Source organism: Sarcophilus harrisii, chromosome 2, assembly GCF_902635505.1.
Source record: "Sarcophilus harrisii chromosome 2, mSarHar1.11, whole genome shotgun sequence".
In the NCBI taxonomy this organism is placed as follows: domain Eukaryota; kingdom Metazoa; phylum Chordata; class Mammalia; order Dasyuromorphia; family Dasyuridae; genus Sarcophilus; species Sarcophilus harrisii.
The window spans coordinates 39,081,989-39,141,041 of record NC_045427.1 but is presented as its reverse complement, the minus strand read 5'-3'; the positions used below and the strand labels follow the sequence as shown (position 1 = coordinate 39,141,041).

At 50.9% G+C, this 59,053-nt stretch overlaps 2 protein-coding genes across 2 annotated transcripts; one reads left to right on the top strand and one right to left on the bottom strand.

Moving 5' to 3' along the window:
• Window positions 1-9,765: 9,765 nt before the first annotated feature.
• Window positions 9,766-16,196, bottom strand: LOC116421280 (fibulin-7-like). The gene is made up of 9 exons (XM_031949988.1): window positions 16,123-16,196; window positions 15,346-15,450; window positions 14,261-14,417; window positions 13,519-13,689; window positions 13,210-13,335; window positions 12,574-12,696; window positions 11,735-11,872; window positions 11,119-11,257; window positions 9,766-10,348 (listed from the first exon to the last, which is right to left on the bottom strand). Exons 2-9 carry the CDS (start codon window positions 15,409-15,411, stop codon window positions 9,988-9,990), a joined length of 1,281 nt encoding a protein of 426 aa, XP_031805848.1. The 5' UTR covers window positions 15,412-15,450; window positions 16,123-16,196; the 3' UTR covers window positions 9,766-9,987.
• Window positions 16,197-19,639: 3,443 nt separating this feature from the next.
• LOC100934052 (C-type lectin domain family 18 member C) lies at window positions 19,640-42,186 on the top strand. The gene is made up of 12 exons (XM_003758577.3): window positions 19,640-20,095; window positions 21,326-21,417; window positions 29,204-29,437; window positions 31,304-31,401; window positions 31,951-32,072; window positions 32,346-32,453; window positions 35,811-35,903; window positions 36,499-36,605; window positions 38,290-38,419; window positions 38,939-39,035; window positions 40,885-40,976; window positions 41,425-42,186. Exons 1-12 carry the CDS (start codon window positions 19,990-19,992, stop codon window positions 41,460-41,462), a joined length of 1,317 nt encoding a protein of 438 aa, XP_003758625.3. The 5' UTR covers window positions 19,640-19,989; the 3' UTR covers window positions 41,463-42,186.
• Window positions 42,187-59,053: the final 16,867 nt, after the last annotated feature.

Genomic DNA, 59,053 nt, shown 5'->3' with positions numbered 1-59,053 from the left:
TTGATAAATAGTCTTTCCCCACTAGAATGTAAACTTCTCATTTAAAAAAAAAAATTATTATTATTTTTTTTTAGAATGTAAACTTCTTGAGGGCAAGGAGCTGTCTTTTATTTATCCCCAAGCAATTGTCTTAGTGCCTAGAACATAGTTAATGTGTACCAAGTGCTTGTTTTCTCCTTTCCTTCCTTCCTTCCTTCCTCCTTCTTCCTTGTGCATTCTTTCATATCACTTCTTTATTATGCTTTCTTCATTCCATCAATCTATCCTGCTGGTCGCTCTCCACATATGACATTCCACCTCTCACTTTTGTATGGACCATCTTCTATGTCTGGATTGTATTTCTTCCTCTCTTCCATTTCAGAATCCCTTATTTTCTTCCGAGCCCAACTCTGATGGTACCACTTCACCAACTCTTTCCCATTGGAAACTATTTTTTTTTTAAACATGTTTGTATTTGCTTATGTACATGTGTCCTTCCAGTAAAATGGAAGCTCTTTGAGGGTGAGAATATTTTCATTTTTGTCTCTGTTGCCGGTGGGCGGCACTTAGCAGGCATTTCATAAATAATTACTGATTATTGACAACGATGATCCCTATATGAACTAAGGAGTTCCCTTTGGCCAACTTTGATCTCCAGGGTCATTAAGGAATAGCTCCCATCTAAAAGTTAGTGTTTTAGGGAACACTTGTTCTTTGCTCTTTTCCTCCCTTTCCCACTCCTTAAAAACAAAAATGGCTGATGGCAGCTATCCTGAGAGAGTCTTTTTAGAATAATCTCTTCCTAGCACAAGCTGCTTTAGGATGAGTCCGGCCTGGGAGATTCCTGTTCCAATCCTAAACTGACCACTAAGTAGCAGCTTGGGCAAATCACTTCACCTCTTAATTTTCTCCTCTGTACAAGTAAGACGGCTGGCCACGGTGGTCTCTAAATTAGGTTCCCGGGCTGCCAGGGGCTGATTCCCCTTCCTCCCAGGGGCCCCAGGGGCCTTGTGGGCTTGGCAGGAGAGGCCGCTGACCACACAGCCCCAGCAGCCCTTGGGCCCAGGGCTGGTTGGCCGTTCCATAAGGCAGCCTTTGTAGCTCATGCCCCCTCCCCTTGCTTTGCCCCCGCTGCCCCCCTCTTCCCTTCCAGGTGGACAAGGGCAGCTCTGTGTGAAGGGCAGAGCCAAGCAGGGTTGAAGCAGAGGTGAAGGCGGTTGTACTTCTGGGGTTCACAGTGAGGAGTCCCTGGGTTGGGGGTGACAGGCCCCCTGGGCAGCAGCGATTCACAGAAGGGACTTCGAGGTCTCTCGGCTTTGTTTTACAGATCAGAAGGCTGAGCCCCAGGGGCGTCCCAACTGCTGCAGAGAGGGCAGCCCCACTGGGCTGGCCACTGGTACCCTCGGCTGCAAGACTGTTTTACAGAGAACTTGGCAGGGTGGTCAGAAAAGCAATACAAGGACTCTCCCGAGGCCCTCTGAAGAATGCCGGAGCTGATTGCATGGCACAGGAGGCAATGGCACAGGACCGCCCAGCATGGCGTGCTCTCGTCGGGGAAGGGGCTGAGCTCCGGCAGCAGAACTGAAGTAGCTCAAAAAAACCTCAAAATGCACAAATTTCAAGAATCCACCCCAAATATTCATAGGGACAATTTGTGCCCAACTTGTGGGAGGGCATTCTGAGCTCGTGCTGGTATTATGATGCACCACCACTGGACATGCTGACTCGGCTCTAACAGTGAGATACCATTTTGGTCCCTCCGAGAACACAGCACAACAACCAACCAACCCGTTTGCCTAAAGTCACAGAGGTTTATTTCTTCTCCCAGATAGGATTTGTCCACAGCTCTTCTTACCTCTGGTTATTTAGCACCTACCGCTAAAATTCCTCCTTCCTAAATTCCTCCCCTCTTCCAGCCCCCTAAAAGTCCTCCCTCTGGATGGAATGAGGATCTTAAAAAGTGCTGATATTTATTACTGATGTGCATTACTGGCTATCCATGTCCCCCATGCCCACAAATCTTTTTATTTCTCTCCTTTTTTCCTACTCCCCCACTTAATGGTCTAGTCTTGGGTGAATTGAACCCCTTCTCACCTAAAACCAGGGCTGATGTTTAGGAAGAGAATGCCATCTTCTTTCCCCAGTCTTCAGACTGGTCAGGGTTTAAATGTTGGATTTTCTCCATAGACTTTTTTTAAAAGTTTTTTATTTTCAAAACATGCACGGATAATTTGACATTGACCTTTGCATAGCCTTGTGGTTCAGATTTTCTCCTTCTTCTCCTCCCCCCCGCCCCTAGATGGCAAGCAATCCAAGATATGTTAAACATGTTAAAGTATATGTTAAATCCAATATGTATAAACATATTTATCCAATTCTCTTGCTGCACAAGAAAAATCAGAGCAAATATGAAAGAAAATGAGAAAAAAACAAAATGCAAGCGAACAACAACAAAAAGAGTGAGAATGTTATGTTGTGGTCCATACTCAGTTGCCACAGTTCTCTCTCTGGGTATAGATGGCTCTCTTCATGACAAGATCACTGGGACTGGAATCAATCATCTCATTGTTGGAAAAAGCCACATTCATCACAGTTGATCATCACATAATTTTTATCACTGTGTGCAGTGTTCTCCTGGTTCTTACTCATTTCACTCAGCATCAGTTCCTTTCAGTCTCTCAAGCCCTCTCTATTCATCCTGCTAGTCATTTCTTACAGAACAATAATATTCCATAACATTCATATACCACAATTTACCCAGCCATTCTCCAATTGATGGGCATCCATTCATTTTCCAGCTTCTGGCCACTACAAACAGGGCTGCCACAAACATTCTTGCAATACAGGTCCCTTTCCCTTCTTTAAGATCTCTTTGGGGTATAAGCCCAGTAGTAACACTGCTGGGTCAAAGGGTATGCACAGTTTGATAACTTTTTGAGCATAGTTCCCAATCGCTCTCCAGAATGGCTGGATGTGTTCACAATTCCACCAACAATGTATCAGTGTCCCTGTTTTCCCACATTCCCCCCAACATTATTATCTTTCCCTGTAATTCTAGCCAATCTGACACGTGTGTAGTGGTATCTCAGAGTTGTCTTAATTTGCATTTCTCTTTTCAATAGTGATTTTTGAGCACCTTTTCATAGACTAGAAATAGTTTTAATTTGTTCATCTGAAAATTGTTCATATCCTTTGACCATTTGTCAATTTCTCCATGGACTTTTGATGATTGTCATGAATGGAGTCAGTCCATTCCCTGCCTCCTGTGTCCTACAGAGAAGTCTCTCTATAGATTCCTTTAGACCATGGCCAGGGCCTTTACCTGCTGGGATCCAGCTCCTCTTCTCTTACTCTTAGTAACTAGAAAAGGATGTATGAAGGATGGAAGTCACCCTGGAGTAGGAGAGTACATATAGAACGCCAACAAGTAAAGATTTCCCTCCAATCAACTCCTATTTTTCTATGTCAGCCAGATGGTGTTTAAGTGTGAGGATGATTTGCTTGTTCTGAAAAGAAGTGGGAGGGCTATACAGAGAAGATAAAGAAAAATAATGTGAAATAGAGTATCTATGAAAAGAAAATACAAGAGAGATATATATATATATACATATATATATATATATATATATTCTTGAAATTTTCTGGAGACAAAATCAACCTCCTCTGTGGCAGATGTCCTGGGGCTTCAGTAGAAGGCTCCCCTTTTCCAGGCAGTCACATTTATAACATGAATAAAAGCACAAGATCATGAACTTGGCAGGAATCTTGTCCAGTAACTGAGGTCCCCAAAAGTTATGACTTTCCCAAGACCCGCCATCTCCTGCTAGATGGTTGTTTGTCTTTTATTCTCAAAGGGGACCTTGACATCAGGGATAAGACACCATGACATGCAGTGAACTGGACTGAAGTGAGGGAGGGCTGGGCAAGGCCACCTGCCTCACTTTCTCCTCCTGAGACATCTGGGTCCTGTGGCCAGATAGAGATCAGGAGATGGCCCTGAATTATGAGGTTGAACCTTGAGGAAAAACATGCAAAAAATAACTTCATGACTTCCTCATTGGACCACACCAACACTGGACACTGTCCAACTCTGCCTGGACTTAGTGATCACCAATGGTTGGTCACTCCCATCTCCATATACTTGCCCTCTCCCAATGATTCCTTAGTTGTTGATTAATGAGCTCTATTTCCAATTCCCCTTTCCCTCATACTTAACCATGTAGATAGGGTTCTACTCTCTATCTGGCCAAACCTGCCACTGTGCTCTTTGGAATGCTTGCTCTATAAGGAATAATCTTCCTTTCATCTTAGACTCTTTAAATCTTTCTCACTCTTTCCATTTTCTGGCTCTCAGTCAGTAAAATGAACATTTATTTAGCACCTACAATGGCCTAGTACTGTGCTAAGCACTGGAGGTATAAAAAGAGGCAAAGGACTGTTCCTGCCCTCAAGAAACTCATAATCTACTAGATAAAGAGGGAGTGGTGGCAATTGGAGATAAGCGCTCAGGAGCAAAACTTAGGCTAGATGTGAGTCACAAAAATCAAACACATGAAACAGAACCAGATTGCACCAAATGTGGTGCTGAATACACTCCTCTATCACCATCCTCTCCTTTACATAGGACAGGAAAAAAGAGAAAGAAACATATAAATGAAGAGGGCAGAGGGAAATATACAATGGATGATTATAATTGTGAATGTGAATGGACTGAACACACTCATAAAAGAGAAAATATCAAAATAGATTAGAAAAAAGAATTCATCTGTGGAGACTGTTAGAAGAAAAATACTTGAAATGGAAAGATGTCAGAGTAAAAATAAGGTTTTGGAGCAAAATCTATTTATTTATTTTTTCTATTTTGATCTGGTGAAATTTGAGAAGACTTGGATAGATTTGTAGATAGCAATATAGAAGGAGGGACTGAACATGAGAGAGAAGGGGGACACTCAGCTGGAAAAGGTGGGAAGTGAGGGGATTAAGGATTCATGTAGAAGGGTTAGCCTTGGCAAAGAGAGGGGTTACTCATGAGGTTTTAGGTGTCTGATTGCTGATATCTGGAACCTTATGGAGACTGCTGCTGTCTTGGTCACAGGAACTTCTAGGGATTTGGGGCATCGGAGGACATGTCTTTGAAATCAGAGTGACTGGAAGGCTTAGGTTGGCAGTGACAGAAGAGGAAGATGAATTGATTGGAGACATGGGATTATCCAAGTACAAACTCAGAGGACACAGAAGAGAGTTGATGGAGGAAGAAAAGTACTCATGCTTTCCTTTCCTGTCCTGAGGCTGCTGCTTCAAATAAAGCAGGAAGGAAGGGGGAAGGGAACATGCATTATTAAGTACCTACATGTGCCAGACACTGTTGAACACGTTACAAACGTTATGAATTTGACACCTTGCAGCCATCACACCTGGGGAAGAGCTCATGAGGCTGCCCTTTTCCAAGCTGTCACACGCTTAACATGAATAGAAGCACAAGATCATCAACTTGTCCAGTAACCAAGGCCCCAAAAGGTTGTGACTTTCCCAAGATCTCAAGTAGTAAGGAGTAGAACTAGACTTGAAACATAGGAGATCCATTTCAGTGTTCAAAGATTTAACAACAGATCGGATGTTTGGGGTGAGCTCAAGTGAAGAGTCAAGGAGGACACCTGTGTTGTGAGTCTGGGGGCTTGAGAGGAGCATCAACAACAACAGAGATGTTAGGAAGTAGTGAGTATTTGGGGGAACACTCTCTCTCTCTTTGTATCTCTCTCACACACACACATACTTCCAGTTTTCTTACATCTTACATTCTCTTCTGTTCCCTGGTCTCCTTGTTCTTCGAAGCAGACTGTCTCTCAGCTCCGGGCATTTTCTCTGGCTCTTTCTCATGTCTGGAACACTCTCCCCTTTCATCTCCTGGTTTCTTTCTCACCTTCAGGCCCCAACTAGAAGCCTGCCTTCCCCAGGACACCTTTCCCAGTCCCTCTCAGTTCTGGTGCTTTCCTCCCTTCTCTTGACCGTTTCCTACTTGTCCCACACAAAGCTCCTTCCTACCTTTGCAGGCTGTTAGAAAGTGTGAGCTCCCTGAGGTCAGACATTGTCTTTTGTTTTCCCTTGTATCCCCAGCACTTAACACAGGACCTAGATCATGGTAAAGAGAGCCCTGGAGTCAGGAAGATCTGAGATCAGATGGAGCCCCGGACACTTACTAGCTGTAATTGTCACTTAGCCTCTATTTGCCTCGGTTTCCTCAGCTGCAATATGGAGCTAATAATAGTCTCCTCATAAGGTTTATGGAAGATCAGATGAGTTAATATTTGTAAAAATATTACATTTTTATAAATATTTGCTTTGTTCAGCCATTTTTCAGTCACATCTCTTTGTGACCCCATTTGGGGTTTTCTTGGCAAAGATACTGGAGTAATTTGCCATTTCAAACTCCAGTGTTATAAATATTACATTTTAGTTTTAAAATGTTTAGTTGCCTGGCATTATTTAAATTTTTCTTCTTCTTTTGCCTTTAATAAATGCACATTGACTCACTGACTGTAAGCAAGCTGGGGTTGTGTATTGGCCTGGTCATATTATTTTTGTTTTCCCCAGTTACATGGAAAAAAACCAATTTTTTTGGTTACACATATAGATTTTTCTTACATATTTTCTTATGAATCTTGTTGGGAGAGAAAAATCAGAACAAAAGAAAAACCACAAGAGAAAAAAGAAAAACAGAAGAAAAAGAAAAAAAGTGAACCTAGCATGTGTTGATTCCCATTCAGTCTGCACAGTTCTCTCTGGATGCAGATGGCATTTTCCCTCCAAAGTCTATTGGGATTGCTTTGGATCACTGAACCATTGAGGAGAACCAAGCCTTTCATGTGGATCATGGCACAATCTTGCTGTCATTGTGTCTCATGTATTCCTTGTCTGCTTTTTTTGCTCAGCATCAGTTCATGTAAATTTTTCCAGGCCTTTCTCAGCTCAGCTTGTTCATCATTTTTAATAGAACAATAATATTTCATTATCTTCTTGTACCACGACTTGTTCAGCCATTCCCCAAGTAATGGGCTCCCATTCCTTTCCCATTTATTTGTTACTACAAAAAGTACTGCTATATTTTTTGCACATGTGGGTCCTTTTCCCTCCTTTATGATTTCTTTGGAATGTAGACCAAGTAAAGGCACTGCTGGGTCAAAGCATGTGCACAGTTTGATGGCCCTTTGGCCATAAGTCCGAACTGCTCTCCAGAATGGTTGGCTCAGTTCACAACTCCACCAACAATGCATCAGTGTCCCGGTCTCCCCAGATCCCCTCCAGCATCGATCATTTTCCTTTCCTGTCATCTTAGCCAATCTGAGAGGTGAGAGGTGGTGTTAGGAAGTTTTTTTAATGGTTCTCCGGGGCCTCTAATATAAGAGATCGACTCTTCTGTTTGTCATTTAGAATCTTTCTCAATCTGGTGTCGTGCTCTGTACCCCCGTGGATTACATATTGGTCACCACCACGTACTCAGACCGGGACACACCTTCTCCCGTCTCCTCTCTCCGTTTCTTTGCCAGCCCTGGGATGACTCCTCAACGCCATCTCTCTCTCTCAGATTCCCCGACTCCCTCAGTTTGAGTATCATTCCTTAAGAGGAAGATTCCTTCCTGACACCCCCAGTTATTCATGTCTCCCTATGATCTTTTCAGTTTTTCTATTTCTTCCCAGAAGTTTTTACCTGTGTTTGTTTATTTGATGCACCCTGCTTCCGTCTGGAAGGATGAAATTACCTTGAGAATAGAGATGACGTCACCTTCATTTTTGATAGGTGCCCAGCACAAAAGAGACAATTGGTAAATCCTGGTAGGATTGAGCTGAAAAGCTGATCGGCTGCTGATTGGCTCTCCTGCCAGATAATGGCCTAGACTGAGGATAAAAGGGACCTTGAGGGCTGTGAGCCAGACTTGTCTTATGTCTCTGCAAAACCCTGTATTTTGATATTAACATAATTTGTGATATAAATTATATTCCCTGAGGATGATCTGTGAGTCTGTCTCCTTAAATCCAGAATCCAGTTGGCAGGATGGATAAAATGTCAGTGGCTCCTAACAGAACACTAACCACCCTGTGGGAGCTTTGTGGGGATTAAAAGACCAGAGAGAAAACCTTTTGTGAATCACAAAGGCCAAAGAGAAGTGAGGAATTATGAAAAGTGGGGTAACTGGGCAGCTAGGCTATCTATATATCTATTATCTATCCGTATTTCTATCTATTCAAACATCCATCTATATTTCTGTCTGTCTGTCTACCTACCCATGCCTCTGTATTTCTGCCCATTTGTCTGTCCGTCTGTCCATCTACCCATCCATCTGTATGTCTATTTATCTATCTACCTATCTGGCAAATCTATCTATCTATCCGTCCATCTCTCTGTATTTCTGTCTATATATGTTTATTTATCTATCTAGCCATCCATCCATCTGTATTTCTATCTATCCATCCACCTATATTTCTGTCTATCTATCTATTCATCCATCTGTATTTCTATATATCTATATAGCTCTATCTCTATATCTATCCATCTGTATTTCTATCTATTCATCATCCATCTGTATATCTGTTCCAGGACTTTACCCCTCATTTCCATGGATCTCCTTCTTTAGCCTTGGGATGTGGGCAGCTTTGGGGAAATATCCTGACCTAAAGGGTCTGCTGGGTGGGAAAGGTCAGAACAGGCTAGATTGCAGGCCCAGTGACATCACTTGGAAAAGTCACATTTTCCCCTTAGTTCTCAGTTTCTCTCATTGTGAAGTAAGGAGAATGCCCTTTGCTTGACTTTTCCCCCCCTCTCCTTCCCTTCCATGTTGCAAAAATAATACACAAGAGACTTAGAACTCTGACCCACAAAGGTATGAGATTGGCTGAACAAGAGCATTTCCTAGGTTTTTGCAGTGGGAATACTGGCAGGTCCCGGACCCAGGGTATCTGCTTAAGACAAATGGGGTATGAGAATATCGGGCAGTGCCAGTCTGGCCTGTGGGTCTGATCAGTTTGGGAAATTCCTAGGCCCCCCTGGGCTGACTGGATCAATGAGATCTGCAGATCTGCATCTACATGAATTCTCTCATGAGTCCTGCAACAACCCTCTAAGGAAGCCCTTATGGGAATTATGACCCTCCCCCATTTTACAGCTGAAGAAACTGAGACTCAGAGAAGGGACACAATTCACCCATAATCCAGTGGCTAATGTCAGAAGCAGGGTATGGACACCCACATTTTCCTGAGTCAAAGTCCAGCACTCTAGCAGGAGCTGGGGTACCCAAGGTAATAAGGGTTTGGGGGAGGGGGAGTCAAGGGCCACAAAGGGACAATAGTAGGAACTAGAGGATGCTGGGAGAGGGCACCTGGATGTGTTGTGTGTGGAGGAGGGCGGGGAGAAACAATTCGGCGGTGTGGGAGGTGCCAGTGTCTGCCAGCTGGCTCCCAGTGATGGCTCTATAACCTCCTGTCTTTTACTTTTGCGACGTGGCCCAGGAAGGCCAGAATGATGTCTCTGGGCTCCTTGCTCCCTGGGATGCTAGAAGGGATTCTGGTTTCCATAGGAACAGATGCAGAGCTCGGACGTCCTCCCGACTCTGGGTTGTCTTTGGGGCTGAGGGCGGACGAGCCAGTGGGTTCCCCCGGCTCTCAGTCAGCCTCGTCCGTTATGGGGAAGGCCTGGCGTTTGCCCCTGGGCCGCGGCTGGCTTTTCCTGCTGTGGTTTGGGTGGGGGAGGGGAGATGAGAGGAGCCGCTCACATTTCTTCGGCAGAGCCGATGCTGAATTACTTTAGACTTTTATTTCCTTAGAAGTAGAAGTTAGAAATCTAACACTAGGGATGGGGAGGTGCAAGGTAGGGGAAGGGACTTGCCCGGGCTCCCTCAGGAGGCAGAGCCGGGGGCCCTGATCCCAGGTGGCCTTCCCAGCATCCCCGCCCTGGTTATGGCAGAGGGGAAGGAAGCAGGGGCGGCAGCTGCGGCCCCTGGGAGCCCCCGCAACGAGCTAGAACTCATAGGGGGAGATGAAGGCGGTGATCCTGAAGACGTGCTTGCCCAGCAGGACCTTCTTGGAGAGCTCACTCATCTCCAGCTGCACCTCCAGGGTGGCGGGGCCCGGCACGGGGCTGGTCAGCACCAGCTCGCCCGTGTGCCGGTCCGAGCGCTGCACGGCGAAGGCCCCGAGGCCCTGGCCCCCCGTGATGGCGAAGCGCAGGCTGTCCCCCAGGAAGCGGGTGGTGGACATCCTGAAGAGCACCCGGGGCACCGTGCGGTTGGAGGGCAGCGGCAGGTAGTGGAAGGAGATGGAGTTGGCCGCCTGGCGGCAGGCCTGGCTCTCCACCGGGCACGGGTTCCGCTCGCACTGGCTGCGGGAGAGAAGGAAGCTGAGGGCCTTTCCCCGGGGTCTCGGGCCCTCAGGCTGCTTCCCGCCTCAGCAGTGACCCATCCAGGGTTCACACAGTGCTTCAGACACTGTTCTGGGCATCTGGGAATCCCTGTGCTCCCTAAGCCGTTCCCTTTCCCTCTAAGCTGCGCTGTCATCACCCTCATTTCCCACTGAAGACCCCGAGGGCAGACTGAGTGGCCTCTCTGGGGCCGGTAACAGTCCGGGGGCAAATCTGGACCCGGGTCTCCCAGACTCCAAACCCGCCGAGAGCCCACAGTGCATCCCCATGGGGGAGGGGGGGCTGAGCCCCGCGGTGCTCCTCGGGAGCACCGAGCGTGGGTGGCTGTGGATGCCCTGGGCGCTGGGGGGGGGGGGGGCGCGACGGTCCTGACAGCGGGTGCTGGCTGCCGTGGCTTCCAGGTTCCCACAGAGGCCCAGGTCAGCTTCTTAGCTCCGCTTCCCAGCCCCCTCACACCCCATCTTCCCCTCCAGGGCCGGACTCCCGCCTCCCGCTGCCCTCACGGGCCCCCCCAGTCACTCATTGGCCGCCCCGGGGCCGGAAGTGAGTCCCAGCGAAAGCCCGCCTTCTGCGAGGCTCCCCCCTCGGAGGGCTCCGTGGCGCCCGTGGGAGCCGCTTCTCCGGCCGTGTGAGCCCCTGGGGAGCGGCGCCTCTCCCCCTCCTCTCCGCCTCCGGTGCCCGGCGCCCAGCGGGCCCTGGCGGCGCTTCCGGACGCGCGGGGAGCCACTCACAAGGCCGAGGTCTTCACGTAGCTGGTGTTGTGCCGGGGCCGGGGACACTCGGGCCGCACGCACTGGAAGCCCCCGAAGGTGTTGATGCAGAGCTCGCCCCGGCTGCAGTTGTGCCGCTGCTCCGCACACTCGTCCGCGTCTGGCCGGGGCAAGACAGGCGCGGTCCTTAGCCCCCCCTCGGAGCCCCGCCCCTTCCCTGCCGGTCCCAGGGTGACTGACGCTGGCCACGGGCTGGGGCCCCCGGCCGGAGCTCCGCACCCTTCTCCCCCAGGGGCACGCGGGGAGTCACCTCCAGGCCCAGGCTCTCCTTGGGCTCAGGGGGGCGCAGAGAGGGGCGCGGTCTCGGGGCCCGGCTTCTCATCCCGGTCCCCCCCCTCCGTTTCCTCATACCCCGGGGGTTAGGGAGAGCATGAAGTCACCCCCGAACCCCCCGGGACGCGGGAGAGCCAACGAGACACTGTCTGGGCCCGAGGAGGGTCAGCGCGCATGTGCAGGATTGCCCGCTAGAGCGAGGGGCTTGAGGGGGAGGGGAGGCGGGAAGCGCCGCGGAGCACGTGTCTGAGGGCCCAGGGCGCCCCCTCCCGTTTCAGCGTGGGAGGGGGGGCGGGGTGCGCACCTTCACACGTGTTCTGGTCGGGGCTGAGCAGGTAGCCCGGGGGGCAGACGCAGCGGTAGGAGCCGGGCAGGTTGACGCAGCTGTGGACGCAGATCCGGTTCTGGTGGCTCAGCTGGAAGAGCTGGCACTCGTCCACATCTGGGAGGTGCGCAGCGGAGGCTCGGAGACCGCCCCGGAGCCCCCACAGGTGCCCCCGGGCTGGCACCGGCGCCGCAATGGGCCCCACCCCTTCTCTCCCGGGACCGCCCGAGGTCCCTCCTACAACAGCGGAGCTGGGGCCGGACCGGGACCCGGGCTCTCGGGCTCCCTCCGCTACACCCCGTTCCTCAGGGCCGCGGCCTCCGAGATCTTGGCTGGAAGACTTAGAGAAATGTCTAGATTTGTCCAGAAACGCGTGGATCCTTGGTCTAGAACCCTCTCCCGCCCTCGGCCCGGACCTCCTTGGAAGGGATAACCCAGAACCCAAGCGCCGGGTCCCTGTCCCGGAAGTGCACCTGAACGCGCGCATCTGCAGTTCCCGCCATTTGTGGGGGACACAGAGGGGCAGGCGCTGCCCGCGACTTCCCTGATCTAGAGAGTTCCCTGACTTCTAGATGCTCTTGCTCTGCTGAAGGGACACCACCCGCAGGCGCCAATATGCACGTGACCGCCTGAGAGGAGAGAGCGCCCTCCCAGGGGGGTTCTGGCGCTGAGGAGGGGCCTGCCGGCCATGCCGGGCCCAGAGAGGCAGCGCCCCCAGCGGGGAAGGAGCTGGGCCCCTTTCTGGGGTCTCTACAGGAAGCGGCGCCCGGCTGTCCCTCCAGACTAGCGCCCCCCCCCCCCTCCCGGGCGCCCCTCACCTTGACACAGGCCGCCGGCGCGCATCTGGAAGCCCGCGTCGCAGCTGCACTGCCGGGCGCCCTGCGCGTTCTCGGCACAGCGGGGCTGGCGGCTGAAGGAGTTGTTGCTCAGAGACACCCAGTCTGTGGGGATTGGGGCGAGGGGCGGGCGGAAGGGGGCACCGTCAGGGAGGGGAGCCGCCCCCGGCCCAGGGGATTCCCCCCCCCTCCCCCAGGTCTAACCAGGTGGACGCGCAAAGTCCCCAGAGTATCATATGCTGAGGGTCCGGGAAGTAAGGGTCCGGCCCAGGGACAAGTCTGGAGATTGGGGTGACGGGGGCGGGTGCCCTGTGGTACATGTGGCAACCCTCACCCAACCCCCCCATCCCCAGAGTGAACGCGGAGGCCGCCCCCCCCCACAGACCGGATGCGGAGGAACCCCCCTCCCCCACAGACCGGACGCTGAGGCCCCCCTCCCCCCCTGGATGGCTCCCATAGGAGAACCCTTCCCCGCTGGGCCCCGTTCCCTGGGCTTTCCCAGCTCCCCTTAAGCTCCCCCAGGGGCGGCCCAGGAGCCTCTGGGAGGCCGCAGCTGCTGCTTCCCCCGCAGAGGGAGAGGGGGCGGGGCCCTGGGGCGACCCCGCAGGGGGCACTCACAGGAGGCGGCCGGGGTCTGGCAGTTGCTTCCGGTCCAGCCGCCGGGGCAGAGGCAGACATACCGCTGCACCTCATCCACGCACGTGCCCCCGTTGGCGCAGGGCTGACCGGAGCAGTCATCGATACCTGGGGCCGGGGGAGGGGCGGCGTCACTCCCGCCCCCGGAGCAGCGGGTCCATCCCCTCCCCCCCTTGGCCCCCGGGTTTGGGGCCGGGATCAGCCCCCCCCCCGGAGCCGGCATCTGGGCCGCGATCCCCCGTGTTGCCCAGCGCGGCCCCCGCGCGCCCCCTCACGCCGTGAATACGTCACCCTTGCAGAAGGGCTGCTGCCCGCTCCACGTGCGGTTCTCCTGGCAGAGCCGGGTCTCGGCGCCCACCAGCTGGAAGCCGGCGTCGCACAAGAAGTGCGCCTCGTGCCCGACGCCCGCTTTCTTCCCCAGCTTCCTGCCGTGGCTGGGCGCGGCCAGAGGGGGGCACGTCTCTGGGGGAGGGGGAGAGAAAGGGTTCCCGTTCCTAGGCCGGCCCTCTCCCAGCAGCCTCCGGGGCGCGCCCTCCCACCTTACAGATGCCAAAACTGAGGCTGGCGTCTCACCGCGCGCCCGGAGGGGTCTGTCCGCCACGTGCGGGCCAGGCCCTGCCTCTCCTGGCCCTGGGACCCCCGGGCCCCCCCCCCCCAGCTGTGGGGCCCCGAGCCAGCCCCGCAGTCAGGACAAGGAGGGGGTGACTCTGGCTGCCCAGGGCTGTCCTGGGGGCCTGTGGGAGGGGAACCGGAGAGACCAGAAGGGCTCTAGGGAGTCCCGTCTCTCAGAGCACGGGAGCCTGCCTGGCTAAGCCATGGCACCGGGGTCCGTGTTTGTGGGAGACCCGCGAGGCCTGAGCCGGGCCGGGGGTTCGTGTTTGTGGGAGATGCGGGAGACCGCAGAGGCCTGAGCCGGGCCGGGGCCCGTGCTACTCACAAGGCCCTGGCCCGGGCAGCGCGGAGTCCCCGGCCTCGGCCCGGACGCGAGGCGCTCTCCCCCCCCCCCGCCCCCGGGCCTGGCGCCCGTGGTTACCATTCCCCCACGCAGCCTGCTTGTGGAGGTTCCCCTGCAGCAGCGTGAGCTGCTTCCTGAGGCCGCGCAGCCCCCGCAGCTGGGCCGCCTCCTGGCTGGACAGCAGCTTCTGCATCTGGCGCAGGGTGGTGAGCACTGACCGCTTGCTCAGGCAGCCCTGCAGGAGGACACCCGGCATCCACCCTCGGCAGGGGCCCCTCGGCCAGGGAAGCCGCCCCCTTGTGGGCCCCGAAGCCTCCCTTCCCAGAGCGCCCCCGGCCACCCCCGGCCTTCTCCCGCAGCAGACCCCCACTCCCCGCGCTCTGCGATGGGGAAACTGAGGCCCAGAAAGCTGAGAGAGAGTGCCCAAAGCCCGAGGCCGCCAGGAGGAATGGTGGGTCTGAGTTCCAATTCAGCCTCAGGCCCAGTGTCTCTGAGCCCCTTCTCCATGTCAAATGGGGTTCTCTGACTCCAGGTCCCTTCAACCAATCCTTGTGGGGCGGCCTCCAGCCCCCCTTTCTTCTGGCCAACCTTTCAACCGAGTCCGCAGCGGTCCTAGAACCTGCCTCTGAAGGCCAAGGGGCGACCCCCAGGACAGGGACAGCCCCGCCCTCGTTTTCCGGAGCCCCTCACACTGCTGACCCTTTTATGCCTCAGCAGGGGCTCTCTGTCAGGCTGGCGGGCGGGGCTTAACTGGAGAAGTTCCAGTCCTTCCCCAGACACTCCCCGGCTCTGGGCAAGTCATTCACACTCTTGTATTTTTCTTTTCCTCTTCTATAAAATGGGGAAAGTCACAGCACCTGCCCCATAGCCCCCTTGTAAGGACCAAATGAGATCTTAAGGTGCTCATTGTCAGAGAGGGATGGACCCGTGAATGCCACTTAACTCGGACAAAAGGCATCAGAGACACGGGCAAAAGCCTGGTCCAGTCCAGGGAGCTGGGCGTCGGGCTCGGTTCTTCACACCTTGATTTCACCATCGGGAAATGGGTCTGCTGGTCGTGCGGTTCAGGAGGTGGCCTCTGGGAGGGGTTACCTAGATGCTGCTTCCTGATTGCTCCCCAAGCGGAGAACGGCGGCTGAAAGGAGTGAAGGGACCCCCCTTACCTGCCCATCACCGAGAGGGACCTGCAGCAGGCTCAGCGCCATGAGAAACAGCGGCCCAAACATCATTGTGGGCGAGGTCCAGCAAGTCCTGGGGTGGGAGAAAACCTGGAGGAGAGAAGAAATAGCACCCAGGACCAGAGCATCACGGGAGGAGGGTACGAGAGCACCCAGGACCAGAGAATGTCTGGGGGAGGGCACAGGAGCACCCAGGACCAGAGCATCTCTGGGAGGAAAGTGTGAGAGCATCCAGGACCGGAGCATCCTGGGAGGAGAGTGAGAGAGCACCCAGGACCAGAGCATCTCTGGGGGAGGGTATGAGGCTGTGGGCTGGTTGGAGCCTCCTTCCAGAGCCAGATTTTCTGCCTTCAGGGCACAGGAGGCTGCCCTTTCCTGGCAGGGGCCAGGGAGGGGAAGGCAGTGGGAGCGGGGAGGGGTGAGGAGCGGGGCCACCCCGTGACCCTCTCCCCAAGACTATGGGAGCTGCGTCCTGACTCCCTGTGGTCAGGAGAGGGTCACTGGCTCCAGAGAGCTCCCTTCAGGGATGGCTGCAGCCCTCCGGCCGCCCCTGGGGCTGGCAGCCCTTTCCTCCTGCTCCTGGGGGGCGGCTCCTCAGGGGGCCCTTGGCTGGTCCCCAAGATGGCCAGCGCCCAGCCCATCCTCCTGGCCCGGGGTCGGGTTAGGAGCCTCCCTGAGGCTGGGCTTCCCCAGGACCAGGGCCTGGGGGTACAATCGTTTCCCTCAGCGGAGCCTCCCCCAGCTCCCCTTCTCCCAGCTTACGGTAGCGAGCCAGTCCTGCCTGGGGCCAGCCACACTGGTCCGGGCGCCGGGTCCTGCTGGCCGTTCCTCCTCCGCTCCGAAGACGCTGCCTCCTCTCGCCTCTGACTTTCTAACTTGAGGGGGCGGGACCGGGGAGGGGCTGCCTCCTTCCCCCCTCGGGGTCCCCCCTTACCACTGGAGATCTGCCCATGAGGGACGGGCTTGTGGGCAGCCCTGTATGTAGTGTGTGTTTGTCTCTGCGAGGGAGGGGCCCCCCAAAACTGGATCTCCCCTCCTCCTTCCTGCCTGCACCAGGGAGAAGGTGAGAGCCCGCGGGCTTGTTTGCATTAAGGGCCCCTCCCTACGTCCCTGGCCCGGCCCCAGGCCCTGGCTCCAGCAAGGATGGAGAGGGTGGGAGCCATCAGACCTACTGTGCGCAGTGCCCTGGACCAAAGAAAAGGGGCTCCGGAGGAACCTGGGGTCCCCAGACAGCCTGGGCTGAGTGTGAAGGATAGACTGAGCCCAGAGAAGGAAGCAAATGAGAAAGGTCCTTATGCGCCCTAAAAGGCGGAGGCCCAGGATGTGGGGATGACACAGGAAGGATGGAGCTGGGGTGTCCTTCCCCTCCCTCTGCCCACAAGCAGCACCGGGGACCATCCATAGAGGCTTTAATGGAAGCTGCTCCTCCCGAGGCCGTGGGAACATTCCCACAGGGCATCCCCAAAGAATGGGGCGCCCCTGGGGTTCCCCCAAATGTGCCCGAGGTCCTACCAGCATGGCTGGCACCCCCCTCCCTGTAGGGCCAGGGCCATCTTCCCCATGTCATTCCCCTTCCTCCTCAGAGGAATAAGCAGGGGTGGGTATCCGCGGACAGAGTCAAACTGCTCCTGCTCCTAACTAGCCCCGGGGCTCAGGGCATGGAGCCCTGGATTTGTACAGTTAGAAAGGACCGGGGTTCAAAGCCCCCTCAGGCCCTGGCCGGGGCCTCCCCTAACTTAGTCTGGTTCCTCTAACAGCAGAGAGCTACTGTCAATAAGTGTACGTAGTGTATGAGAGCTCTGAGGTATAGATACATATACATATACACACACACACATATACCTATGTTATACGAATACTATATACATATTTGTAAATGTATATTTTACATGTACACATATATGCACATATATAAATATGTGCTTATAGATCAATGCTTATATATCTATAATACATAAATGCTTGTAAGACAGTCCCCCAGACGCCCAGGACAGAAGAGAGAGCCGGGGCTTGCCTGCAACCCTGGGGGTGGCTCTGATCACCCTCCCTGCGGAAGAGGAGCTGCCCGGAGACCTCTGAGCCCCCCAGCATTGGGAGGACAAGGTACGTGATAAGGTTCTCCCACAAACCTCCACGCGCCCTTAGTGCTTTTATCAGAGGAGACAACAGGGACATTGGGAGGAAACACAGGGGGTGGGGCCGGAGGAGCTCCCCGCCTTCATCTGGCCCTCTGCCCGTCAGCATTTGTGCCTCGACTCCGTCCCCCCCAATCTCTTCCCTGTGTATCTTGTGTCCCTATGGCTGCTTGTGGGCGAGCTCCTCGGAGGCAGGGACGGCTGCTGCCTTTCCTTGCCCTCCCAGGCCGTGGCACGGGGCCCGGCGGGCAGCGAGCCCCCGGGAAGGGCCTGGCTGAGGTGGGAGCTGGATGGCCAGTTCCTGAGGGACTCTGCTGGTTCCGGAGAGCCCTGGGAGGAGGGCTGCCCCAGGAAGGGCCATTAGCATCGGGCCCCGAGCTCCCGGCCTGGAAGGGAGAGGAGTTGGCAGGGGCCGGAGCTGGAGGCCGGAGCCGCCGCCAAGTCTGCCCAGCCCCACACACTGTGCCCATTCAAAGGGAAAGAATCACTCATTCAGGCCCAGCAGGAGCTGCTGGCAGCGCCTGCCTCCCTATCGGAGAGGGAATGGCACTCTCTGCTGGTGACTGCTAGGAGGGGAGACGGCTCCCTGGCACACGGCTTGGGGCCCCTCCCCAGTCCGGAGCCACGAGGGCAGCAGGTCCTGGAAGGGATCTCGCCAGCCCTGCCATCGTGGAGCCGAAGGCGCCCGAGCCCAGGCGGGCATCAGGCCTGGCCACTTCTCCTGGGCTCCAGGGGGAGCGAGTCTCCTTCGGGACAATGGTGCAAAAACCCCCAAGGTCACTTTCTTTTAGAAATCATGCTATATGTTGGATTTAACACGTATTTATAATCACATATAACATCTATGGGATCATTTGCCATCTCGGGGAAAGAGTCGGGGGAAGGGGAGGAAAATCGGAACACGAGGGTTTGCAGGGGCCAATGTTGAAAAATTATTTAATGAAAAAAAAAATTTCAAACACACTCACGCAGGAAGAAACTACTGTGTTACTCTGACAAAGGCGATCGGACACTTCATTCAGAAATGTCACAGTGGCCGCAGGATTTCAAAGGAGCTTCTGAGTAGCTTTAATAATGAATCTGAAAGAATTTTTTGCGTACAGAATATTAAATTCTAACCATCCGGGAGCTAAGAACAATAGGGGGAAATGTGAATTTCTCCTTATTTAGCGGCAAGGCTGCTTTCCGCTGGGCTGGCTGCAGTGTGGCTCTCCACTCCACCAGCGTCTGCCCTCAGATGCAAGCAGGGAGACCCCGGACCCTCTCCCAAACAGGGAGACCCCGGACCCTCTCCCAAGCAGGGAGACCCCGGACCCGCCCCCAAGCAGGGAGACCCCGGACCTGCTCCCAGCCCACGTAGAACAGGGAGTGCAACTCTAAGGAGGGATCATGGATCCCCTCCCTGAAGGAGGGAGTTGCTGCGCTACAGCCCAGGATGGGGAGGGGAGGGAGGTCAACAAGCCCCTGCCCCAGTCAGGCTCTGAGCCGAACCCTTCCCAGTGGTATCTCATTGAGAGCGACCCCCCAGGGTTGGACTAATCCAGAGGGAAGCCCATGTCCCTTCCCTCCCCCCCCCCCCCCGGCATCGGTCCCCAGCCCCAGCCTCCGGGTCCCCCAGCCTGACTCTGGGCAGTGGGACCTGAAATGGCTCTTTCCCCGGCCCAGCCCGGCCTTGCCCGGGTTTTCCCCCTTGTGACTTTTCCCTCGCTCCCTCCCTCCCAGGCACCGCGCCACAGAACTGGGCCGGGACCAGCTCCCTTGTTCTGGGCTCCGGAATGAATGCCCCAGCAGCCCCTCGGATGCCCCTGCATAGTTACCTCCCCCCCCATTCCCTCCCCAGCCCCGCCAGGAGCTGGGTCCTTCCACTCCCGCTGCCCACCCCTTCAGATGGCACAGGGCGTGCTGTTACCTTCGGCCCATGTTTAATTCATGGCAAGGTTGGGCTGAGTTTTCTGGGAAAGAGAAGAGCTCCCTTGGAGGCTTGCCCAGGGCTTCCAGCCTCCCACCCTGACCCGCCCTCCTAATCCCCCAGATTCCCCTTTGTGACTTGGGGGGGCTCTGGGGGATGCCCCCTGGCAGGAGCCGCTGAATGGGCTCGCGGGCACCCCCAGCCCCATCCATTCATTAATCCGCTGCCTTGGAATGTCCTGCAGCCAATCAGCGGGACCTCCGGGACCCCCCAGCACTCGAGGAAGGGCCGAGGGGCCGGGTCAGCGCTGGGCTGGGTGGCCGCGGGAGCCTGGGAGTTTTCCCGGCTCTGTCTGTCCCCCTCCGGTCTCTGCCCTTTGAAGCCGGCGGCAGCTGGGACGGAGCGATCACTCACCCGTCTCTCCCTTTTGTCTCCCTCCCAGCCCGGACGGCTCAAGTTTTGAATAGACTTCGGTGCTGGGAGCAGGCTCTGGGAGGGCAGAGACGCCGAGCCCGGCCTCGGGACCCCCGCTGCCCCGCTCTGCCCAGCCCTGGGCCCGCCCTCCGGGCCCTGCATGCAGGGACCATGGGGGTGGGCCGGAGGCTCCTCACCTTGCTCCTGAGTGTCCTTCCCTTTACCTGGGCAGAAATCCAAACGCCCCAACGGCACAAGGAGGTTCCTGCGGACCAAGGTAAGGGGGGGACGGGGCGGGGGCGTTGCAGGCCCCCCAGGATGGCATTCAGGGGCATAGGGGAGCCCCCCTCCCTCCAGGTCTGACCCCCTAGGGCCATTTCACAGGATTTCCCTGCAGGAGACAGTTTAAGCAGAGGCCTAAATGATCGGTGGAGTGTCCGGGAAGGATCGGGACAAGATGGTGACCCGCCACCTTCTCTCTGCTCTGTCCCAAGCGCCCGCCCGAGGCCCTGAGTTACTTCAGCCCATTCCCAGGCTGGGCTTGATTCCGTTTAGCTTTCTGAGTGAACAACAAGCGCAGATCTTGGGGTTCAAGGAGGGAAGAGTGCAGGAGGTGGCCCCCACCCTGGGCTGTCTGTGTGCTTCAGGTGGAAGGGAATGGTCCCAAAAGAGAAAAATCGGGATGGGGGGGGAGGGGGAGAAGTGAGGGCAGAAACATTTCAGTTCAGGGAATCATAGACTTTAGGTCTCGGAGGAGACCCTTGACCCATTCTCTCGGAAACTGAAGCTCACAGGGGAAGTGGGGGCAAAGCCAGGATTCAAGTACTTTAAATCCAGTTTTCTTTCCCCATTTGAAGCTTGCCAGGGAATAATCAGCCAGATCCATGCAAATCAGAGGCCTCCAAATGCGAATTTCTGAGGGTTGGCTCTGGGGGGGTTTGTGGGCTCAGACTCTGGGTGTCTAATCTCCAGGCATTCCTCCCACCTCCCAGGGCTTGCTGCTAGGATTCCTCCTCTTCCCTGCTTCCCGGTGGTTTCTATGGGCCTGCCTGGTCCCTGGGGGCGGGGAAGGGGGGCTGCGGACTCTTTGGAGTTCCAGGGGAGTCTCCTGACATCTGTGAGTTCTCACACGGACAGCCCTGCGGGCTTTCCCAAGCCCCTTCCTCAGGCCCTTGGGGATGATGTGCCCGATTTCCCCCAGCGGTCCCCCAGAAAGAAAAGCTCTTGCGGCCTCAATCCCCGGCCCCCCTCCCTGTCTCGTCTCTGTCTCCGTCCCTTTGTGTCCTGCTTCCAATGAGAGGTTTCTCTTCCCCACCCCTTCCTCTGCCTGTCCCCCCCCTTCCCCATCACCATGGAGATCTGCCTGCCTCCTGTTGCAATCTGGGAGATAAGTGCCCGAGGCCCCGCTGCTTGGGGAGCCCCGCGGGCCTCCGGCCTCTGAATTGTCCTCCCTGCATCCCTGACTGACTATGGTCTGTCTGTCTGTCTGCCCCCCTGCTCATCCCAGCGCTGAGCCTGAAGGAAAGTTTCTTGCTTCTGGCCCTCCACAACAGACTCCGGAGCAAGGTCCACCCGCCAGCTGCCAACATGCAGAGGATGGTGAGTAGTCAGAAAAACAACAATAGCAATATCGGAGCTAGCCTTTCCGTGGCCTGGGATTTGTACACATTTATGACTCCCTGAAGTCACGTTATGTGAAGTTATCGTTATAAATAAAATAGGGCTCTGGGTTCCAGCCCTTGCAAACATACAGTGAAAATGCAAACAATGAATGGCTTGACTTCTGGTGGGTTGGTTATTTGCACTAATCGGGACTTGCTGTTTTTTCATATAATAATCCTGAGTATGTACCTTTCTTCCTGCCTCCCTCCAGAAGTCCCCCACCCTCCCTAGTCTCTGGAACTGACCTCAAAAGGGTCTGAAAAATCAGTGAGAATCAGTCAAGGTGTGGCAAAATAGAAGCCCAACTTGAAGAAAGGCTAAAGGAATTGAGAGTGTTTTACTGGCAAAGAGTAAACTCAATTCTATTCTAAATCAGCAAACTTTATTTATTTTTTTTTATTTAATAGCCTTTTATTTACAGGATATATACATGGGTAACTTTACAGCATTAACAATTGCCAAACCTCTTGTTCCAATTTTTCACCTCTTACCCCCCCCCCAACCCCCTCCCCTAGATGGCAGGATGACCAGTAGATGTTAAATATATTAAAATATAAATTAGATACACAATAAGTAATCAGCAAACTTTTAAAAAAATTTATTATAGCTTTTTATTAACAAAATAGATGCGTGGGTAATTTTTCAGTATTGACCCTTGCAAAAACTTCTGTTCCAACTTTTCCCCTCCTTCCCTCCACTCCCTCCCCTAGATGGCAGATAGTCCAATACATGTTAAATGTGTATGTTAAATACAATATATGTACACATATTTATACAGTTATCTTGCGACGCAAGAAAAAATCAGATTTAGAAAGAAGGTAAAAATAATCTGAGAAGGAGAATAAAAATGCAAGCAAAGAACAACCGAAAGAGCGGAAATGCTAGGTTGTGGTCCCACTCATTTCCCAGAGTTCTTTTGCTGGGTGTAGCTGGTTCTGTTCATCACTGATCCATTGGAATTGTAAATCAACAAATATTTGCTAAGCACCTACTGTGTGCAGCTCAAAAGCCGGCCAAGTGATGGAAAAGAAGCAAAATTTAGCCCAAACATAGTCTGCCCTCAGGAAACGAACAGCCTGGCAAGGAGAGTGGGTCATTTGTCAGCAAGCGTTCATTTAATCCCTCTGCAAGATAAAGCTAAAAAGGGTTCTTGTCTTCAAGGATCTTACATTCTCACAGAAAAGGAGACAACGTGTGCCGACAGAAATATATAGGTATATGTACACACATAAACAATACAATATGTAAACATATATACTGTGCACATGTACACACAGACATATATACACGCACCTTTGTACATACACATAAACAAAATCAATGCAAGGGTTTGTATTAGCAGCTACGGGGATCAGGAAGTCACTGTGCTTAACTGACTCATCCCATCTTCTAGGCTATTAGTTCTCTGCACACAGTAGACACCAAATGTTTACTAAATGAATAATAAGCATAAAATAGGGTGTAAGTGCACTAGAGGGGTGCAAACAAAGGCTAAGTGTGTCAGAGAGAGGGTGGCTAGGGAATCTATCCATTACCTTCCCCTGTTCCTTGTTTAAATCTAAGGTATCAACGATCTGTGATCCCCCTGAAGGGCTGGCACTGAAGCAGCCTGCTTTCCCGCATTGGAGGACTGTTGAATTTGTTCCTGAGAGGGGCTCAGGGGGCTCCTCTCCTGGGGGAGGTTGGGGGAAGCCTCCCTGTCTGCCCCAGAACTGCCTGGAGGGGAGGGGGGATGGACGAGGGCCTCTGTCCCACCTCCTGCAAAGGTGGGCAGTGAGTGGTCTGGTGATCCCAGGGCGGGTGATGAGGCCGGCTTTCTCTCAGAGAGACCCAGGGTCCCTGTGATCTGGGAGAGAGAGGCCGGCCCCGGGCCCAGGACTGTTCCCCCTTTTCCCAGGCCTGGAGGGGGACACTCACCAGGGAGTGGCCGAGCACTTGGTGCTTGACTCTAACCCTCATGCTTCGCTGGCCCTGTCAGAATGAGTTCCAGCTGAGGGGGGGATTGTGTGAGTATGTGTGCAGGGGGAGAATGGGAGGGGGGCTCTGAAGCTCTCAGGACGCCTGAATCCCTCTTGTCCCTGTGGCAAATAAAAATAGTGAGCATTTATGTAACTAGTTTCTGAAGGCTGGCAGAGCCTTGTGTGTGCGTTATTCCATTTGATCCTCACAACATCCCCTGCCAGATGGAACCTCCTCCTGGAGCCGGATGAAGGCTTGGACAAACTCTTGAGCTGTGGGGTGTCTGAGGAAGGGGGAGAGAGAGAGAGAGAGACAGAGACAGTCTGAATTTCTCCATGCATATAAAAACAGGGAGGAAATTGTGGCAAAGTCATTGGGTGGGACTGAGTTCTGGAGGTGCCCTTCCTGAACAAGCCATCCTGGGGGCCTCTGGCACTCCGCTCCATTGTCTACCTTGGCCCTCACCGGGCTCCGGATCGGGTCCATGAGTGATGGGCAAGGATGGTCCAGGGGCAGGGCCCTGCAAACAGCCCAGGTCCAGTGTTTGCCTCCTGCCCCAGCCAGGACACATACTTAGCTCTTCCTTGAAGGATTTCCTGAGGGTGCCTGTACCTTCTGGGCTCCCAGGCTGAGGGGTTTTCCACTGCAAGGGCCAGGACGGAGGAGACTGCTCGGCCCCTGATTTCCCTGCACCTGGGGGAAAGGGAGGCGTCCAACTGAGGGGGAGACCCTGGGTGGACACCTGGGGCCCCCTCGGGATGGTGGGAGATGCCTGGAAGTGTCACCCCCAGATTCTAGTCCCAGAGACCTGGCTCCTAATCCCAGGGACCCGGTTCTTGCTCCTGGACCCGGTACAGAGGTTAATAACTAGAGCCTGGGTGGGGGAGCTCCCAGAGCGGGGGAGGGCCGCGGCCCTGGGAGTGAGCATTCAGTCACCGTCCAGCTGGCTGGTTCAGCCCCCAGCTGTGGAGGCTGGGAGATGGGCCACAAATGCCTTCCCAGCTCAGCAGTGACCTTGAGGGCTTCGAGGTGAAGTTCCCAGGAGGTGGGGGTGGGAGAGTCCTGTCTCCTTCATTCCCTTCCTGTTGCTCCAGCCTCCTTGTGTATATAACCCTGGGATCCAGGGTCCCCACAAAGGTCAAAGCCGCAGTCCGTGGTCAACGATCCACTGCAGTAACTCACTGTGCTCCATTGGACACAGCTATTAACCCTCAGGTGTGCAGACTCACCTCCCCTCCATGAATATTCAAACAACCCTCAGATATAATCTATCTGGTCTGCAAACTCTAGTAAATGCAAGTCCAACCAACCGTATGTATACACACATACATATGCATGTATATCCACAAATACATTCCTCCTTACTTCTACAAACCCTCTCCACAAACACATACTACCTGCTCATAAACCCATACAAATATGGGTTATAAAAATATACAACCCCATACAAATATGGGTTATAAAAAATATTTTTATGTTATTTTATTTATTTCCACTTCCAAATGATCTCCCTCCCTTCTTCCCTCCGCCCATGGAGAAAACAAGAAAAACAGAAGTTGTTGCAAACATCTCATGCAAAATAATTTTTTGCACTAGCCATGGAAGAAGAAGGAGAAGGAGAAGGAGAAAGAGAAGGAGAAAGAAAGAGAAGGAGAGAGAAAGAGAGAGAAAGAAAGAAAGAAAGAGAAAGGAAGGAAGGAAGGAAGGAAGGAAGGAAGGAAGGAAGGAAGGAAGGAGGAAAGAAGGAAGGAAGGAAGGAGGGAGGGAGGGAGGAAGAAAGAAAAAAAGAAGGAAGGAAGGAAGAAAGAAAAAAGAAAAAAGAAAGGAAGGAAGGAAGGAAGGAGGAGGAGGAGGAGGAGGAGGAGGGAAGAAAAGAAAGGAAAATATATTTCAATCTGCATTCTGAATCCATCAATTCTGTATCTGGAGATGGATGACATATTTCATCACAAATTTTTTGAAACTGTAGTTGGTTGTTAATCAGAAATACTAAGATTTTCAGAATTGATCATAATGTTCTTTTTGTTCTGTTCACCTCACTTTGTACCAGTTCATATAAGTCCCCCGTCCCCCCCGGTTTTTTTTTTCTGAAGCTGTCCTCTTCATCCTTTCTTATAGCACAGTAGTATCCATTGCATTCGTATAGTTTAACTTATTCAACCATTCCTCAGCTGATGGACAACCCCTCAATTTCCAAATGTTTACTAAGACAAAAAAAGAGCGGCTATAAATATTTTTGAGCATATGGGTCCTTTCCTTCTATTTTAATCTCTTTGGAGAACAGTCATAATAGTGGAGTTGCTGGGTCAGAGACTATGTACAGTTTAGCCGCTTTGGGGGAATAGTTCTAAACTGCTTTCCAGAATTTTCAGAATAGTTGCACTGGTTCATAGCTTCCCACTCAGTGCATTAGTATCCCTGTTTCCTCATAGTCCGTCTAGCATTTGTCATTTCCCTTTTTTGTTGCTGTCTTAGCCAATATGATGGATGTGTGATGGTACCTCAAAATTATCTCAATCTGCATTTTTCTAATTATTAGTGAGTTAGAGCCTTTTCCATAAGGCTATGGAGATTTTGGGCTTTTTTCTTTGAAAAGTGTCTGTTTGGGGGCAGCCAGATGGCACAGTGGATAGAGTTTTGGTCTTGGAGTCAGGCAGTTCTGAATTCAAATGTGACGTCAGGTACCTAACACTTCCTAGCCATATGACCCTGGGCAAGTCACTTACCCCCAATTCCCTTGCAAGAAAAGAAAAAAGAAACTGCCTGTTTATATCCTTTTACCATTTGTCAATTGAAAGGTTTTTTTGAACCTATTCCTACTCTATAGTTTAGAAACCTATTAGAGAGCTTTTTGCAAGGATTTTCCCCCAAGTTTCCTGATTTTCTTCTAATTTTAGCTGCATTGATTTTGATCTCCTTTGGGGGTAAAGTTTTATTTTTTTTTATAAAAACCTTTTATTTTTCAAAATGCGATCAAAGATAGTTTTCAACATTTACTCTTACAAAACCTTGTGTTCCAAATTTCTCTCCCTCCTTCCTCCTGCTATGAACATTTATGCACATGTGAGCTCTTTCCCCCTTTTTATGATCTCTTTGGGACACAGATTCAGTAAAGACACAAATTTTTAATTTTATGTGATTGAAGTTCTACTTTTTACTTTCTGTGGACCTCTTTTTCACAGTTGGTCGTGAACTTTTTCTCTATTCGTTGATCTGCCAGGTAATTTCTTCACCTCTTCCCTAATTTGCTTATTACATTATCCTTTTTATCTAAATCACATAGCCATTTTGACCTTATCTTGGTGTACACTGAAAGATATTGGTCTATACTTTGCTTTTGTCAGACTACTTTCCAATTTTCCTAACAGTTTTGTTGAATCTTACCTCAATAGCTATTGAGCTTATCAAACATGTTATTGTGCTCATCTGCTTCTGCCTACTGGGGACCTAATCTGTTTTGTTGATCATTCTCTCTATTATCCAAAACCAAATGGTTTTGATGATTACAACTTTGTAAAATAGTTTGAGATCTATCCTGCCAGGTCATCTAACTTACAATTTTTTAAATTGACTTCTTTGATATTCTTGACTTAGTATTCTTCTAGATGGATTTTGTTATTTTTTTTTCTAGCTCTATAAAATAATTCTTTAAGGAAAGCTTGATAGGCATGATACTGAATAAGTAAATTAATTTTGGTAAAATATTTTTATGTTGGCCCATATACAATTATATTTTTCCATTTATTTAAATCTGTCTTTCTCTTGGCAAGTAAACTCCTAAGTATTTTATAGTGCCTGTAGTTATTTTAATGCTATTTCTCTTTGTAGCTCTTCCTGCTGGATATTATTGGTAACATAGAGAAATAGGGATGATTTGTATGGGTTTGTTTTGCAATTAGCAACTTTGTTGAATTGATAACCGTTTTAAATAGTTTTTAAGTTGACTTTAGGGTTCTCTAAGTAATCCATCTTGTCATCTTCAAAAAAAAAAAAATTAAAAAAAGTTATTTTGAACTGCCAAATAAAAGGAACATTTCCAGAGTTCTAATAGGATAAAAAATGAGGATTGCCCTGAATTCATGACTATTATACACAGATGGCTTTTTTTCTTAGTGTAGGGCTAACTCTGGGGCTGTTATCCCAAATCCCAATTCATACTGGCAGATGGGATCCCTACAGGGACGTTGCTGTTTCTCCCCTCTGATTTGGAGAAGCTGATTTACTAATGCTTTTGCTCAAAATTCCCAACCGTGTGCTTCCCCCTTTGGTTATACACATTATAGAATGTGTATTTATTAAATAGTAAGAACAACTACTATAAAACATTCCCCCCAAAGTCTGGGCTATACTCTCTAGCAAGCGTATACAGAGTCCAGGAAAAAGTGGTTCAATGTTCCCCCTTACAATGCTGGAATCAGTCTTTGCTTTGAGGGTCAGTACAAAATCTCATTGATGATAATAAGGATTTTTCCCCCTAATGTCATTGCTTTCGTATAGGTTCTGCCACAGTTATTTCAGAATCAGAGTAACAAAAAAGGAAAAAACCCTAGAAATCATTCAGTACTTTGGTGGAAACAGTTTTATTTCTCTCTCTGCAACATCAGAGGAGCCCTGATCATTTTCAGAAGCCAAACCAAGAATACTAGAACTTTTCTGGGTCATCTTGGAAGCTGAGGAGCAGCTTGCTCTCTGGGAACTGAAGGAGACAGCTCTAGCACACACAGCATGAAATTCACTTGCAAATTAACTTTTTTTTTTCCCACTGAGGCAATTGGAATTAAGTGACTTGCCCAGGGTCACTCAGCTAGGAAGTGTCTGAAGCCGGAATAGAATTCAGGTCCCCCTGATTTCAGGGCTGGTGCTCTTTCCACTGTGACATCCAGCTGCCCCCAAATTAACTTTTAAAGACAAATTCCATTGTGTGTGTTGGTGGGGAGGAAACTGCCATCTGTTTTAACTCATGATCTTTGTGAACTAATTGCTAAGTTGAGCTGTTGCTGAGTTGTTGATGAAGTCCAAGTGCTGTCCCTGCCCTCTTAATTTGGGGGATTGATGTAAATACAAAAGATGTCTATAGACATATTCGTTGAAAAATTATTTCATTTTAATGAAATTTTACTTTATTAAAAATACAAATAAATAAATAAAATGAATTTCTGTGTCCTGAGCCAAAGCCCTCTCTGCTCTGACTTAGTTGTGGCCCTGCTTGGAGGTCTCAGCCTCTCCGGGTCTTTATTTTATTTATTTATTTTCTTTATTTTCCATTTACTTTTATTTTCATCTATCTTAAGGAGGTAGGAGTGTGTGTGTGTGTGTGTGTGTAAATGGGATTGGGAAAGTGTTAAATGTAAGATCAGTGAAGGACTACCGTCATTTTATGGGCAAGCAGGAGCATAGGCTTGGGAGAGGACAAAAAAGTTTATCTCCAGAACTACTGGGTGCTTACAAAGCAGAAAATGAATTAATTAAATTTAATTATTTTAATTAGTTCAATTGAATTAATTAAAGCTAGTTTAAAAGGTTTGGGGATTTTGTGATATATGATAACTCAATTCTGGAACTGGATCCAAGGTAGCTGGTCTAGGGGGAATGTAACGTGGATGAGAATTTGTGATCTTTCCTGGTAGAACCCTACTCCTACCGGGGCTTTGAGTTCTGGACAGCCTGACAGGAAAGTGCATACCCAGGGGTCTTCTCCCCCGCCACGTATGGTGGGTCCCCAGGAACCCGCTGTCTGAGTGCTCCTCCTCTCCTTCTCCTGCAGGATTGGAGTGAGCAGCTGGCCCGACTGGCCCAGGAGCAGGCAGCCCGCTGCTCAGCCTGGGTCCCCCTCCCTGCCCGAGCCCAGGCCCTGCAGGTGGGCTGGAACCTGCAGCTCCTGCCCGCGGGGGCTGCCTCCTTCACCGATGTGGTCACCTCCTGGTTTCGAGAGGGGCAATGGTACGCCTACTCGGCTGCTCAGTGCGCCAGCAACTTAACCTGCGCCCACTACACCCAGGTAGGTCCTGCCTGGCTCCCAGCCACCTGCTTTCCCAGGGATTCAATCCAAACGCCAGCCCAAGGTCGGCAGGCAAATCTGGTTCTTTCTTTTACAGAAGGGGAAACTGAGGCTCAGACAAATGAAGTAACCAGCCCAAAGTCACACAGGGACCATTTGAACCCAGTTCCGTCTTTATTCAGTTTACCTTATTGTCTCTTGTTGGTGGGAGGGCTAATCTATAATGAACAGTTTTTATGGTAAGAGGTGGTTGTGGTGGAAAGAGTGTTGGATCAAGAGTCAGGAAGACAAGTTCAAATCCAACCTCAGACACTTGCTAGCTGGTGACCCTGGGCAAGTCACTTTACCCTGTTTGCCTCAGTTTCCTCATCTGTAAAACAAGCTGCAGAAGGAAGTGACAAACCATTCCAGTGTCTTTGCCAAGAAGACCCCAAATGGAGAGTCGGATATGACCAAAAAACACATAAAATGTAACAGTAATGGAAGCATAGTCCAGGGGATAGAGGAATACCTGACTCTGTCTATCTGGGTAATTGACCGTGGGCAAGTTAACCTCTCACACATCTTTCTAAGACTATAACTTATTTTTATTTTATTGTTTATTATAATTTATTTGCTAATATAATGTATATTACATAATTTCTATTTTATGTTAAATATTCATTTTTAAAAAAATTGAGTTCCAAATTCTCTCCCTCCTTCCTGCTCCTCCCCAGCCTGTGAAAAGGCAAGGAAGAACATATCAGTTATCCAGACTATGGTTTTAGAATGGTTGCTGATGCACATTGGCAGAGGGAGTTTCCTCATCGGAACTTCCCTACCCCCCCCCCAAAAAAAAAATCACTGGTCCAGCAAATGATGCTGATGGTGATGATGATGATGATGATGATGATGATGATGATGATGTTAGCTAAGCACATAGAGTGCTGGACTTGGATTCAGGAAGATCTGAATTAAAATCCTGCTTCAACACTTACTAGCTATGTGACTGAGCAAATCACTTAATTTCTCTGGATCTCAGTTTCCTCATTTGTAAAATAAAGATAATATTAGCTCCTATTTCCCACTGTTCTGAGAGTCAAATGACATAACATGTAAAGTGCTTTGCAAACCTTAAAGTGCTACATAAATACTAGCTATTAGTTATAAATAATATTAATTTATAATAAATAATAAACACATTTTGTGTGTAAAATGTGTAATAAATAATATTGTTTAAGATTAAGTTACAAACATGACAATCTAATTCAATTAACATTTAGCCTCTAGTCTCCTGACTATCATTTTTTTTTTTGGAGGAAAACAGCATTAATTGACAAAGATAGTAATGGTTAAGTGTCTGAAGCTGGATTTGAATTCAGCTCCTCCTGACTCTGGGCACGGTGCTTTACCCACCATGTCTAACTTTCCCGACTTTGGACAAATCACGTTATCTGTCTGGACCTCAGTTTTCTCACCCATAAAATGAAAAAACTGGACTTGAACATGACTAATGTCCCTTCCAGTTCCAAATTCGTGTTGTGTTTTCACCCTGGTCCTCGTAGGGTGGACCTGCCTTCAAGACCCCTCACCACTTCTCAGCCCGTTGCTTTCCCTTTTTTCCCTTCAAATTTCAACTCAAGATTAGTTCTCTCAGGAAGTTTTTCCAGACAAACTCTACCCAAAGCTATGTTTTGAGGCTGGGGGTGTGTGGAAATTGAGGCAAGTTCTTCTTTCTGGTTGCCATTGTGTGGTTCCCAGCTTGAAAGACCCCCGCTGCATCTTCTCTGGGGGCGGATTGGGACCAGCCAGAAGGAGCAGAGGAGGGTGGTGGGAGGTGGGCCATGACTTGTGACTCTCGGACCGTGGACCTCTCCTTCTCTGCAGCTCGTGTGGGCCACCTCAAGTCATCTGGGCTGTGGGAGACACCTGTGCACGGTGGGTCTCATGGAGATGGAAGCATTCGCTTGTGCTTATTCTCCTGGGTAAGATCCCCCATACCGAGCCGGGGGCTGTGTCTATCCCTCTGTGACTATCCAGCCAGCAAAGGGGACTTGACCCTTTTGCAGTTTCCAGTTGTAGACAGGGAGGAGAGGAGGGGTCAGCCTGTAATGGATGTTCCTCCATATCCCCCACTCTCCCATCCAGGTCACCAGATCCTACTGAACATCATTGACCTAGAAATAGAAGGGTCTTCATGTCCTCTTTTAACATCAGTCTGGTGATCCCCTCTCAGAATCCTGTTTTTAAATGATAAAATAAAAATACAAAGGATTACAAAAGGAAGCAATCGTGTTGAAATATAGTTATATTTTTAAAAATCATGGATCCCAGAAATCTATACACAGGACTCCAGATTAAGTATCCTTGATTTTAGTCCAATTTTCTCATTGAGAAAACTTGGCCCCAGATAAAGTTAATGACTTGACCACAGTTATATGGGGCACATGAGGCGTGGTAGAAGGGTCAGAGTCATTGGGCTTCGAACCCAGCGCTCTTTTGACACCCCTGGCCCACTGAGCTCTCTCACGCAGGGGCAACTGGGAGATGAATGGGAAGACCATCGTCCCATACAAGAAAGGAGCCTGGTGCTCTCTCTGTACCGCTGGCGCTTCTGGCTGCTTCAAAGCCTGGGATCATGGCGGCGGGCTCTGTGGTGAGTGTCCCCCCGCTCCCTTTTTGCCCTCCTTTTTGTCCTCCCTTGTATCCTCCTACATATTTCTGGTAGATTTTCCTGATGGCCCAGAGGAAGCAAGAACTGGGTGGAGTGATACATGGGAGGGAATTCCACTCTGAAGAATGGCCAGTGATTTCTACGCTTTTCCTTCTGGCGATGTCACCCAAGTGCCACCCTGGGTACACTGGCATCTCTGGAGCTGGCCGGGCCCCTAACCCTTTCCCATTCATTCCCTGTGCCCGCTCTGAGCAGAGGTGCCCAGAAACCCGTGTCGGATGAGTTGCCGCAACAACGGACGCCTCAATGTCAGCACTTGTCACTGTGACTGTCCTCCGGGTTACACCGGCAGGTACTGCCAAGGTGAGGAGTGTCTTTGTGGGTGGTACACAGTCTGGAGTGAACAAAGGTGGGGGCACAGAGAGCCTGGGACTCAGTGTTCATGGGGCATCCATGGGTGATGGCACTGGGGGCCATGGGGGCCAAGTTAACGCAATAATTTGTAACTGCCAAGTGTGGTGGGCACAAAGACGGAATGAAAACCGGTTCCTGCCCTTAAGGAACTTGTATACTGCTGGCACAATGCAACATGCACATAAATAGGAGAGAGATGGACAGAGAGACAGATACAGACACAGAGATACAGAGAGAGACAAAGAGAGAGAGAGAGAGAGGGAGAGGCAGAGAGAAACAAAAGGACAGAAGACAGAGATAGAGACAGAGAGAGACACAGAGACAGACTCAGAGAGAGACAGAGAGACAAAAAGACAGACAGACAGACAGACAAAGAGAGAGAGACAGAGACACAGAGAGAGACAGAGACAAAAGGACAGAGAGAGAGAGAGAGAAAGACACAGAGACACAGAGACAGAGAGAGACAGAGAAGCAGAGACAGACTCAGAGAGAGACAGAGAGAGACACAGAGACAGAGAGACAGAGACAGAGAGACATACAGACAGACACACAGAGACAGAGACACACAGAGAGACAGACACAGAGAGAGAGACAAAGGGACAGAAAGAGAGACAGAGACAGAGAGACAGATACAGAGAGAGACAGAAAAAGAGAGAGAAGAGGAGAGAGAGAGAGAGAGAAAGAGAGATAGATAGATAGAGAGAGAGAGAGAGAGAGAGAGAGAGAGAGAGAGAGAGAGAGAGGCAGAGACCCAGGGACAGAGAGGTACAGGGACAAAGACAAAGCAACACAGACACAAAGAGAGAGACACAGAGACAGAGACAGAGAAACAGAGAGATACAGAGACAAAGACAGACACAGAGAGACAGAGATAGAGATTGACAGAGAGACACACACAGAGGGACAGAGACATACACAGAGAGACGAGAGAGACAGATACAGACAGAGACAGAGAGAGAGAAAAGGAGGAGAGGCACACATAGAGAGACAGGGACACAAGGTCAGAGAGATACAGGGACAAGGACAAAGAGACACAGACACAAAGAGAGAGACAGAGAGAAAAAAGGAAAAAGAGACACAGATACAGAAAGAGAGAGAGGAAGAGGAGGAGAGACAAAGAGAGATACAGAGACACAGAGACAGGGACAGAGAGGTACAGCGACAATGCCAAAGAGACACCGACACAAAGAGAGAGACAAAGAAGGAAAAGGAAAAAAGAGAGAGACAGAGACAGGGATGGAATTCTTGAAGAGGGAAGCCACATGATCAGATCCTTTTTTTAGGGTTAATTTGACAGCCATATGGACAAAACAGACCCAAAGCAGGAAGTCTGTTTAGAAGACTTTTGCTATAGTTCAGGCAAGAGCCAAAACAAGGGACCGGACTAGGAAGGTTTTGTGGAGGTAGAATTAATCAGACCTTCCAAATGATTGGAAAATAAGGGTGAGGTAAAGGGAAGCATCGAAAATGGGTGACCAGAAAGATGGCAGTGTCTTTAGAAGAAAGAAGCAGGCTTGGATTTTGGGTTAAAGATAACGAGCTCCGCTGGGGCAGGTTGAGTTGAAGATGTCAATGATATGTTGAAATGGAGATATCTTGCAGGCAGTTGGCTGGGCAGAGCTGGCCTTCAGTAAATCAATAAATGTTTAATAATATTTGTCTGCTATGTGCCAGGCAGGCAGCAAGGTGGCACAGTGGACAGAGTGCCCTGCCTGGGGTCAGGAAGCCTCTTCTTCCTGAATTCAAATCTGGCCTCAGACACAAGTTGATGACCCTGGGCAAGTCCCTTCACCCTGTATGCTTCAGTTTCCTCATTAATAATGAGGAAATGAGCTGTAAAATGAGCTGGAGAGGGAAATGGCCAACCACTGCAGTGTTTTTGTCAGGAAAACCTTAAATTGGGTCACAAAGAGTCAGATGTGACTAAGAAATTCCTGGCACTGGGCTAAGCATTGTGGATAGAAAAAGACAGTCCTTCCCTTCAAGGAGTTTACAGTCTAATGAGGGAGACAATGTAAAAACAAATATGCATATATATATTATATATAAATATAGGGATGGATGAGTGTGAGTGTGTGTATAAACAAACTATATACAGGATAAATAGGAAATATCAGAGGAAAGGCACTAGAACTAGTATTGAAGAGAAAGAAGACATATTTAGGAGTCATTTGGATGTGATAATTTAATAATTGTACAGGCACTGGACCTTGAGTTAGGAGTTCAATTCTGCTTCAGATATTTGTTTGTAGTGTGACCCTTGGCAACATCTGTCTGCCTCAGTTTCCTTGTGTGTGAAATGAGGAGAATAATACTTCCCAGGGTTGTTGTGAGGATCAAGTGAGATATTTGGAAAGGATTTTGCTAATCTTCAAGTGAGAATTAATATGATTATTATAAGAGAAGAAGTTCTAAGACAAAACATAGAGCCACATCCCCCAACCCTCTGATCAGAGGGTGGGATATAGGTAAGGAGCCAGCAAAGACCAAAAAGGTGTGGCCAGACTGGTAGGAGAAGGACCAAGAGAGAGAAGTGTTATGGAAATCAAGGTAGGAGGGGATATTCAAGAGGAAATAATTGATATACATCTTTCAATGCAGACAGAAGTCAAACATTATGACAGCTGAGAAATCGATGAAGAGATCACTGACCACTTTGCAGAAGAGCAGTTTCAGCCTAGGGGTGGAGGGCAGCCAGGCTGGAAGAGGTTGAGAGTTGAGTTGGAGGGGAGGAAGGGGACGGGCAACGGAGAGGTAATTTCAGCACCTGGGACAACTACCACCCTGGACAAGGAATCCCTTCTAGGGGCAAGTGCAGAGCAAGCCCTCCAATTCTCTTAGCCACTCACGTTGTAAAAATCATTCGACAAGTAATTAAGATGAATTCAGTTGAGTTGGAGGGAAGAATTAATGACTCTGGTGGCTCAGAGTTGGAAGGTCCCCCTCAAGGATACTTGAGGATCCCATGCTTTCTTCTTGTCAAAGAGGCTCTCCTCCCATACAGCTGCAGGAGGGAAGACAGAATTGGAGTCCATGATCACTCCAGAGTCAGATGCTGTCCTCTGCCCCCTCCGGTAATTTAGTCTTGTACCCGAGGCCTGAGGAGAAGTACAAGTGTCGAATCTTTGTCTCCCCTCAATTTTCTTCCTTGAGCTGGATATGGCTCTGGGGAGTAAGGAAGAGGGACTCTTTTAGGGAGATCAGGACGTGAGCCACAAGATGTTGTGTGGGCATGAGGGTCAGGGACAGGGGTGAGGGGCTGGCCTGGGTCAGAGCTGGCTCGCCCATGCTCCCGGTACTTTACAGTTCGGTGCAGTGTTCCGTGTCAACATGGCCGGTTCCGGGAAGAGGAGTGTTCCTGCCTCTGTGATGTTGGCTACGGTGGAGCCCAGTGTGCAAGTGAGTACGGCTTTGCAGTCCTCCTCTCTAAGCCGGACCAAACCTGGGCTCTAGACCCTCTCTCAGAACCCAAGGGAGACAGGATGCGCCTGCTGAGACTGGCCAGGACGCCCTGGGGGTGGAGGCTCCTGAGGCCCCTTTCCAGCCCCATTGATGCCTTTGCCCTCTTCTCACACTCGGGGTCCAGTTGAGTCCTGCTGACTCTCCCTGTACAGTTTTCCTCTCCTTGCCTTTCCTGTGGTTGTCCCCTGCCCCTGGAATGCATTCTGCCCCGGAGAATCCTCCTCTTTTCTGAAGAATCACTTCACCTGTCACTTCTACGTGAAGTTTCTTTCTGATTCCTCCCCAAGGCCCGTGTCCCTTCCTCCCAGACAACCTCATGTTTATTTTGTATTGATTATTCTTTGAGTACTGATGTGTGGATAAGTTGTCCCCTTGATGCAATGGAAACTCCTTGGGGGCCGGGGACCGTCCCATTTTTCTGTCTCTAGCCCCAGTGCCTGGCATGCAGTAAGTGCTTACTAATTGCTTTTTGGCTGACCGACAGTCCTCAGGACAGCCGAGGCATATGGTCCCCCCCGTTCTTCCCTCTCAGTCAAGGTCCAGTTCCCCTTCCACGCCTGTGACCTTTGGATAGATGGCAGCTGCTTCATGATCTCCCCTGAGGCAGACACCTACTATGGAGCCAAGAGTAAATGTCAGGTGAAGCTCTTATTTCTGGGGGCCCTCTGTTTGGGGGTGAGTCCTGGGTTTTTCCAGGGTCTGAGTGAAAGGGCAGGGAGTTTGCAGCCCCTGACAAAATGCCCCTTATAAAGTGGACACTTAATATCTATTTTCTGAATGTGAATCTGAATCTTCTCAGGAGAATGGAACTAAACCCCAAGAGGATGAACTTCAGTGCCTTTGGTGGGATGGGAAGGTCTGGATCTTAGTCAAGTGTTATTGTCTATTTAGAATGCAGTGGGTCTATTTTCTCAGGGTGGCTCATGGGACCCAATGAGACACTGGGGAAAGATCCCAAGACTTACCCAGGGAGTCCAGGCTCTGACACTTACTATCTTTGTGCCCTGGGAAAACCTCTAAGCTTCTTCCATTTGAAAATGGAGATAATAGCATCCACCTCCCATGGCTGTGAGGATCAAATGGGACCACACAGATAAAGTGCTTAGCACAGTGCCTGGTATGTAGCAGGTATTACAGAAAAAACTTAAGTTTCCTCTCCCTTCCTCCTCCCTTTATTCTCTTGATTACCAGTCCCAGGGGCAGAAGTCAAGGAAAATACATTAATTTAGTCAATTGTCGATCTGTCTCTAGGAGATTTGTAGGGAACGGGGCAACTGCAGATAGAGACTTCGATCTCAAAAAATTCACCGGTTGCACGGAAGAGACAAACTCTCTAATTCAATTTAATTCAACCAATATTAATTACTATATGCCAGGCACTAAGCCAAGTGTGTCTGATACAGAGACAAATCAGTCCCCGCTCCGGAGAAGCGGACATTTTTCCTGGAAATGTCTGTGCTGCTTATTTCTCTTGGTGCTGGGAGTGCAGAATTATGTCGAGTAGATTGGAGGCTGTATTGATAGGTTGATAAATAGGCAATTTAAAGAAGGAGAGGGAGAAGACTGCTGGAAGGCCATTCTGTGTATTCTGCACCTGTGTTAGGGAGACTCCTGGGTGACAGGAGAAAGACCTCTCCTTCCTTCACACTCTAATTGGGAGAGACAATATAAAAGAAATTTCAGCTTCAGGGCAAGTGGAAAGTCTTAAGGGGGCTGCAGTGGGGAGGATGGCAAGGTCCTTAATTAGCCTAAGTAGGCAGGACAAAGTTTTGGGGGGCATAGGGCTTGGAGGGAGAACGCGTGGTAAAGCCTGGGAGGCAAGGGCAGGAGACAAGGTAAGGAGTAGAATCGTTGACTCCCATTCCATCCAAGCAGCCTGGATCTAGGACGGGTGAGCCCTAGGGGAGATGCTCCATGGCATCCCTATGAGGCAGACCCTGGGAGTTTCTGGCTGCCTGGTCCCAGGCTCTCCTGAAACTTTGTTTGGGGAGAAGGGGGATGATCTCCTAGGATCATGATACTCTTAACACCCAGCATTTACATGGGGCTTTAATGCTCCACAAACATGATCTCATTTGATTTTTCCCTATAATCGTGGGAGGTAGGTGTTCCCATTATCTTCATTTTATAGATGAGGAAGCTGAAGCTGATGGAAGACTTGCCCAGGGTGTCTATGCCCTCTTGGGAAATTTCCCTGAGATTTTCTTGATCTTTCTTTTGAGAGTGGATAATGGATCCCTCGAATTCTTTCTGAGGAGAAGCCCGGAGAGGCCCCGGGCTCCCTGGGCAAGATGGGAGCAGTGACAGGGGTGGTGACTTGCAGGAGAAGGGAGGAATGCTGGCCCAGATTGAGAATCAGAAAGTCCAGGACATTGTGGCCTTCTACCTGGGACGCCTGGAAAACACCAATGAGGTGACTGATGCCGACTTTGAGACCAGGAACTTCTGGATTGGTGAGCGTGGTAGCTGGAAATGATGGGATAGGAATGGGACCCTGGAGCCTCCCCAGAACCACCCCTGCCCACTTCTGGAGCTCAGGGAGGATTCTGTGGCCACCCTTGGGGATCCTGAAATAAGAGCGGGGGGATCCCAAAATCCCAGCCCTGTGCAGATGAGATGGGCATCGAAAGCCACAGATCAGGGGAGGTTTAGAGGCAGGAGATTAGGAACTTGGTCAGCTATTTGGTCATTGCCCTCATTGGGAAGAGCTGAGGGGAGACGGATAAATGTCCTCCAGACAATCCCCTGGAGTCAGGGGATGTGAGTGCAGAAGTTTAGTAGTCCTCAGCTGGCAAGACATGCAAAGAGAATAGTGAAGAAAGAGGGGGCATGGGACCCCTAGACCCAAGACAATACGGCCGTCCCTCCCAACCTCTCCTGTCAGTATTGAGTTAGGGTGGAGGTGGATCAAAAACGGAAACCCCAAGGCTGACAGATGGTGAAAATGACCTGTGGGGCTGTCATTACTCTAGGACTGACCTACAAGACCTCCAAGGACTCTTTCCGTTGGGCCACGGGGGATCATTACTCCTTCACCAGTTTTGCCTTTGGCCAACCAGACAACCAGGGGTGAGAGAGCATGGGGTAGAGGTAGGGGTATAGTGGTAAATATTTAATAACCATCTCTCCAGGGAAAAAAAAAGTGTGTGTGTGTGTGTGTGTGTGTGGAGGGGTTACATATACACACACACTACAATATCCTATAATCAGCTAATCAGCCCTTATGTAATTATTTTGTTGACTAGACAAGCGAAAGAGAAAATAATAATGCAGATTAAACTTAAAAATAATGTATATATATGACATATATAGTTATATATTATATATGATTTGTATGAATGTTTAAGTTTCATATGTTAAATCTATTAAATTTAAAAGTATGTCAGGATATGTAATACCTCATATAATATATAATATATAAACTTTAAAATGTATATATATGATATGTATATAGTTACATATTATATAGGATATATAAATATTTAAGTTCCATATGTTAAGTCTATTAAGCTTAAAAGTGTTTCAGGGCATATAATATCTCACATTAATATATAATATATTAAAATTTTATATATATGATGTACATAGTCTGTGTTTATATATGATATATACATGTTTAAGTTTCATATGTTAAGTCTATTAAACTTAGAAGTGTGTTAGAGAATATAATACCTCACATTAATATGTATTATATTATATATCAATATAGGATATAGGATATACAAAATATGCATGGACACACTTGTATATATGATATATAATAGATAAAATTTAAAATGTACATATGTATATGATGTATATAGTTATATATTATATGTGATATATACATATTTAAGTTTCATATGTTAAGTCTATTAAACTTAAAAGTGTGTTAGAGTATATAATACCTCACATTAATATGTATTATATTGTATACAGTATACATTATATATCAATATAGGATATACATAATATCTATGGACACCCTTATATGTATGATATATAATATATAAACTTTTAAGTTTAATCTGCCTCATTAACATTTTCTCCATCACTTTCTCAAGTATAGGCAATCAACAAAACAATAAATCAAGGGTAACTTCAAAAAGATTAAATGCTTACCCTGATAATGGATTAGCTCTTAGAGGGAGGGGTATTCCAGGGCAAGGGGCCATTCCAAGTTGGAGGAGGTCCAAGACACACACACACACACACACACACACACACACACACACACACATAAGTACCTGCCCTCAAAAAGTTCTTCATTTAACTGAAAAATAAGACAGAAAAGGAAACAATCAGAAAACAAGACAAAATATTTAATTAAACTTGATCCAACCAATGCTAATTATGTGTAAGACACTATGGTGGGCTCTGGGCAAAAATGGGAGTTTCTAAACCCTAGAAGACTTTCCGTCCTCCTGGGGATGCACCTCAGATGTGGAGCAGTAAAATTTGAGAAGGGTGAGAAGGCCAGAACCTTGGGGAATTAGGAAAAGCGTCCCAGAGATTCTAAGACTTGATGGAGAAGAGGATTTTGAGCGGCGGGGGGCCGAGATGAGGGATACAGGCAGCTGTGTGCACGAGGGATGCCTGCAGAAGCAGTGTCCCATGGGCAGGACCTGCTGCAGCGACATTCTTTATTTATATTATAGATAATATATATATGTATACAATACAATTGTAACCAATACAATTTGGTTCTCTCTCTGAGATGACCTTCCCTTGTTCCTTCCACCCTTTTGAATATAAGCTCTGGGAGGGCAGAGACCACGGTTTTGCCTGCTAGGGAGGGGCAGCACCCTCTGCTTTGAAGACCTCCGTAGGTCTATAAGCTGAGAGCTGGGGCTGCCTGTGTGCTCCTTACTCCCAAACCTCCACCTGGATCACTCCCCATGGGATGATTCCCGGGTTCTTTCTGTCTGGGGTCCAGCAGGTTTGGGAACTGTGTGGAGCTGCAAGCATCTGCTGCCTTCAATTGGAATGACCAGCGCTGCAAGACCCGAAACCGCTACATCTGCCAGTTCGGTGAGTAGCCCCTCGTCCTCTCTTTCTCTCTCCCAAGCAATGGCTGCTTCCCTGCCCTGTCATCTCCTTCCTCCATTGGCTGACGTTGGCGTTCCTTCCTGGGCTTCCCTTCCCTCTGATTCTTGCCATTCAGGCTCTTCTGGGGGCAGCGGGCCCCTTTGGATCTCCTTGGCTCCCCGTCAGTGGGGAGGTGGGATCCTCCCGATGCCATGGGTTGATGGTCTGGAATGATTCTGAGACCATGAAGTCACAGGTGAAAGTGGCAGGCTGGGGACTGGAGCCAGTGCACTTCCAGGGGTCTCCTTGTCCTCCTCCCAAGGTCTCCTGATGGATCTGTCCCACTGGGAACCTCACTAAAGGGGCCCTGCCTTTTGGCCAGGCTTGGCTGATGGCTCTCTAAGTGAGGTCCAAGTGGGTCCTTGACTCTTGGTTCTGGGGTCTTCCACAGCTCAGGAGCACATCTCCCAGTGGGACTTGGAGCCCTGAGATGGTATCTCCTGCCATCTGTCTTCCCCTGCCTCTGCCCTTGACACCCATTGGGAAGAAGATGATTCTGCATCCAGGATAATTCCCCTGACATTCCTATATCCCCGCAGGAGAGTGGTGGGGCCCAGGGAGGGAGGTTGACCACCTGGAAGGGATGTGTGAGGGAAGTGGGACAAACAGGCAGAGATCTCTGGTCCCTTCCCTGCCCTCTTGGGCACGGGGGAGAGGGCTTTCTGGGCCAGGTCTTTCTCTTGGTATCCTTCCTTTCCCTTCTGCTGGTACACAGGGAGAATCAAGAAATGTGTACCAGGCCTGGCCATGCTGAAAGCTCTGTCCCACGCCTGGATCACTTAGTGCCCCGGGCAGAGAGCCCATTCCCCAACGCCTCTGTGTGTGTGATAGTGATAGTGGCTCCTAGGGCCTGGCTAGCGATGGTATTGGGCTAGGAACGTAGCAAAGCAGCACCTCCGGGCACTTAGAATGGACACTGTGAAGGAATAAACTAATTTATGCCTAAATTTGGTGGTGTTTCTTGGTTCTTTCTCTCCTGGCCTGAAGAACAGAATCATTTAGGGTTGACCAGTATCTCCCCTGGCTTTGAAATGGGGGCGTTTTCATCTCTTCCATATCCACATTTGTGCCCACACAACTGAAGGAGTCATGGGGATGAAGGGAGAATCGTAGGGACAGGGCTGGATGGGAGTTGTGGGGAGCAGAGTGTGTGTGTGTGTGTGTGTGTGTGTGTGATGGTCCCCTTGGGTAATCACTGTGGTAAACCTTGGGACCCCCTTCTCTCAATGAAGCATCCATTTAAATTCATAAAATAAAACACAGACGTGCAAAGGAAATCAATGATATAAAGAGGTATTTTTTTCCATCCTGGCTCATACACATCCTGAAGTCTATTAATAGATTTGGGTTTTGCTCTTGAATCAGGAAGGACTTTAGAGATCACACAATTAATTCAGTTGTTTACAGCTGAAGAAACAGTGCAGAATGATTAAAGCATTGATCTAGCAAAGCACTTTGAAATCAGGTCCTATGCAATGCAATGAGCACTTGGTTTGTAGTTTGTGACCTGGATTCTAATTCTGACTCTACTACCCAAATTATGTGACTTTGGGTAGGTCATTTAATCAATAAGCTTTTATTGGAAAAACAACAACAACTATGAACGAGGTTCTAAGGGCTAGAAATACAAAAGCAAAACCAAAAAAGGTCCCAAGTGCCTTGTGGAGTCTAAATTCTGCTAGGGGAGGCAACATGGTTCCATGTTGCCTCCAAATAACAAACATAATATATAACAAAATAAATATAATAAATATTATTATTATAATAACAAAATAATGCGAGGTAATTGGTGGAGACTTCATGGAGCAGGTGGTATGAACTGAGCTTTGAGGGAAGCTACGGACCCCAGGAGGTGGAAGGGGGAGGGAGGCACTCCAAGCATGGGAGTTGTTGTTGTATTTATTCTTCATTTTCAAAGGGGACCATGACAACAGGGAGGTGATACCCTGACATGAAAGTGAATTGGATTGAATCAAGGGAGGGCTGTGCAAGGTCACCCACATCATCCTCTCTTCCAGAACCATCTGGGTCCAGTGTCCAGATACAGATCAGGATGACTGGAGATATGGATCAGCTCCTGGATGAAATGGGAAACCTTGGTCTTTTTAAGCTAAGATCTTTATTTTTTTTTTTTTATTTTTTTTTTTTTTGCATTCAAATCCTGCTTTTATTTTTATCAGCTTGGACAAACCTCTTAATCTTTCTTTTTTTTTTTTTTTTTTTTTTTTTAGAGGTCATATCATTTTATTTTATTTATTTATTTATTTTTTTAAATCTATTTTTTTTTTTTATTTAATAGCCTTTTATTTACAGGATATATACATAGGTAACTTTACAGCATTAACAAATGCCAAACCTCTTGTTCCAATTTTTCACCTCTTACCCCCCCACCCCCTCCCCTAAATGGCAGGATGACCAGTAGATGTTAAATATATTAAAATATAACTTAGATACACAATAAGTATACATGACCAAAACATTATTTTGCTGTACAAAAAGAATCAGACTCTGAATTATTGTACAATTAGCTTGTGAAGGAAATCAAAAATGCAGGTGTGCATAACTATAGGGATTGGGAATTCAATGTAATGGTTTTTAGTCATCTCCCAGAGTTCTTTTTCTGGGTATTAAGCTAAGATCTTTAACAGGTCTCAGTTTGGCCGTGGTTCCACCCATTCAGTGATTAAGCATGGGAGACTGCCTGTGCAAAGACATGATAGAATATTGTGTATGAGGAGCAACAAGCATTTATGAAGTGCCTTCTATATACCTAGAAGCCAGGCATCTGGGCAAGAAAGGCAAAAACAAGGTTTCTGTCATCAAGGAATCCACAATCTAACTGGGGGAAGGGTGGGAGATGGGGGAGGACAACAGTCTTTCTCTCTTTTTTCTTTTTAGAATAGTATTTTATTTTTCCAACTACATGCAAAGATAGCTTTCAACATTTGCAAACCATGTGCAAATCCTTGTGCTCCAAATTTGTCTCCCTTCCCTTCCTCCTACCCCCTTCTCCAGATAGAAAGCAATCTGATTAAACATATACACCTCTTCCAAACATATTTCCATATTTGTCATTCAGAGCAAGAAAAATCAGATCAAAAGAGGGAAAAACATGAAAAGGGAAGGGGGAAAAAAAGGGAACTTCAATAACAACAACAAAGGGGAAAATACCCTACTCTGGTCCCTATTCAGTCTCATAGTTCTTTCTCTGGATGAAGATGGCTCTCTCCATCCCAAGTCTATTGGAATTATCTTGAATCACCTCATTGTTGAAAAAAGCCACTTCCATCACATTGTCTTGCTGTTGCCGTGTACAATGATCTCCTGGTTCTGCTCACTTCACTCAGCATCAGTTCATGTAAGTGTCTCTAGGCTTTTCATCATTTCTTATACAACACTAAGATTCCATTACTTCATATAACAAAATTTATTCGGCCATTCCCCAACTAATGGTCATCGACTCAATGGGAACAATATTCAAATGGCTAATATCTATATACAGGCAAGATATATGGAGATGAGTTGGAGATCCCCCAGAGGGAAAGGCTTCTTGCAGAATGGGATTTTAGTTGAAGGAAGCCTGGGAAGCTAGGAGCGAGAGGTAGGGCTGGGGGACAGCCGGAGCAAAGCCTGCTGCTGGTGATGGAGCACTTTATTTGAAGAACAATGTCATTGGATCATAGAGCATATGGGTGGGGAGTAAGGGGCTGGACTTGAAAGGGAAGGAGAGTCCGGGTGAAACAAAGGTCTTTAAACAACAAAGAGCAGCAGGAAGGCCTTTGTTTGAATTGTGAAAAGCAGATTAATAAGGCTGGAAAGGTAGGTTAGAGTCTAGTCAAAGTCTCTAAATGCTAAATAAAAGAGGCAGCTTTGATATTTTTGAAGCAGTGGGGAGCCACTGGGGTTTATTGAGCAGAGCAGCAATACAGTCAACCCTGTGCTTTTAGAAGTTGCTTTGGCAGCTTTGTGGAAGGATAGTTTGGAAAGGGGAGAGACTTAAGGTGGGGAGACAGTGAGGAAGCCATGGCACTGACAGGATGTGAGTGGAAAGAAAAAGGAGTTCAGAGAGGCTATGGAGGTAGAATCTGTAAGACTTATAATAATATTTAGCATTTACATAATGCTCTCATCTGACTTCCATAATTGCCCTGGGAACTAAGAGGAAACGGAGGCATCCCAGAGGTTGAGTTGCTCAATGTCACATCGCTAAAGTAGAATTTAAATGAGATCTTCCTGGTTCAAAATCCAGCACTAATACTATGACATCTGACACCTAATTGACAACGGATTGGTTATGGGGTCAAATTCGGTGACTGTAAAGGGCCTTCATGGCTGTAATTACATGATCCTTCTATTCTACAGCCAGGTGTGCCTCTTGCCTCTCAATCCAAAGCATGGCTGGCAAATGAGAGTCAAGATTGTGACAAACGAGAGTTGAGATTGTGTGACTTAAGAGGCATCTCTGAAGAGGGTCAGGGGCAGTGTGTCCCTTTGGGAGCCTGATGGTGGCTGGGACCAGCATGTCATTCTGGTGCTCCCTGAATAAGTGAATGGCTCAAGGTGCCAATTTCTGATTTTATAGCCCTGGGGATTTAGTTCTTAGTAACCCCAGCAATGGCCCTGGGAGTTGCTCTCTCCATCACTTATCCATCCGGCTGTTAATGAACCAGCCAACAAATTATCTGTTGAGCTCATCAAGCTGGAAAAGCTCATCTCGTTCCATCTCTTCCCCAGCTCTAATTTTCCTGATGGGGAGCCATCTGAGGCTGGGAGCAGGGAAATGAGTTAACAGAGTCACCAAAATCTGCTTCCTTCCTCCAAATGTTTCAAAGCACTTTCTCTTTTGGCCCTTAGTGACCATCCCGTGAGAGAGATTAGGAAGGGCGTCATTATCTCCATTTTATAGATGAGAAAAGATTTAGGAAGTTTACATCATTTCCCCAAGGTCACACACTTCCCAGTGTTGGAATTCGAGCTATCATTCAGACTTTCTTTCCCAGCCTACAGGATTTTCCCCTATCAGAAATGCAGCCAGCTCAGAGCATGTTCCCGGGGAGCCTCCCTTCTCGATTCCGAATTTATTTACCCAGTCAACAGTAGCTCCTGCTGGCAGGTTTGATGGCTCATTCTTTGTTTAAAAATTTTAATATGAACTGAAATACCCCCCAAAAGTACTTTTATAGACACAGCTGAACGCATGATTCTGTATAGAAGTGTGAATTCCCATTTCATATGGCTTATTTTTTTAAATCACATAGCTTCCACATGTTATTCCCGACGTTTGTTCTGCTTATCCGCGCTTCCTTCTAAATCTGTTATTCATTTCTGCGGTAAGAGGAGAGGGGAAGGGAAGGAGAACACTTGACACTAAAATTCTGGTCTATCTTTCCTCCTCATCCCCAGTCCTGTCAGAATGTCCAGCGATTGCTTGCCATCCAGGGGAGGGAGTGGGGGAAAGGAGGAGACGCCCCTCCGCCGTTGGGGCCCTCCGGGTCTGCAGTGACCCAAGGAGCGGGCGAGGCTCAGCGTGGGGGACGCGCCCCCGTCGGGGAGGCCGCCCAGAGCCCGGGGTTAAAGGCTAGAAGCCCCCCCCCCATTTGTCTCTGAAACATGAGGCTATGCAAGGGTCAATGGTGTCACATTATCCCTGCCTATGTTTTGAGAATAAAAAGCTTTAAAAATTAAAAAAAAAAAAAAATAGGATTTCCATCGAATTTCCCTTGGGAGCCGTCTGAGTCGCATCTTCTCCAGGTTCTTCCCCAGACCCTTCAGCGAGCCCTGACGTACAATGTCTGGCCGGCCTGGTCTGTGAGAGGCTGTGAGCTCCTCAGCGAGGGAGATTTTTCTCTCTCCCCCCCCATCCACCTGCTTCCTTCCTCCCCTGCCCCCACCGGGAGCCAGCCTGGCTGTCGGCATTGACCTGGACGGGAGGTTCCGGCTCTCTCTGCCTCCCCGCCCCCATCATTAACGCGTGGCGCCCCCCACCCCCGAGCAGAGGCGTTTCCAAGGGTCCCCCTGTTCACGCGCAGGAAAGGCCGCGGGCTGCCGCCTCCGAGCCGCGCGGAGCCTGACGGCCGCAGGAGCCAGCGCCAGGTGCGGGATGAGGAGCCCGCGCCCCGGCCCGTAGTGGGGGCTTGGCAAACGTTTGCGGGGTAAGCGACCCCCCCCCCCCAGGAGCGGAGGAAAACCATCTCTGAGGCAGTCATTGTCCGGAACTCCCCCCGCCCCGGCGAGGGAGGGAGGGGCTTTGTCCGAAGGGAATCAGGGGCCGTGCTGAGGCAGGCTCCCGGCCCCCCCCGCCCCCCAGCAGGAAGGGGGGAACACGCAGCGGCGGGGGCGGGGGCGGGTTGATTCCCTCCGCGCGCCCGCTGTAGCCGCCCTCCTTCTCCCGGCTGCTTCGGGGGGACTGAATTTGCAATTCAGGGGCTTTGGCCGGTGCGCAGCGTTAACCGCCCGGGGACAGCGAAGCGCCCGCGTCCGCCCCGCGCCCTCCGGCCAGCCAGAGGGGGCGGAGCGCTCCGCGGCGTGCTCTCTGACTCATCCCCGCCCGGACCGGGAAGCGGCCGCCGGCGGGCCCCGGGATTCTCGGGCCCGGGCGGGCCCCGAGGCCGGCGCTGCTCTGCGGGCTCTGCCTGCGCGCCGGCTGCTCGGACCCCTTTATTGTATGCGCGCCGGGAGGTGCCTGGGCGTCCCCAGCGCGGGCGGGCCCGTGCCCAGGATGCTCGGAAGCAGGCATAAGGGCAGGCACGCGCGGGGGCCCCCCCAGGCGCGGCGGAGCACGCGCGCACGCCCAGGTGAGTGCTCGCAGGTGTCTGCGCGGGGGAGGCGCCGGACCGCCCGGCCCCCGCCCGCCGGCTCGCTCCTTCTCTCCTCGCGGGCAGCCCCGCCCTGCCCGGGAGCTCGGGCCTGGCCCCGCCCCCTCCCGCGCTCCGCCCCCTCCCGCGCCCCGCCCCCTCCCGCGCTCCGCCCCTCGGGCCGAGCCTCGGCCGCCGCCGCCGCGGGGGAGGAGGAGGGGGAGGAGGGAGGCCGCCCGCCGCCCCCGCCCTCCCTGCGCGCTGCTCGGCGGCGGCCCCATGTCCCCGGGCCCGAAGCCCCGCGGCGGGCGGCCCCCCCCGCGCGCGGCCGAGGTGGGGCGCCTCGTGTCCCCGCCCCGCGCCGCCGCGCTCCCCCGCGCCCGCCGGGGACATGGTACGTTCCAGTGGCCCCGCGCTCAGCCCCGCCGGGGGGGCTTCGGCGGCGGCGGGGAGGACGCGGCGGCGGCGGCGGCGGCGGCGGCGCACGAGGGGCTGGGGCTGGGGCTGGGGCCGGCGAGCCGCGGCCGAGGGCGCAGCAGCGAGCCGAGAGCCGCACCCCCGCCGCCCCGGGCCGCGGCCACGGCCACGGCCGGCAGCAGCAGCGGCGGCGGCGGCTTCGCCCCTCGCTGGCACCCGGCGGGCCCCCCGCGGGCTGGCATGACTCTGTTCGGCAGCGAAGAAGCGTGTCGGAGATGTGAGTGCCGCGCGGGGGCGGGCGCGGGGGCGCGGGCGGGGGGCGCGAGCCGGGAGCGCGCCCAGCGCGCCCCTCCCCCTCCCCGCCGCCCCACGCGTGAACTCCGCGGGGCCTTTTGTTCGCGGGCGAAGGCCCTGCCCCGGACCGTTGGGGGGCGGCGGTTAGCGGGGCCGGGCCCATCGGGCTGGGCCGGGCGAGCCGCCCCGCCCCCCTGCTCTGCCGCGGCGTCCCCTCCCCCACCCGCCGCCCCTTCCCCCGGATCTCCTTGAGGTTCGTCCTCTCCCCGGGAAAACTGAGGCCTGGGTCGGGGAGGAGCCCTGGCGTCCCGGCGGGCGCTGCGGGGGGCCGGGGGGCCTGGCCAGGACCTGCGAGGTCAGTGCGCCGCCCACGTGCGGGGCGAGGGGGGGGGCCGCCGCCCAGGGTGACCTTGGTCGAGTCCCCCCCTGCCCTCAGGCTGCAGCTCCCGTAAAATGGGCCGGGCCCGAGGGGGGGTCGGGGGGGGGGCCGGGGCCCGACCGGTGAAGCCCCCAGAGGGGAGGGGGGGGTGGGCCGGCAGCGCTCCCCAGGTACAAAGCCCGACGGGGGGAGGGGGGCCGCCGGCTGTGCGCGGGGCTGGGCCCGGGCGTGCCCGAGCGTCCCCTCCAGCCCCGACCCCCGCGGGGCCGGCGCCCGTCACGCCCCTCCGCCGTTGGGGCCCTCCGGGTCTTCAGTGACCCAAGAAGCGGGCGAGGCTCAGCGTGGGGGACGCGCCCCCGTCGGGGAGGCCGCCCAGAGCCCGGGGTTAAAGGCTAGAAGCCCCCCCCCATTTGTCTCTGACCGCCGCCGTTCTTTATTTGGGAGTCTTGGGGGGGGCGTTCTGCCCGCTTTCCTCTAGAAGGTACAAGTGTGTGTCTGCCCCCGGGCCCGCATTCCCCTCCCTCTCAGCCCCCCTCCCGGGGCTGGTCTGTGGGGGCTGGCAGGGCGCGGCCGGAGAAGGGGGGCCCCGGCCGGCTGAGCCCCTTCCCCAGGAGGAGGACCCCTGCCCAGCCCCAGCCCCCCGCGCCGCTCGGGCGGGGTGAGCCCTTTGTTCCCCTGGGGCTGCTGGGGCCCCGCTGAGACCTCCGTGCGGGGCTTTGTTCCCACCCCTGCCCCTTACCGGGCCTCTCCTCCGCTGGAGGCATAGCAGAATCCCCCCGAAGGCCCTGGAGCCAGCAGGGTCTGTTGTGGCCCGGCCGAAGGCTGCCTGCGTGGGGTTAGGAAGGCCTAAGGCCCACGCCTGCCTCTGGCCCAGCTTAGGCTTGTGGCCCGGCTCCCCTCGGCCGCCTTGTGGGGCACCACCTTGTCCGGGCTGCGGGTGCCAGAAGGGCTGCAGCTCTGTCCTGGCCGGGAGTCCCCGGCCCAGGATCCCCCCCAGACAGTCAGAGGCTCAGCCTGGGCCTGGGGAGGGCTAACAAGCCTTTGTCCGCCCGTCCCCTCCTTTCCCGGAGGAGCGCGCCGGGGGTCACGCCGGGGATGTCATCTTAGGGAGGATGGTTGTGTGTCAGGCCCGAGCTTGTCCTTTGCCGGCTGCCTCTTTGTTCTGGCTCTGCCTTTTGAGAGCAGAACAAACCTAATTCCCCCTTCAAATCTCTGATGACAGTTACCTTGGCTACCCGAGTCTAGCCTGCAGCTTCTGCCAGGGCTGAGGGCGCTGGAAAATTGGGAGGTGAAAAACTTGTCTATCGGGGCTAATGCTTTTCCTCCTTTCGTCACGCTGCTGTGAAAATGAGAGTGTGACATGCCTTGAATTCATCAGAAGAAAAATGGCCAAACAGTTCCAGGTAGAATTATGGCTGGTGCTTAGCCCTGGAGACGCTTGGAAGCACATCCCACCAGACCCCATGCTTTCTCTAAGTTCTTTTACCCTTAGTGGGGGAGATTTTTAATCGAGTCCACCCCCCCCCACCTCCCCCATTTCCCCCTTCTAGAACTCGAGGTAAGACACCTCTATTTTCACTCATCTCGAAAATGCACATTATTTAAATGATTCTGAGAAGGGGCTCCCCACGCTTTGTCAGCCTGCCAGGAGGAGGAGTTGTGTTCTAGAGCCCTTTTTGTCTGTCCCTGTGCTCACCCATTTCTTCCCTGCCTCCTGTCGTGTCTCAGGAAGCCCATCAGTGAGCTGGACTCTGGGAGCACGGGGGAGAGGGGGGCGAGGAGCAGCTGCTGCCACTGCCGCCGGTCTCAGCTGTGGCTGTGGTGGGTCAGGACTGCCCGGGCCGCAGCCTCCTTTGGGGGCTCCCTAGAGGAGTTGTTGAAGGGAAGTGGCCCCTCTGCTGACTCGACCTCTATCCCTCACCTTGCTGATAGTTGTCCTAGAGGGATCACAGAGAGGGATCCAAAACCTGAGCCGTGCTAACTTCAGCTTTAGGAACGTTACTAATTTCAGCCTCTGAAGTGTGCCCGGCATTGTCCTGTGTGTGCCCTGCCCGGGGACGTTCAGAGGCATCTGAAACATGGTCCCCTTGATATTTGTGAGGAGCTGGACAGATGTGGAAATCAGATCTCTGCCCGACGTTCAGATCTAAGTGTGAGGCTGACGGGAGGAAGGCGGTGAGTGGGGAGCATTGTTTGGTCTGTCACCTGTGTGGCCTCCTCGGGGGTGACCAGCCCCTCTCCAGCTTGGTGGATGGTCTTTGAGATGCGAAGGTCCACAAATTCATCCCACCGTGTCCCAGGGCCTGCGCTCACAAACTGAGAGCTGGAAGGGGTCTTATCCTTCCCCCCAACCCTCATTTACAGGTGAGGAAACCGAGGCTGAGAAGTTCGGAGACATGATCAGAATCTCTGATCTAGGATTTGAATCCAAGACTTATTCCAATTAGAACACTGTCCACTCCACAGTGCATAGCTAACGGAGAGCACGCTTGCATTAATTGAGGCTTTTCTGCTCGCTTGCTCACATCAGGGTTAGGCAACGGAGCCAGCAGAAGGATGGGTAAGAAGTGAAGGGCAGATCAGTCCTTGAGGCAGCCAGTCCCAGGCAGTCAGCGCAGCTTCTCTCTGTGCACCTGCCCTGGGTCTCCTGTCCCATCCCTTTTCTTCTGGTCTAGACTGTCCCTCCTTGAAGTGTCAAGGGTTGGGGGGAGGAGGGGTTAAGGAAGGCCTGCTGGGCTTGGAGCACCTCTGCCTCTTGGTCTTGGGGCTGGCTGGGAGCAGGGAGGCCATAGCCTGTCACAGAGCGGGCAAGATGCTGGCACATCACCACTTACATACATAGTGCTCTAAGATTGGCAAAGCTCTCTCCCATCAACCTGGCTGCCCTGTACAAAGAAAGGCAGGAGATTGCCCTCAAGGAGATCATGATCTAATGTGGAAGACCACAACCAAACACAAGGACAGAGAAGCCCTAGATAGGATAGAAATCTAACAAAAGGAGATGGTGTAGCAAAGGGTTGCTGCTGGCTTCACGGGGTGGTCAAGGAAGCTCATGTAGAAGACCATGGGTATGGAAGTATTTGGCCAAGTGGGAGACACTTGCTAATGCGAATTGACATGTTTACCTATGAAGAGAGAAGGGAACTAAAGCTCAACTTGGTCCCACTACCTTTTGCCCTCATTCCCCATCCCCATCGCCATCCCCATCATTGAGGTAGGTCTATTGAAAAGTACAGTTTTTGAGGCTGGATTTAACCAGTGAACTTTGAAAAGCCAGAAGAGGAAAAGATGATGGAATGACTGGGAATAGAGTGCTCTGAAATTCCTTCAAGGCCGGGCTAGGAAGGGAAATAGAAACACCAAGTTTTCTGTTTTATGGCTGGACTAGCTCTGAGACTACCAGGGACACATGCAGAAGTCAGACAGCTCCAAAATGTGAGAGAAAAGGTTTCTCTAAATTAGAATCTGTGGCTGTTCCAGCTGTTACTTGAAACAGAGACACAAAGTCATAAGATATAGATGCAGTTTTCAAAAGAACCATAAGCAGTCGCATGGGAGATCAGTCTAGATTATGCAAAAAGAATACACATTAGGAGAATTGTGGGGCTTTAGTCTCATACCCAACAAATTGTCAAAGATGAAAAGTATTGGAGGGGCTGTGGGAATCAAACACAAATGTTGATGGAAGCTGTGAATTGGCTCAGTATTCTTGAAGATGGTTTGAAATTCTAGGAGAAAAGGCTGTAAACTTGATCCTCAATCCCACAAATCTCATTTTGGGGTCACACGTCAAGGCAGTTACAGAAAGCCCCAGTATATATGTGCATATTATGGTAGTAAAAAACTTGAAAGAAAAGTGGGTCCACATGAATTGGGGAAAAATTAAACCAAGTTTTGTTGATTATGGAATGGGTTATTGTGCCCCAAGAGGAGGAAACTAATTCTCTGAGACTGTACAGAGCAGTTGCTGATCTACATTGGGAGTTTAACAATCTTTTGCACCAGTGAAGTCACAGATCTGGCTGTTAACCTTCAAAAACTGACTCAAGACAATTGCCAAATTATCAGAGCATGGGTGTTGACTACCCTCCCAGTCTCTCTGGGCTCTTGTCCCCTCTAGGCTCATTCCCTCTGCATCTCATAGTGATTTTCATGCTTGGAAATTAGGGTCCCTTAGAAGAGTGGCTGTTAATTTGGATTCTAGAGCTTAAGGGTAGGTGTCCCATAAGCTCTGTTGATCCTGAGCCCCTACTAGTGTGCTAACACAAGAGCAGCCAGGAGAACAGTGACCCTAATTATGGAAAGAAATATCTAAACTGGGTGATTTTGTGATACCAGGGAACAAAGGATGAAATATTTCTTTTTGGCGGAAAGGTAGAACCCCTTATGTTTTAATGGCATCCCTGGTTAGAAGGGGGTCCCTGTGTGGTTGATGCTGGGGAAATGTGTTTGGAGATGATGGGTCTGAAAACAAGACAAAATTTTTTTAAAATAAGTTATCCAAGAGGTCCTAATCCAGCCTTCTGAAGGCTATTCTCAAGGCAGCACATTTCACTTTTAAATAGTCCTAATGTTTTCTCTGCTATAAGCCTCAACTTATAACTTAACCTCTTGACACTTGCATTTTAGGTGGCCACTTTTGGCATATGGCCCAAACATAATTCTGTCCTCCCCTCTCGATGTTGGCTGTTGAGATATTTGGAGAGGGGAGTCACCATTAAAAGGCTTGCTTGCAGATGCCTTGACTAGAAAAGAAAGCAACCCCTCTCCATCTGAGCTACAGGTCTTAAGTTGCAGTAGTTAAAATTTTAATCATACAGCAGCCTGGCTGGTTCTCACTGCTTTCCCCATTGGTTCATTCGTTGGTCAAAGCAACACCAAATCATTAGGTCAGATGTGGAAGGTCAGTAGAGGATTCCTTAGACAGCTTAACTTCTCTCTAGGGGTAGGTTCAAGAGCTGTTGTGAGTTATGAAAAAGTAAGTTAGAGAAAGACGTACCTCATGCTACAGACAGACAGGATCTGGGACAGAGTTGGAATTCCAGGGAGTTGTGAAGACAAGTTGAGGGAATCCTGCATTTGAAAGGAGGGCAGCGAAGGTGTGGGTCCCCATAATGAGGCTGCACAGTGTTGGCTCTGGGGACTTTCTCTGTGGCCCCGCTCGCTCAGGGACACACTGTTCCTTCTATCTCTGGGGGTAGGTATTCTCCCCACACCTGGGGGCTCATTTGTTTTTGTGCAGCACTTGTGGGGACCTGCTGCCCTGGAGCGCCTGCACTTATAGTCCTCAGAAAACCCAGTAAAAGAAGATGTTGAACAATTCAGTTTGCTTGGAGTTCCACCTGCTGGTTTTCCTTTTCCTTTGGAATCCACTTTTATATTTGCCACAAAGAAGGGTGTGCCTTGGAGTCAGGGCCTGGCTTTGCACCTGGGCTCCTGCGCAGAGGAACCATGTGTCCCACTCTGCTTCACGTATTGAGGGGAGGTTGGATTGGAAAGTGGAGAGCTAAGAGTTAAGAGACCAGTTAAGAGACTCTTGTAGTAAGTTCTGTGAGAATGAGCATCTAAATGAGTGGCGGTGGGATGGTCAGGAGACCGAAGCAGGCCAATCAATGTTGATCGGAGACCGGGAAGTTCTTGGTTCCCAGATATCACTGAGTGACAGTAGCCAAAAGACTCTGAGTGACATCCACCCGCCCCGTGTTGGGATGCAGGATGTGATGTTCTGGCCCACTGAATGGTGGGGAGGCTGCTCCCATCCTTAGGCGTGCTGCCTGCTTTGGTCTTAAATCCCATCTTCTCGGAGGGGGGGAGGTCTCATCTGACACTCTGAAGAATTTTCTCCTCTTGCAGGCCTGTTGTGACTATGAAAAAAGAAATTAGAAAAAGACTCATGCCCATGTTTACTGAATTTGGTTTGGTTGGTGTCTGGAAATTGTGTGGCTTCCCTCTGGACGGGGCTGCCGGCAAGTTTTCTTGCTGATGTTGCTTGTGCTGTGCCTTGCACTTGATGTATGGTGGGGGAAGCAGAGTGCTTTGTGCTTTGTTGAAGAAAGCTTCACATCTCTTGCTCTTAGCGACTTGCTTAGGTAGAACCTCCTGCTCCAAACCCCTTGTTTCATTCTTCATTGAAGCTTGGGGGCCTGCACACCTCAGGTTCCCTCCAAACCTCTCCCATTGCCCCCTTTTTCACTCCCACAGCCACGGCCCTTCACAGGAACCTCCTCAGACTTCTTGAGCAGCCCTTGCCTCCAGCCTCCTTGCCTTGGTCGGTGCTAGGCTAGGCTCTGGGGCTTTGCCTGGCTCCCCCAAGCCTAGAGTGCTTGCTCTCCTCACCGCCTCATCCTCCTGACTTGTCTGGTTTCCTTCAGACGTTGACTCAGGGCTCCTCCTTCTTCTAAGATCACATCCTGTCATGCTGTATAGATCGTGTCCTTAGAACGTGAGCTCCTTGAGGGTGAGAACATTATTTGTTGTAGCCCATGTTTAGGATTGCCTGGGACATGGTAAGTGTTTAGCAGGTGCTTGTTGGCTGATGGATACCCAGGGCAGCGGTTTTTCTGTTCCTCATAATCAATTTGCAGCATGCCAGTGATCTTTTAAAGATAATTCTTGGTATGGCAGTTCCCTTAAAGTGATTTTAAGTATAAAGTAAGGTGTCTAGTAGCAAAAACTGGAGTCAGATCTGGCTTCCAGTCACAGCTCTGACCAGAGGCGGAAGAAAGGCCCCACATGGAGCAGCTCTCTGGGGCAACAGAGTTGGGATCAAGGGGATGCCCATCAACTGAAGTGTTTGACTGTGATGGAGTGTGTTGCACCATAAGAAATGAAGAAGGGGACGTTTCTTGAGAAACCCAAGGAAGTTTTGTATGAACCGATGCAGAGCGAAGTGAGCCGGCCCAGGAGAACGACTAAGAGGGGTTGAGCAACATTGTAAAGACTTGGGGAGTCCTCACGATGGCCCAGTGCTGCCTGCTGTCACTTCTTGAATGAGGTGATGGCCGGGAGGTGGGGGCCAACCTGAGCATGTGGTTTTTTTCTGGACTTTCCATTTCTGTACATTTTGTTTGTATTGTTTTCTCAATAGATAAGAAAGGTGGAGGTGGGAGGAAGAGAATTCTGCACTAAAAATAAAATTAATTGCAAACATGTCACAGCTCTGTCACTAAATTGTGTGACATTGGACAAGTTGCTGCATCTTGTCTCCATTTGCGGTCTTAAAGTGGAGTTGGATTAGATAATATTAACATCCTTTACAGCTTTGAACTTGTGGCTCTTTAAAAAAAAATCCTGATTAATTGGGGACTTCTACTTGAATTGTCAGTTTGTTGAATTTATTTCAGTAAAGACCAGGAAGAGAGTTTAAAAACACTTGTTCTAAATCCCCCTCTAATTTCTCTCTGGCTCCTCCCCCAGAACCCCAAGCTTTAGTGTCTGGCTCAGTATGCACTTGGTGAGACTCTCCAGTGGGTTTCAGCACTTGATTGAGCCTCACGTCTGCTAACAGGACACAGCGAACCACTGGCAAGTTGTGGCCTGTTCTGCCCATTTGGGGGGTGGGAGGTTTCTAGGCCTCTTGTACTTGCCCCAGAAGCCTGCTTGGAGAGGGATGGGGTCCCAGGAGCTCCTGAGCCTCTTTGCCTTTTTCTCCCCCAGAGCACAGAAGGTCTAGATGATACTTCTCACCTGTCCTTTGGCTCCAGAGCCTGGGAGAGGAGAGCTGCAGGCCCCTTATCTTAGATTGGGGAGGAAATACCTTTTGTTGCTCCTGAAGAATTTCTTTTCTCAACTCAGCTTTTCCTGCAAGGTCTTGTGGAAGCAATTGTAGGTTTCAGATCCCAGAACCTAAGAGTCTTTTTGGGTTGGGGTGGCCCTGGTCCAGGTCCCCAAGGAGGACTGGAGGGTACAAGGCCGCTTTGGGCTGAAGTTTCCAACAACCTCTGGCATCTTTAGGCATTTTTAAAGTTAAGGTTTCTTTGCTGGACTTCTTCCCCTCTCCTTAATAGCCCTGCTTACGCACTAGCTAGCCTGCTTTCTCGTGCTTCTAACTCCTCTTTCTCCCTCCTTTTCTCTAGATTTAGACATGGCCAGAGACCCCAAAGGGAGCCGGGCCCGGCCCGGCCAGAAGCGACAGCACAGCGCTACCCTCTACCAGTGAGTCTCTTTCAGAGCTTTGGGGACAAGCTGGCCAAGGGGTCCAAGGAGAGAGGGGCTGGGGAGGCTGGGGGCCCACTCATTCCACTGGGTCTGGACCCATGACTCAGGCCAGCCAGGGACTCCACTGGCTCCACTCCATCCTCTTGAGCCAGCACAGAATCCCCCCGGAGCGATGCAGCACAAAGCTGGGCTTTCTGTCAATCCTTCCCTATCACCCTGGCTTCTCGGGGACCCAGAGGAGTCTGCTAGCCAGAACCGGGCCAGAGTTGGGGACCAAAGGCTTGTGAAGGCTGTGGCCTGGAGATGACTTCTGGCCCCAGCCTGCCCTAGGAAGGTGGGCACAGGCTTGTCACCCCCCACTGACCACCTGTAGCATTCACAGGTCTCTGCTGGGTGAGTCTTGCTTGGGATGGGGCATGGCTGAGCATCCTCCTGCTGAGAAAAGGGATGGAGGGAGAGCCGGAAGGGGGGAGGGAAGCAAAAGGAGGGAGAACCAGCCCAGGGAGCTGCTCAGGGGCCTAATTGCTTGGCTTGTTGCCATGGGGATGGTCCAGGAGTGCTCTGACCTGAAGAGGCCTGCTTTCTGTCTCGTGAGTGCTGTTGCTGGCAGCTCCCTTTTCCTCCCATCAGTGATGGGGCCCAGCTCCAGCCAGGTAGCTCTGGACCTACTGCTTCACTGGTCCCATCTCGGTGACGCCCAAAAAGCTGTTCTGTTAAGTGTTGCTGTCTGCCATTCTCCATAGCCCACACCTCACTTCTCCCCATCATTTCTCCTGTCCTGTCTATTCGGGTTATTCTCCACACCATCCTTCAAGGTGCTCTCCTGAAAGCTCTCTTGGCTTGGGCCTTCACTGACCTCCCTGTGGGGTGGGATCAGATCAGCAGGAAGAAGGAATAGAGGATGAAGGTGACCGGGAGGAGGTCCACAGCAGTCCAGATTTTGTGGTGACGAGGGTGTGCTGGGCTTTCTGCCCGGGGGGTGGTGGTGGGGAAACCTGACAATGGGAGAGATCTCTGCAAGGCTTTCCACCTTGAATTGGTGAAGACCACTTGGCATTCTCTCCTTGATTTATCCACCCTTTATTAAGTACCTGCTGTGTTTGTGCATTGTAACATTGGGGGAGATTCAAATTTTGGGTAAGTTATGATTCTCTCTTTATGGCGCTTATAGTCTTTACCAATGTAGGATTAAAGGGGAGAAAAAGAGATGATTGAAGGGTCAGGGAAAGATGGACTTGGCCAAGAGATGTCCATATATCCACATTTCTCCTTTTTTCTCTTTTTTTGTGGGGAATCAGCAGCCCTGTAGTAGATGCAGTAGGTTCAGAATCATGAAGACTGTGATCCACATTCATCCACATCAGATCAGGTCTCTAGTTCACATCCGAGAAATGCTGATCCCCCCTGTTGAATTGGAACTCAGACCTCTCCCGGGTCAGGTTCAGAGGTGTTGCTTGGGTAGAGTGCAGCTGCCGACTGATGTCCAGATTTAACTACCATCTCTTTGTGGAAGACTCTCAGACCTCCTGGTCCTTCCCCAGTCTCTCTGCTGACCCTACCCAGCATCTCTGCCTGCCTTGCGCATGTCTCGAACTCGAAGTCCAGTAGACAAGAGAGACTCAACCCCTCCCCGCCCCCCTGCCTCCCCTCTTAGGGCTGAGTCCCCGAGACTCTCTCAGCCCCTCCCATGCCCAAGCTGTTGCTGAGGCCTGTTATCACTTTGGTGAGGCTCCCCAGATGGGCCTTGTCCTCTCCAGACACTGCCAGCCCCAGCCCAGGCCCTGCTCCATCCCAGCAGCTGCTGCTCCTTCCAGCCAAAGGGGCCTCCTGAAGTGCAGGCCGGGCCGGCGCCGGCCTCTGTGGCCTTCTGGCAGGAGCTGTCTCTGGCCGGCTTTGGGCATCCCTCAGCCTCTGGGGCCCTGGGCCCCGTTAAGGGAATGATGCTTGTACCTTAAACTTCATAGACTAAATGTAGCATC

Excerpts from the sequence above, each read along its gene's own strand:
- LOC116421280 (XM_031949988.1), bottom strand. The coding sequence starts at position 15,411 with ATGATGTTTGGGCCGCTGTTTCTCATGGCGCTGAGCCTGCTGCAGGTC. Across the intron at positions 13,336-13,518 it reads GCAGCAGCCCTTCTGCAAGG|GTATCGATGACTGCTCCGGT; the intron begins GTGACGTATTCA and ends CCCCGGCCCCAG. Across the intron at positions 12,697-13,209 it reads CCAGACCCCGGCCGCCTCCT|ACTGGGTGTCTCTGAGCAAC; the intron begins GTGAGTGCCCCC and ends CAATCCCCACAG.
- LOC100934052 (XM_003758577.3), top strand. The coding sequence starts at position 19,990 with ATGGGGGTGGGCCGGAGGCTCCTCACCTTGCTCCTGAGTGTCCTTCCC. Across the intron at positions 20,096-21,325 it reads GGAGGTTCCTGCGGACCAAG|CGCTGAGCCTGAAGGAAAGT; the intron begins GTAAGGGGGGGA and ends TGCTCATCCCAG. Across the intron at positions 36,606-38,289 it reads GAGCCAAGAGTAAATGTCAG|GAGAAGGGAGGAATGCTGGC; the intron begins GTGAAGCTCTTA and ends GGTGACTTGCAG.